The sequence below is a fragment of the Podarcis melisellensis genome (genome assembly GCF_964234715.1).
Source record: "Podarcis melisellensis genome assembly, chromosome: 5".
NCBI lineage: Eukaryota > Metazoa > Chordata > Lepidosauria > Squamata > Lacertidae > Podarcis > Podarcis melisellensis.
In genome coordinates this window covers 33471350-33543018 of record NC_138537.1, presented here as the reverse complement: position 1 = coordinate 33543018, position 71669 = coordinate 33471350, and the positions used below count along the sequence as shown (strand labels likewise).

The 71669-nt window shown below is 42.1% G+C and overlaps 3 protein-coding genes across 4 annotated transcripts; 2 read left to right on the top strand and 1 right to left on the bottom strand.

Annotated features, from left to right (window-relative positions):
• The first annotated feature begins 19467 nt into the window (after positions 1-19467).
• On the top strand, positions 19468-26903 carry MRPS22 (mitochondrial ribosomal protein S22). Of its 2 annotated transcripts, none has more exons than XM_081910537.1 (8): positions 19468-19625; positions 20715-20878; positions 21714-21878; positions 23431-23574; positions 24502-24582; positions 25024-25169; positions 26272-26380; positions 26720-26903. In XM_081910537.1, exons 1-8 carry the CDS (start codon positions 19493-19495, stop codon positions 26810-26812), a joined length of 1035 nt encoding a protein of 344 aa, XP_081766663.1. In that variant the 5' UTR covers positions 19468-19492; the 3' UTR covers positions 26813-26903. The 2 variants fall into 2 exon arrangements, with proteins under 2 accessions (XP_081766663.1, XP_081766662.1); XM_081910536.1 differs by having other exon boundaries at positions 24499-24582.
• A 136-nt stretch (positions 26904-27039) lies between these two features.
• COPB2 (COPI coat complex subunit beta 2) lies at positions 27040-46766 on the bottom strand. Its single transcript, XM_081910374.1, has 22 exons — positions 46643-46766; positions 44237-44374; positions 43759-43845; positions 42869-42995; positions 41492-41640; positions 40667-40813; positions 40226-40325; positions 38663-38805; positions 38229-38428; positions 37934-38044; positions 37422-37510; positions 37222-37328; positions 36885-37028; positions 35674-35804; positions 34297-34504; positions 33921-34031; positions 32787-33001; positions 31116-31208; positions 30848-31028; positions 30667-30735; positions 29406-29495; positions 27040-27367 (listed from the first exon to the last, which is right to left on the bottom strand). The coding sequence occupies exons 1-22, from the start codon at positions 46643-46645 to the stop codon at positions 27275-27277; spliced, it is 2736 nt and encodes a 911-aa protein (XP_081766500.1). The 5' UTR covers positions 46646-46766; the 3' UTR covers positions 27040-27274.
• Positions 46767-55792: 9026 nt separating this feature from the next.
• MRI1 (methylthioribose-1-phosphate isomerase 1) lies at positions 55793-60776 on the top strand. The gene is made up of 6 exons (XM_081911930.1): positions 55793-55952; positions 57009-57250; positions 57334-57503; positions 57999-58175; positions 59077-59301; positions 59846-60776. The coding sequence occupies exons 1-6, from the start codon at positions 55821-55823 to the stop codon at positions 59977-59979; spliced, it is 1080 nt and encodes a 359-aa protein (XP_081768056.1). The 5' UTR covers positions 55793-55820; the 3' UTR covers positions 59980-60776.
• The last annotated feature ends 10893 nt before the right edge of the window (positions 60777-71669 follow it).

Sequence of the window (71669 nt, the reverse complement as noted above, 5' to 3'; positions counted from 1 at the left end):
GAGGCCAATTCTGGATCCGAACATCCTTCCATTAAGCTAGGTCTGACTTGGAATAAGGCAGGCCTGTATTCCTCCACTTTCCTCCACTGCCACAAACCAGAGGAAAATGGCCTTCCTCCCTAGAGCTGCCACTGCTGTCCACAGGAAGAAAAAAACACACCAAGAACTCTGGCCAATATAAGTTTCAATAGTGGGAGTTGCCCCTACTCGCAAATCAATAGTCAATTGTAACAAAAACTAATCCATTCAAAAGCATGTATTCTGACAACGATTACAAACTGAAATAAAGATTACAAACTCAAACAGAGATTACAAACTCAAACTCATAAGGATATGTATAACACAATAATTCGTTACAGTATTAAAAATAAGAGCTTATGAGTAGAGATAAGTTCATGTTAGTCCATAGTAAGATTTGATGTGAAGATCTTTGTTTCAATCATTGAGCAGAGGTCAGAAGTCAATTATGGATCAGAAACCAGGACAGGGCCCTGTTTCGATTCATATTCACCTTCATCAGCTGGAAGAAAGCAGCTAACCAATTGGCGCTTCCCTCTCGAAGTAATAGCAGCTTCAGGCAGGTGGTCCTTGGAAGGACCTAAAGTAGACAAGGAAATGCACCCCCCTAATCTACACACTCCAGCCCTGATCTTCATCTCCCATCTCTTCCCATCTGCTAATGCCAGTAACATGTATAGTTTGGATCTGGAAGGAAAAAGAGTGGCTACAGTGATATATCAAGCTGCGGGCATGGAGAAGGCTGAGCTCCCCTTGCCCTCATTCCTCTTCTATTCTAAACCAGGGGTGGGGGACCTCAGGGTCAGGGACCAAATGCACCCACCAAGCTTCTCCATCTGACCCTTAGAACTCTTCCCAGGCCACACACCCCACTCCAGGCCACACCCCTCATGGACCCTGCTTTGAACACAGAGTTTTGCCTGGCTGGAATGTATTCTTGAACTCTGCTGCAGCCTCTACTTTATCTGGATAACAGAGAGAGAGTGTGTGCAGATGTTTGTAGAAGCTAGTCTGATTTACATTTGTGGTTTGACCATGTCTGAGAGCATGTGGCCCTCAGAAAGTTGGTCAGAAAGAAATGTGGCCCCTCAGGTTGAAAAAGTGTTCCCCATCCCCGTTCTAAACCTTGGACTAGCCTAATGGTTCATATGCCATTGAGGTGGCCCCAAGGATGAGGAGGGTAGATAACATCATTCCAAAGTTAGGCCAGACTCAGTTATGTTCCCTGAAAAAGGAGGGTGCCTTGCAATGGCATCCCACCCCACTTTGAGGGCTGGATTAGGGCCTATGCATGCTTTAGCAACATCTGCTGCTGCATCAGATTGCTTGGCTTTTGGAGTTTTCCCCTCATGCACATCAGCTGCCATGGCAACACTGGCAGATGGGAGGGAGGCATCTGCCAAAGCCTCTGTGGCTGTTCAGGAGGGATGGACAGATCTGTCAGTTTCGGTTTCTCATTTTCCCAATCTCAAATTCAGTTCCCTTTCTGCAGAAGTTTGTGATTGATTTATTTTTCCAAATCCTCATGAAAATTGATTAGCATTTTAGTTTGAATTTCTCCCAACAGTACATTTTTCATATGCTGCTTTGACAAATACACAGATTTGTACACGTTCTATTTAAAAAATGGCTGAAAGATTGTGGAGAACTGAATCTAAGAAACTGACAGGTCCTCCCATCCCCAGACTGGAGGGCACGAGGTTGGAAAAGGCTGCCTTAAGTGTGCCTGCCTTTCAGTCATATAAGCTTGGGTCTTCTCCCTGCATCATGTATCTGCAGAATGGATTTTTGTGTGTACCCCTGCTAGATAACTTTATTCCCTTGTTATGCTCGTTCAGTTTCTGCCTTGTATAGGCTGCATTCTGAACCTTTTAGCCGGCCTCTATACCTATCCCTAAAGGAAACACTGTATATACAATCCCCAAGTAGCCATGAAGGCAGGTTTCAACTCTAATCAGTGTTAGCAAAACATTTCTTGAATTAGCCGCATGAAAAAGAGTAATGGTGATCCTCAGCACCACCAGCCAACCATATCATTACATTAAGCTAATCTAAATAACAACAGCCTAGTTCAGCAACTAAAACCAGCGGAATAAGGTTTTACTGAGCAGAGCTTTGGGGGAACTTCCAGTTAATGCTAAACAAATATCATAATTTAAAATCACAGCTAAAACAAATCATATAAGTGAATCCAATTTGGATGCTAATCATTGGTATAAAAATGGAAATGGCTTGAAAGGGGGGGAAAACGAGCCCCAAACCATGAGGCTTATTACTTGACTGAGCTTGATAAATCCAACACATATAGTCAGATCGGTAGTTCCACTTCTTACAACTGTTTGTCATTACTGTGATTCTGTTGTTATTAACAATGAAATCTTAACTGATTCACGTTATGGTGAAGGGAAGAAAAGATAATAAGAATAAGAATAGGAATTGTAGAGTTGTACGCAAGTATGCTAAAGACCCCCAAGGGACGCAGGTGGCGCTGTGGGTTAAAGCCTCAGTGCCTAGGACTTGCCGATCGAAAGGTCGGCGGTTCGAATCCCTGTGGCGGGGTGCGCTCCCGCTGCTCGGTCCCAGCGCCTGCCAACCTAGCAGTTCGAAAGCACCTCCGGGTGCAAGTAGATAAATAGGGACCGCTTACCAGCGGGAAGGTAAACGGCGTTTCCGTGTGCGGCTCTGGCTCGCCAGATGCAGCTTTGTCACGCTGGCCACGTGACCCGGAAGTGTCTCCGGACAGCGCTGGCCCCTGGCCTCTTAAGTGAGATGGGCGCACAACCCCGGAGTCTGTCAAGACTGGCCCGTACGGGCAGGGGTACCTTTACCTTTACCTTTACCTTTATGCTAAAGACCCAAATCATTTTGTGTAAAACCCATATTGGTTTATAATGTTTAGATGGCACTGCTTAAGTTTTTATTTGATATAAAAAGACATTATTAACAACAAATGCCCTTATTAATTATTTTGTATATACAGTGGTACCTCAGTTTTCAGATGTCTCTGTTGCCAAATGTTTCAGTTTTTGAACACCAAAAACCTGGAAGTAAATGCTTCTGTTTTTGAACACGCCTCGGAAGTCAAATGGCTTCTGCTGCATTTTTCTCATTTTTCTCAACGAAATTTGCAGACCACCCATTGTGCCTCAGTTTTTGAACGTTTTGAAAGTTGAACGGTCTTCCAGAATGGATTACGTTTGAAAACCAAGGTACCACTGTATGCCTCTTTTGAATGTATGCACCCATCACCTCACAATGAAATCCATGAAAGGCAGGGCCAGCCTGAGACATATTGTTGCTGGAGGCAAAACAGCCTGACACTGCCCTCAACCCCATGATGATGCTCCAGAGATCCAGGCCCCCTTCTCCTCCCTGCCCCCACTGTCACTCTCCCCTTCCTGCCAGCCTTGTCACCAGAACTGTATCCTCACCCACAGCTGTGCCTGTACTGCAACCAACATGTAGCAGCAGTGGCTAAGGCAATGGGGCTGTGTTGGTGGCAGGAGCGAAGCACTGGCATGGCTGGCGGGAGCGCAAGGGCAGATGAGGGAGTGGGTCCAGTCTACCACCTGAAGCAAATGGCTTCACCTTGCCCAATGTTCGAGCCACTCCGATGAAAGGGGTACATCTAAAGATAAGATTGTATCCCCGCATGGTGTCGTAGGAAGTAAAACAACAGCCATGTGGCTCAACAGGGGCCACCATGATATCTGTGACACAAATATGCCACTAAATGTTCTGTAGTGTGGAGCAGTGGTGTAGTGGTGCAGGGACCGACAAGGACGAACCACCTGCACTTATTTCACAGCAGGGCCATTATATCATCTCCTGGGATGCTCTTTGTGAATCCTCTGCATGCCACAAGCTTATGTCAGAGAGAAACCCACTCAGAATGCTAAGCAGAGGAAGGGCTAGCTTACAGTAGCATGCGTGGCTAAGCATTTATACTGTCACTTTTATTTTGAAAAAAAAACCCAAACCAGTGCTATTTTTCTAGAAAAATAGATGCCAGAACTCACCATGAACACCTCCCTCAGGCTCTTAGAATGACAATGGTGCCCACCTGAGAGGTGCCGGAACTGAGTTCCAGTTGAAAAAAAGCTCTGGTTGTGACCAACCAAAACATCACAAAATGGCAAGCAAGCAAGCATCACAAAATGGCAAGTCTGCCCTAACTCTTCATCCAGCTGGATGATAAGCAAAATGGGAGGAAGAAGGGGAAAGCTAGACTGGATTTTGAAACTTATAATGTCCCTGCCCTCAAGCTTACAGTCTAAAAAGACATGAAGCAGATGGGAAGTAGCTTGGGAGGGAAAAGGAAAACCAACCAGAACCATTTTAAATCCAGTGTACTTTCCAATCAATGTGTCTCCTTCATTCAGTTTACAAACAAGGACACAATTCAACCAAAGATGAGCACTTCCAGGTCCCACTGAATTTACTAGTAGAGAACTAAGCAAGTTTTCTCACTGATAATCAGTTAATTCTCCCAGTGAAATCAGAAAGACCAAAAAGACTGGAAGAAGGCTTAAACACAACAACCATCTGTTCTTAACAGAGGTCATGAAAATGTCTGAACATCCATCTAGCAGGCTGAATCGTACAATACACTGAGTGAAGTAGCTGTGAGTATACTTTATTCAGAGTAATCATAACTTTGAATTGCATTAGACTGATCAGGTTTAAGCAAAGCCATTCATTGTATGTAAGGAGAGGGAAATGCTGACCCTAAACATTATGCTGCCATTGAATTAGGCAAGTTTTTGCTGCAATAAATCTTGCTGTGCAGTAGGTACTATGCTGGCAGATGACCCAGTGTTCAAGCTGGGGGTTTTTTTGTTTTGTTTTGTTTTTGCTATGACCTGACAACTATAAAAAAAGATATTCTGCATTAATCTCCACCAGATCTCCAGGACCGTTTTCAAACTTAGATGAAACTCTCTCTAATCAAAGTTGACTTTGGGGGAAATGAAATGCACAAGGAAATGACAAGCTAGCAGAAGGCTAACCACTCAAGTGCCCCAGAGGCTGCTTCAAAAGTTCACAGCCAAACCAAGACCTGGGTGTCGACCCCAAATGTCTCTCCTGAAGAGATGTGACCCGGGGTGTGACATCTAGATGACATGGTCAAACTACCTGGAACAGACCGAACACTTGCATAGATCAAATCTTTGGAATGCTTTTCAATTCCCATGGCTATTAACAAAGACTTTGTAGCTTTCATTTTCGCCAAGCATCTGTCTTGTGCTTGACTTGAAAGGTAACTCCTTCCACCCCCCACCCCAAAATCCCTTTAGGATGTCTTGTTCCTTTAAAAAAAAAGTTGCCATGATAAAGTATAATTTAATAAAAGGGGGCAAAAATGACATCTAATGAAAAAAATGTTTGCTTCAAAAGAAATGGAAAGCGTAAGTCACAAAGAGATGTAAAAGTGATACGCAGGTGCATAGTGCATATTCCTTCTAATGTCCTTTGTGGATGTTGTAAGCAACAGTTAAAAACAGGCAAGTTAGTGTGGTCCTGAGAACCTGGTGGAAGCCTGGACTCATGAACTCACCCAGCGTGAATTCTCACTTCACATTTTGTTCTCTTGTACGGACACAAAGTACAAAACAGATAAACAGATGTGAAGGGCCCATGTGTAAAATTTAGTGCATGTTGCTTTAAAATATTCAGAAGTGTATGTGTGGAGAGGGGGGTGCAATGCAATCTGATTCTGAATTTAATTTTTGCACTCTGGCATGGATACCCAAGCACAAAATACATAAGTTGCTCAACAAGTGCAAAGGGCACACATGTATAAAATTTGACGCATGTGCCTTCAAAACGTTCAGAATTGGGGGCCCAATCATTTCTGGAGCACCACTTCTAAGAATTTAAAGAGAAATGCACCCAATTTTACACACATGCACCCTTCAAACTTGATGAAAATCTTATGCATTTAGTATTCAGGTACACAACATGCAAAGCAAAAATTGCCCCCGAGTGGTCTTGGCTAGTTCATTGTCTCCCATATTTCATTTCATTTTTAAGGTAAAGGTAAAGGTACCCCTGCCCGTACGGGCCAGTCTTGACAGACTCTGGGGTTGTGCGCCCATCTCACTTAAGAGGCCAGGGGCCAGCGCTGTCCGGAGACACTTCCGGGTCACGTGGCCAGCGTGACAAAGCTGCTCTGGCGAGCCAGAGCCGCACACGGAAACGCCGTTTACCTTCCCGCTGGTAAGCGGTCCCTATTTATCTACTTGCACCCGGAGGTGCTTTCGAACTGCTAGGTTCATTTTTATTTTTAATTTTTAATTTTTAATATGGACCAAATTCCTAAATGGAAAACACTCCTGTTTAGAAAGAAGTGGACAATTCAAAATTAGATAGTCATCTAATTCAATGTACATGGAATGAAATGCACACCACTATGGCTGGATCTGGGCTTGGGGGTGGGCTCTCAGCACAGTGCCATGATTAGCTCTCTTCTACACTGGTGTCCCCCATTGTGGTTTTAGGGGCAGGGGGTGTCCTGATCCGACTCTCCTGTTTTCCCCTCAATGTTCCTCATGAAGCATAATTCCAGAGTGTTGTAGGATATTTAGATGCTGACCATGTGGTGGCCCAGCACTGGGGAATGGGGAATTAAAGGAGGGGCAGGCCAGGCATCACAGCAGACCTGCCAGGGCATTGCCCCCGGCCAGTACCTGAGGATTCCACATGGTCACCCTTGACCTGCACACCTCCAATAATTCCAGGTGGTGACCTAAGAATTAAAACAGACATGCATTCTAAAATGTAGCTGAAATGGTTTGAACATACATTTCTAAAAGAAGAAGAAAAAGCCTTTAGTTTTGCTTTGTTTGCTTTTGCCTCTATATGTTGCACTGCAATATTAGGATTGCCTAAGACCTTAAATAATAAAACCAACTGGCATTAGCTACATTCCAATTTATTTTGTTTTCAGGTCAAGGATGTGTGTTCAGACAATTTTCACCAGACCTAGAATGTCTGTCTGTCTTCTGCTGTGTCATGAAGGGTCACTTTGCTTGTTTTACATACATTCAAACAGTAATTAAATTATCACAGACCATATGTTTCAGATTCCATTGCCATGTAATGCCAACTTCTAGATCCCCTTCCCTTTGCACCCATGTGTATACATACCTGTCAACTGAGGATTACACTTCGTGCATCTGATAGACTCTAGTCTACGAAAGCTGATGCCATAATAAAACTGGTTAGCCTTTAAGGTGCCACGAGGGCTGTTATTGTTTGTCTTCACCCCGTCTCTCAGGTTTGTGCGCTATTTGCTACATATGAGTTCTTTGGATGTGGCAATTCTCTCGCACGTGGAGCAAACTTAAGCGTAGCCTCCCTCGCTGCATTTCTGCGAGAAGAAACAAAATAGATGTTCCAACTCAACAATTCATTTACCCTCTTTTTATTCCATTCATTTTGGATGGAACAATCACCCCATACACATGTTTGTTTGTGCATGAAGATGTGCTCTTCTTTAAATGAATGAAGGTACATATAGGAACACACACTGAAGGAGCATGGGGTGCAGAATTGGACTGGGGCAAGAAGACCATGGAACTCTTGCACATTAAAACTTCAAAAAAAGATGATTCTCATGGTCATCTTTTTATTCAGTGCCATGCAACTTGAAGTTAAGATTTCATTTGAACCCATACAATAAAATTTGAGGTTCATCACAGCATTTTTTTCTGGGCCATAACTGTGTCAGGACTTTTTTCTACAATAATCCTTCTTGAATAACTCACGGAAGGTGTATTAGATGCCATCTAGTCTAACCTGTTGCTCAGAGCAGGTTTTGCAACACAGGATGCATCTACAGCCATATTGGGTCAATGTGAAAGAAGCAATGCTACATTTAATATGTGCACAAACAGTGCTTTTTTCTGGGGGGACGCAGGGGTACGCATACCCCTAAACATTTTGTGAATCTAAGTTTGGCCTCATTGAGAGGCAGTATTTCAATACGAGTAGGAAAATGAGAGTACCCCTAAACAGTTTTTTTAGAAAAAACCCCCACTGTGCACAGATATCTATGGTTGCCTCCAGACTGTCATTCTTTTGTAGGAGGGCATTGAGTGCATGCCACAAATTTAGGTTTGCACAATTAAAGTGGATTCAAGCACTCTGTCGCACTAGGGAAACAAACCTACTTTAAAAGAAATGGACTTCTTGATGTTAGCAAAGTAATGCCTAAATACATTTAAAAATGCCAAATGAACGAATGAGTAATGGGAACAACATATAAATACCACTCAAGCAAATCAGGATGAATGTTCATTGCCTTATAATCAATCATTCCACAATGAAATCAGAAAGAAAGCTCAGTAAAGACTGGGCATAGTCTAGTCTCTTGTGCAAGAAACAGTAATGAATTCTTTCCTCTGTACTCAGCTTGAGAAAAAACTGAACTATGGAACTCCCTGCCACAGGGTTATTGGCCATTCCCAAAGAGGTGTTAGATAGCAATAAAAAATGATGTTGGTAATTGTCAACTGATTAGGCCAATATCCATCTGCCACCATTTTGATTTTGACTCTGCCCATGCACTAGCATTTTGTGACTGGTTGGCCTCTGGGATTTTTAATCTTCCCAAGTGGACCCTGGGATTAAAAAGTGCGAGAAGCCCAAATTAGATCCTTAGGTGATATATTTATTTACAAAATGCATATTCCAGAAATATACATATTAGGTTCTCAGGATGGCTGACAATGTAGTAAAAAAGTATGCAAGAGAATAATATAAAACATGCAAGCAAATGCATCAAAATTAAAGGAACAAATTAAAGTAGCAAAGCTCGTTTAAATCAAACTAAGTTTCCATTAGCACATTTTTAAAGCCTAGGAGAACAGAAGAGATTTTGCCTGGTGCCTAAAATATAGCAATGAGGTTTCCAGGTGGGCCTCCTTGGAGACAGCTTTCCAAAGGTGAGGAGCCACCACAGAAAAGTCTCTCTCTCCCTCTCTCCCCCGCCCACACTTTATGTTTGTTCAAGGCTCCTATATTTGCCCACTCATGAGATGGTTGTTTTATATTGTATAAGCCATCATTTATCCATTATTATCCTATGTGTGCCATTTCTGATTTCCCAGGTTTCTTAGAAGCAACTAGCCCACTTCACATAGTCATCCCATCCTGAGGATCTTGGAAGAACAGTACAAAGGTAGCTATGTAATAGAAAAATAAAAATAAACTTTATGCATGACTGCAGCCTGATGCTAACTTGAGAATAAGAATTAACTAAATAGGATTACTTCCAAGTAAATACTCATAGGCTCAGGCTGTGCAGCTGAAGATAATTCTCCCCTCCCCATTTGTTCAGCTGATTGCACTTTAACTTCCTTATGAGATTCATTCGTTATCTTTCCAGAGTGATTCATTTGTCATCAGAGATCCTTTTCTAGATCAGCCGCTGTTTACATTGCTTTGGTTTAGCATTCATTTTATTTTATTTTCCATTCCAAGGATATTTTACTGCATGCTCACTGCTAAGACCTTCAGCTATGACCACACACATCCTAAATTCACTTCCCACATCAGCTGGAGCTCATCGCTGTGTTGAGATGGAATAAATGAACAGAGTGCTTTCAACATATTTGACCAAAGGAGGTGGGAGTAAGAAGGAGAGGAGAAGCTAGAAATCCGAAATAGGGAACTAAGCCACAAATAGAAGATGCTGCAGCTGCAATCCTTATGGCCCGTTACAGTTGGGAAACCTCATCAAAAACAATGGGACATGCATGTGATGTGCATAGGACTGGCTGCAGATCTCTGAATGCCAGTTTACCTGTATGTTCATTGCTCACTCTACACATATATGCCACACTGAACTGAATTTGGATTTTAGATCCTGAATAGGAAATCCAGCTGCCACTTCTGAGGAATTGGACGTTGGCTAATTTGCTCATCCCTTTACAAGAAAAACAACAACTATCTGTTGCATTTCTGTGGTTAGAAAGAAAGCAATTTCTGTACAGGAGTACATTTTTTTAAAATTTGCAATGTTTCTCCAGCCATGTAACGTGTACAAAAATGTATATGTTAGGGCGAAGTGTGTATATATTTGAGAAAATAACATACAAGAATGCATGTTATTAGGGGAAATTGTTCTGTAGTGGTGTGTGTGTGTATTAGGCAAAAGTACATGCAAGATGTGTATGTTTCAGATAAATTCACACTAAAATGCTGCTGAATTTTCATGTTGTGCGTATTGTGTGAGACAACAGAAAATGAAGAGTTTTGTAGGGAGCCTATGGAACAACTAAGTACAAAGAAGTCTGGGGCTGATGGCAGCTGTGATCTAAAACCTCTGGAAGGCACCAAGTCAGCAAAGGCTGACTTAAAGCTTGATTATAGTGATAAATCAATACAGTTTTTTTTTTACTTGTGTAACTAGCTAATGAGCATCCATATCTGAACCATAGGGGGGAAAGCTTCCCACTTCATCCATACATTCCTCAGTAAGCCGCTGCAAGATTGTTGTTTTTTGTTTTTGTCAAAAAGCTTGGGGAGTCTGTAACTTGATTATTCTACAGTGTTCCCTTGGAATGGAAACAGAAGCCAGGGCCAGCCTACGACAAAATCCTGCAAGCATTGCTCCCTCTCCCTAGCAGTGAAAACACAAGAATAATATGTTAAAATAGCTTTAGCAATTTGCTACGTGAGACCCCAAACCAGAGAATACAACAGAAAATGAGTGCATTATGTAATCACTTGTGGAACAGTTGTCACAGCGAAAGAAGAGGCGCAAATGTGATGGAGACGCCTCACTCTGTCTCATGGTGGAGCTGGTCCTTGCTGGTCCTGTGGCTTTTCACCCTAGAATAATCTGGAATGGTGATGTGATTCAAAGAGAATGCCTTGCACTTTTCATAAGCTCTTTCATAACAAGTGAAAGACCCTCCCTGCTTCGGTTCCTTATAAACCAGAATCTCCATATTTGTTGCTAACTAGGGCAGAGCAAACCCAAAAGCTGTATTCACACGGAAATGGGTCAATCAAAAGCCTCTGAAATTTCTTCTAATGTAGACATTCTTGCACAGAAGTTTCCTCAAAAAGGATACATTTTTGTATTTTTTTTCAATAATATGTACATTTTATTTATTTTTGTTTGACATGTTATATGCCACTTAACTACATTTTTGTACATTTTATTTGGCTGGGAAATTGCATTCCAATATTCAGGGAAGTGCACATTTTGAAGGATGCCTGTATTTCAGATCATATATTGCTCCTTAAAGTATATTAGGTGGGTTTGCTTTTTAAACAGGAACTGAATTTAATTTATCCCTCATTCCTACTATCCAGACACTTAAAACTATGGCCTATTTCACACAGTATGTGATAGGAAGCTCAGGTTTGTCCTTGGCCTGTATTGATGCAGGTGTTTGTTGCGTTCATGCTTTTCAATTATACCTAATACACACAAAAAGTGCAAATACTATTTCTGTGGCTGAGTCCTGACTCGAGAGAGATCTTGTGATTTTAATAACTATGTATCAGGGAGAAATCTGATAACTAATAACTAATATCTGATAACTAAGATTTTGTTCCAGCCTTAGAAAGTCCAGAAAGTATACCAATTAAATTACTTTCTACCACCAGATTTTAAAAGGGGTTGGTGGATTCAAGTCTTTCCAACTGAAACGGAATATGCAATTATGTTGTTGTGGATCTGACAAAGGAATCCCTATTTGTCGGACTTGAATCAATGGATTCAAGTTACAAGAAAGGAAATTCCGATGAAACATCAGGAAGAACTTTCTGACTGTAAGAGCTGTTTGACAGTGGAACAGTCTCAGACGGTTGTGGACTCTCCTTCCTTGGAGGTTCTTAAGCAGAGGGTGGGTGATCATCTGGCATGGGTGCTTTAGTTGAGATTCCTGCATTGCAGCGGGTTGGACTAGATGACCCTGAGGGTCCCTTCCAACTGTACAATTCCATGATTCTGTATCACAATACATTTGTTGATCCTTAAGGTGTGATCAGACTCTTCACTGCTTTGTAAACCATTTCTTTTTCAGTTTCCCAGATGAAACAAAATAACTGCTGATTTTTCAATGCTCTGACTTGCAACTTTGTCGGTTTACTCTAAATATTTGCCAAATGCAAAATGTGTGCCTGTAAAAGTCCCTGGACCTTTTGCATCTGTGTTCATTATGAACCGTGCGCACTGTCCTGTATGTCATTTGCGCCTGTGTTTCTTTTCGAAAAGGGACACTGCTTCAGTCAACAGTTGGTAGGAAAAGGAGATGCACATATTTGAAATTGAAAGTTGTTTAACTCAACAAGTAATCTTCCATACTTGGCATTTTGTGAGTGTGTGTGAGACAGAGAGGAGGAGGCATATAAATAAAAAAAGAGGCGAGTGCCCTCTAGCTGATAAAACTGCACTTCACATCATTTTCAGACCCATGAAGCCAATCTCATATTGTAAAGTCTAATTGTTAAATTCTGAAAAATACTTTTCACTGGTTTCAATTGGATTTGCTTCCAGATAAGTGTGCTTGGGGTTGCACCATTAGTGGCAGTAATGCATAAAATTCTCTTGAAGGTTTTTGGTTTTTTTTAGCTCTGACATTGATAAACCACACATGCCCATATATGTCTCCACCTTCACTTCAATTTTTTATTATTATTATTATTATTATTATTATTATTATTATTATTATTATTAAAAATCTCAGTGTGCTTTCACTCTAAAGCTCCAGAATTGTGTAAAGGGTGTCATAAAAAGGGACATGGGAGCGAAGTATTTTCATTCCTTCCTGTTGTCTAAGGAATGTTCTGATGATATCAGGGTCTGCAAAATTCCTCTCCCTTCTCCTCCAACCCTGAATATCTAGCAATTATCTAGTTTTTGCTTAGACAAAAGAAAGGCGCATGCTGAGCTCACACTCCTCTATCCCATCCAACAAAATGTGGCCTTAAATAAAACTCCCGCAACGAAGAAAAGCTTGTCTACAAGGCACTAGAATACTTTTTTTCTTTTCTTTTTTAGAAAAAAAGACTAAGCAAATCCATGACTTTTTTTTGCAATAAAAACCCAATATGCTATAAAATAATTCAAAAGAAACTTAAAAAAAAGATTTTTCAGAACGGTATATGAAATGAATTGCTCCTGTAGCTCATGTGTATCACATGAAGGAAGACAGTGCCCCCTGGTGTTCTTCAGAAAAGATGTTCCTACCCACACAGTGCTTAGGTTCTGAAACCAGCCTGACCCAAAACTGATCCAAGTCATTGGGAGAGCAATTGCTGGTAAATGGATGGCACTTGACTGCCATCTTAATATGTTGCTGCATGCTTGGTGAATAATGCACATGATGTCAAAGTGAGATCAAAAGGGAACCGCAGTAAAATTATGCCCAGCTGTGTTGGTTGAGACTGATGGTGAGTAACTAAGAAAATTGCCCTCGCCTACCCAGCTATTGAACTGACTGGCTGGCTGTGTAATAATACCTGATGCCTTTCCTATCCTTCCACTCCATCCTGGATGATGCTTGGAGAATGGTGTTCAAGTCTGGACACCATCGTCTAACAAGGTAAAGGTAAAGGGACCCCTGACCGTTAGGTCCAGTCGCGGATGACTCTGGGGTTGCGGCGCTCATCTCGCTTTATTGGCTGAGGGAGCCGGTGTACAGCTTCCAGGTCATGTGGCCAGCATGACTAAGCTGCTTCTGGTGAACCAGAGCAGCGCATGGAAACACCACTTACCTTCCTGCTGGAGCGGTACCTATTTATCTACTTGCACTTCGTGCTTTTGAATTGCTAGGTTGGCAGGAGCAGGGACTGAGCAACAGTCGCTCACCCTATCGCGGGGATTCAAACTGCCAACCTTCTGATCGGGAAGCCCTAGGCTTTGTGGTTTAACCCACAGCGCCAACTGCGTCCCTATCGTTTAACAAGGTTATGTACCAATTGCCTTCTTGGTAGTGGTGCCCGCCCTGTGGAACGCCCTCCCATCAAATGCCAAGGAAATAAGCAACTACTAGACTTTTAGAAAACCTCTGAAGGCAGCCCCGTTTAGGGAAGTTTTTAATGCTTGATGTATTTATCATGTTTTTAATATTCTATTGGGAGCAACCCAGAGTGGCTGGGGAAACCTGGCCAGATGGGTGGGGTATAAATTATTATTATTATTATTATTATTATTATTATTATTATTATTAGGAGCTGCAGGAGGATGAAAAGACTAAAAACCAATATGAAAGAGGAAAGGGAGACAGAATTGGATATATGCAGCCTCATTCACCACCACCATATTACTGCCTAGTTCTGTCCTGGTATGGTGGTAATACAGTTCTCTACTCATGGGAGGGTTTTTTTTTTTATTTAAAAAATCTATCGCTTTACTTTTCAACTGATTCCCCCCCCCCAATTCATAAGTTCAGTAGTAACACTGGATAGGTGCCAATTGCAAATACAATACAGTGGTACCTCGGGTTAAGTACTTATTTCGTTTCGGAGGTCCGTACTTAACCTGAAACTGTTCTTAACCTGAAGCACCACTTTAGCTAATGGAGCCTCCTGCTGCTGCCGCGCCGCCGGAGCACGATTTCTGTTCTCATCCTGAAGCAAAGTTCTTAACCCGAGGTACTATTTCTGGGTTAGCAGAGTCTGTAACCTGAAGCGTCTGTAACCCGAGGTACCACTATAGTAGGCAAGCTTTGCTTATCAAAAAGAGTTGACAGATTGATAGAATCATAGAGTTGGAAGGCTGAGTATCATCTAGTCCAACCCAAATATGTAGCACAATGAACATGCTGCAAATGAAAAACTGCACTATGCATATACCCTGATTTGCACAGGAAAGTGTCTGGGTAAATTCCAACTATTTTTAAACGTATGTCACTGCTTCTATCTATACCATGCTAGTGTAACATTTTAACTTGCCGAGTCAAATCAAATGCAAGTAATTTTTTGTAACTGCATTCATGGTCAATGGAAACCATCTTTTGGAGACTCCTTGCAAGGAATATAGAAATAGCAGGCAATTAAGTGTAGTACTTTACAGCCTAAATAAATGCAATTTACTAATTTTGATAAGTGCTCTCTTTCAATCTAAGCACCATCTCCTTTGTTAAATAATAAAAAAAAGGTCACTCCCACTGGAATCATGATTATACGCAGGTGGAAGTGGCTTTTAGCCCATACTAGAGCATCCCTCGGGAAAAAGAAAAATCCACACAACTGCCAGCACACGACTTCCATTTCGGAAAACAGAAAGCCAAACACTAATTTTTGTATAACCGGCAACGGCATGAAATGTGACTTTATAGCCAAATTACACGGGCCAATCTCTTTCCTCATAAATGCCAGATGGAATTTTTGGGCACAATCCAGCCGAAGTTCAGTACTTTTATATACCATCAGTTTCAATGGCAGAGTCACACACATGTTTAACTTTAACAGTGCAGTCCTATGCATGTTTACTCGGAAATAAATTTAAAGCAAGAGCAGTGGGACATTCTCTGAGGAAAACATGTGTAGGATTTCAGCCTAAACTCCAATCTGTGCCAATCTGTCCTAGGTTAGAAGTAAAGACCCCATTCTCTATGGCATTTGAGTCACCTTTGAGTGGGGCTGAAGCTCATCAAGTGGTTCTAAGCGTAGTCAGTCATGTTCTGGAGTAGCTCTGGAGTGAATCCAATGCTGAACTGATTGACCAGACTATCCAACTATCTATCATCTATCTATCTATCATCTATCATCTATCATCTATCATCTATCATCTATCTATCTATCTATCTATCTATCTATCTATCATCTATCTATGTAGTCTGGTTAATCAGACCTGGTCAATATATAGAGAGAGAGTCTGGTGTGTGTGAGTGTGTGTGTACACACGCACACACACACATATATATAATTTGTATACCACTTAATTGTAAAAACTTCTAAGAGGCTTACATAAATTTTACATAATTTTAATTTTATACATTAAAATTATTGATTAAAGTCTCCTGCCTGCCCTTTCTCCATTTTGCTCCCTGTTCGAAAATCAGCCCTGGCCCAGATTCACCTTCCTCTGCTAGCTACCATTTCATTTCCTCCTGCTCATTTCCTCTTTCCTTTACACTGACTTCAGCTCTGATCATCCGCTTTACCCACCTCCTACGTGGCAAAGAGTCCCTGGAAATGCTCATGTGCCATTTGAAATTGAGCAAGGGCTCACAGCTTGAGCTGGACGTCCTCCAGTGAAGCTCCAGATTTGTGAGCATTGTGGGAAATTTGCATGGTGGCTAAAACTGCCTGGAACTGCTCAGAGTGCCAGGCTTGGGGGTGGGGGGGGGTATGGCGGGGTTTAGAGCCGGCATCTGTAAAGGGTCCTGCCAGCTGCCCAAATCTACAACATGCTGAAGGCATGTATGGCATTTACCACCAACATATGCTCACAACATACCTTTGTGCTCACCAGCGCCCATGACTGTTATAGACTAATTTCACATCTCCAAACGTGTTTACAGAGTGTTGACTCTACTTACATGATTCAAATGCATGTCCTTTTGTAAGCACCACAAACTGACTATACCTTGATTTATGATTATAAATATATATGGAATTAACTTTATCTCACATGCCAGCAAAGCTAATCCTCCCAGCAGCTGTTCCCACTCAAGTACAAAATGAATATGATTTTAACTACGCCTGGATCTAACCTAATAAATTCTATTGTTTTCTTAAGCACTTCTGCAAATTAAAGTGAACTCTGGGTTGCCATCCAGACACATGTATTGGGCTGAAGTGGCTTTTAGGCATGTAGCCAAATAGCTTCCCAATTCCCTAATAGGGTATATAGAACTCTCCCTCTAGAAAATATGTGCATCAAATGTGGAAAAACAAGCTCCTTTCCATTTCCTTTAAGTTTTTTTTTAAGTTTCCTAGCATTGCCAAAGTGCCTCGGCAGGGTTTAACTGTGTGACCCTGTGGCAAAGAAGTGTGCAGCCTCTAAGTCTCCCAGCCTGCAGGCCTGTCAACTGTTCCATCAGCAGCTGGCTCCCCCCTTATCCAGTCTGCTCAAAGGTGCATAGTTAGGGATGGACATATCTATCTATTTCACTTTCTTATTTTCCAATCTCCACATTTCCCCATCAGCTCATATTTTTTTTAAGTCCACATGAGAATTCAGCAGCACTTTAGTGGAAATTTGTCCAAACTTAACAAACTTTTGTACACAAACTTTGTACACAATTCTACTCAATATAATGCATTTTACCGTATATGTTATTTTCAGTTCACCCTAGCATGTGCACTTATGTACATTACGTACTGGCCTGGAGCACTGCAGCACAAAATTATGAGAAAAGCACATTTCAAAGGATGGTTGTGTTTTGGTTCACACATTGTTTTGGGAAGTGCAAATTAGGTAGGTTTGCCTTTAAATTGAAACTGAATACGCCAGCCCTATGTTGGCCAGATTTAAATTTTAAGAGGAAAGGAACTTTTGAAAGACAAACACAATGTTTCACAAACTTATGATAGCTTAAACTGTTTTGCCTGTTGAACCTTGATTTCGGATTTAGGGTTCACAAAGGTGTTGGAAATGTAAATGTTTTAATAAAGATGATGATGATGATAATTTTATATAACGTTCATCTGACTGGGTTGCTCCAGACACTCTGGGTAGCTCCCAACAAAAAAATAAAAATAGAATAAAACATCAACCATTAAAAACTTCTAGAGTTACAATTCCCGGGCAGAACCTTTCATGCAAGTCTGTTGTAAGGTGTTCCTAGTCAAGGGCTGTGGAAATGGTGGTACTCTAGAGATTATTGTGCAGGACCAGCCCTTGACCACTGCCTATGCTGGCTAGGTCTGATGGGAGTTAAACAACATTTGGTGGGTTAGCTTGCCATTTCTCTCCTAGTCCAAGCGAGGCTTGATTACCATTGCTCTTCTGTATTTTTACAGTTGGTGTAAATATGTGATTGATTGATTCTTTGTGGCACACCCAGATGTGTCATCACATAAGAGACAGAAAATCCCCAAGACGGCATGGGGAGGGATGGTACCTCAGGTGGGGGACATGTCATGCTCCTTCTGGGGCAGTTTGTCCACCTTGCACTCAGCTCTCACCTGTGGCTCCTAGAAGCTGTCAACATGTGACTGGCCACACGCTGGGAACAGCTTCGACTGGCTGGTTAAACCAGGTGAGGGTAGCCAATGGCTCTCAAGCCTTTGGTGAGTTAGGGACTTCCCCTGCATGTGAAGCCAGGTTCCGGCAGACTTGAGTGGACAAGACCAATAGTGGGGCCAACAGTCAAGAAGGCAGTTGTGTAGAGGGAAGTGAGGGTCAGATGGGGCATGCCAACCTGGGAAGGTAGCCCATCTCGGGAGAACGAAAACTCTGATCTTTACCTTCACTGCCTTTGGGGATATATATCTTCGGGAGAAGAGGGGTGAATGAGTAAACCCTGCACAAATCCAGAGTAGAGTCCCTACGACATTTGGACGGTGTCTTGTATTCCTCCTTCCAGCAACTCCTGCAGCCAAGCTGGTGCCGAACGTCTTGCTCTGCTTCCCTTTGGACCACATCAGCAAAGCCAAGTTTTGTCATCTGGGCAGCCCAGGATCTCCATACACACTGCCCAGACTTGCACCTTGGGGAGGCCCCCTTGGTTCTGCCAACCCAGCAGTTTGACTTCACCCTGCCTGGAGGCACACTTTCATTACTTTCATTATTATCATTTTGTGTGTGGGTGTCTGCACATATGTGTGTTTTTGTATGGAATGTTTCGGAGGGAATAAGACGGTAAATAACAAATAACAAACTAAATATTGATGTATGTAATTTTTATTTCTTAATTATAATTAGTGGTAGTATGGTTCTATTGTTTTTTGTAACATAAAATCATTCAATAAAAATTATTTTTAAAAAAGCAGCAGCAGCTGGAGGCGCTTTACCCAGCCGGTAACTCAGGCATAGGCAAACTCGGCCCTCCAGAAGTTTTGGGACTACAACTCCCATCATCCCTAGCTAACAGGACAAGTGGTCAGGGATGATGGGCATTGTAGTCCCAAAACATCTGGAGGACTGAGTTTGCCTATCCCTGCACTAACTCTTAAAACTGAGCCCCACTCGCGTCACAGGGCAGCGTTTGTGCTGCTGCCTTGAGCTGCCATTGCAACAAATCGCGCTAAACCAGAACGAGGTGCCTATCTCGAGCGCCTCCTCTCTCGTGTGGATTTCTCTCCCTCCCACCTTCGCTGCTGCTTTTTGCACGCAAACCAAGCCCCGCAGTGCTGGGTGCGGACGGACTCAAAAGCACAGCCAACGCACAGCACCAGCGCTTCAAGCCGGCGCTCTCTCTATGGCGCAAGCATAGAAGCCGCTGCACCATCGGAGCCTAGAGCGGACTGATTAAACGCAGCTTCCGGATTGCGTTACCTTAGGAACCAGCGGCGCTGCGACCCGGAAGCGCATGCGGGACAAGTTCCGGGTCGCCGCGCCATGGCTGCGCTAGGAGCGTCTGGGTGCTTGCGGGGCGGGAGGGTCGCCGTGGCTTCGCTGCTCCTGAGGCAGCGGGCGCAGGGACGCCGCGCCGCGTGGGTATGGCGGGGCCTCTGCCAAGGCCCGGAGGCGGGTGAGTCTTTCCCTCGGGGGGCGGATGCAGGCGGACAGGCTGCCCCCCACGTTGGGCGCTTGAGGCGACGTCGCGTCTGAAAGCGCCTCCTGTGGAAATGGCTCACCTGGTTGGGGCTCAAGGGCTAACCAAGGAGGCACGTGGGCAGGCGGAACTTGCTGCTGCTGCTGGCTTTTGCCGGTTAACGACCCCACCCCAAAAAATGGGACGCTTAGGGGAAGGGGCTGGGCTGGCACCGATCTGTTGTGCAGTGAAAGAAGCATCTCTTCCCCCACCCCACCCCGTGCGCCTCTCCCACCCTCCCTACACTGGCCCACACAAGTGGCAGGGCTTTGGGCAGGACGTTAGGGTTGTAGCCTAAGTCTTTTTTGTAAAACATCCAATATTGCAACCAAAAGTTAGTCCCCATGTGTTTAATGGGACTCTTAAGATAAAACATGCATAAGGTAAAGGTAAAGGTACCCCTGCCCGTACGGGCCAGTCTTGACAGACTCTGGGGTTGTGCGCCCATCTCACTCAAGAGGCCAGGGGCCAGTGCTGTCCGAAGACACTTCCGGGTCACGTGGCCAGCGTGACATCGCTGCTCTGGTGGGCCAGAGCCGCTGGTAAGCGGTCCCTATTTATCTACTTGCACCTGGAGGTGCTTTCGAACTGCTAGGTTGGCAGGCGCTGGGACCGAGCAGCGGGAGCGCACCCCGCCGCAGGGATTCGAACCGCCGACCTTTCGATCGGCAAGTCCTAGGCGCTGAGGCTTTAACCCACAGCGCCACCTGCGTCCCTCTAAAACATGCATAAGTCATCTCTGAATTACAGCTGGCACCTTAGTATCGTTAAAGTCTCACTTCTCAAAACTGCATTTTTAAAACAGTATTTGAGCTGTTGCTTTCCTGCAAGACCAGAGCTTTCTGAACTTTTCACGTTGGAGATGCACTTTTTGGACATGCATTATTCCGCAGCACAGTAATTTAGTTTTACTAGCAAACCAGAGGTTAAGCTAACCCCTTATAAGAGATATCATACAACACACTGCAGCTGACGCACTAACACAGTTTGGAAAGCTCTGTGCTAGACCAACCACTTGTTTTTCAGGGGAGAAGAAATCTGATGTTCCAAAACCTTCTTTTACGGATGAAAAAGTTCAGAACTTACTCTTCCAGATGACAGGACTGAATTTGCAGAAAGTCTTTAAGCCAGTAAAACAAGAACTCAACCCCCCGACGTACAAGCTCATGACAGAAGCACAGCTGGAGGAGGTATATTGCCACTGTTCAAGAAATAATATATATGGATTTAAGATATGAATAGAAGACACTTCTGGTTGTTTTTTCTTTATTTGCTTTGGCCGTAAGAAGAGTTGGGAAATATAGGCACTCAAAACATTTATATATTTTTTAAGATGTATATGTTGTGATTCTAACATACCAAGGTAGTTGCGAAAAAACATTTAAAATAATTTAAATTATTCAGAGCAATACAATGACCATATAATATACCTTGAGAAATGTATTGTTTATGCAGTGGTAATAATGAACATGAATGTTGAAATGTTGTAAACAGTACCTGATTCAGAGTAGCCCTGTACAGCAGGAAAAAAATCTCTCTGTCTCATTTTGATCCAGATGGCAATCAAGTACATGAAAATTGATGAAATCTAACTTGAAGTATGCTAATGTGGTCACAACTCTTTAATATCCCAGACACTTAGTTATGGGGCATGTAAATAAGTATTTCCATGAACTCAGATCAATAATAGTAGGTGCAGCTTGTAAAAAAAATATGTATCTGCTCTTTCATTTATCACCCATGTTTTTATTAGTATTTTTGAACAATTATCAAATGCTAACATGTTTTGCCAATGAAATGACAACAAATAATAATTTTGGTGTAAAAAATTGTAGTAAGACATGCAAAAATATCTGAAACCTTTGGGTTTAATTGTCACCATTTCAATTTGCATATATGGCTAAACCATTTCTCCCCCTGTCCTTCAAAAACCTATATCTATCAAATATTCACACATTTTTTATGTTAGATGATTTTCCAATATGACATTTTCTGTGCAATTAATTACTCACTTCTTTCTTTTAGGCCACAAAAGCTGCTGTTGAGAAGGCTAAAGAGAGGCTCAAAATGCCTCCTGTATTAAGTGAGCGGGAGCCAATTAATGATGTATTAGCAGAAGACAAGATTCTGGATGGAATAGAACCTTATAAATATGTATTTACTGACCTAGCCTACAGCACCCCTCACCGTGTGAGTCTGTTAGCTACCTTGTAAAAATGAATTTTACCCACTTTGCAGTTACACTAATAGACACTGTAATCTACAAGGAAATGCACTGTTTTATTGTATACACAGGATCACAACAGCAGCTGCTTCTGGAATCAGGATATGCAGTTTTAGGATAGATAGCTGGGTCTGGTTTTTTACTATTTTAAAAAATACCATTGATGGATTTGAAGAAAGGAAGAACTTTGCCATCCTTGGACACAGAGAGCTTTTTGCTCATGGCATGTTGTGACACTATATTCTTGGGCTGGCCTATACCCTCTTGTAAAGTAGTACTTGATGCTTCTGAAAAAAACACTTTTTCTCCATGGACCACTTGAATATTGGCTGAGTCTTGACAGACCACATCATAAATTTGTTTTTTGTTCTACAAATCCAAACACAAAGGTCACATTTTAATAACTGCAGTCAGGCCTTTTTAATAGGATAGATGGACCTGTTTTTGTGAGCAAGGATCTGTGAAATTGTAATGTTTGTCAGCTTTATTCTCAGATCAGGTGCAGCATCCATCCTGCTGCTTCATTTTGAAGTATGCTGATGTTAGCCTTTTCACAGGCTATCACAGTAGAGATTGCAGACCACAAGTTTAAGAACTTGTGCCCTATCTGATCCCAGTTGTCCCTCAAGATACTTCCCATGGGGTCAACAGAGGCCTGAATCATTTTCTTTTGGATGACTGAACAGGGCTCTTGTCTCCTTTACTATATTCTTTCTATTGGAATTAAGTTTACACTTGAACCTATAGAATTCATTGCTATATGCAGGGACGCGGACTTATAAAAAATATTGGGGGGGCCCGGGAAAGCTCATGAATAATAAATAAGCTCATGAATATGCAAATAAAGTGGCGCCGCCTCCTCGTGAGCGAATAGGGGAGAGCGTGCTGCGCCTATTAATCAGCTCCAAAGGAAATTGGGTGGAGCTTTTGCTCGGGAGGGAGGGCAGGAGGCATGCAGCCCGCCCCTCCCTGTGCATTTTGGGCTGGGGGAGGGGCGGCGATGGCGCTCTGCTGGAGGGGCGCCGGAGATATTTGAGGGGGCTCGGGCCCCCTCAAGCCTCATGGAGTCGGCGCCTATGGCTATATGCTGTGCCTTAAATTCACGTAGGGTATGGCAATAAAGGGGTACTGGGTATAATAGCTAAATGAAACTAAAGAGAATGATTTTCCAGGTGGCAATATCTTGTGTTCTGACTAGCCTGTGAGCTTTCTAGAGACTATTGGCTGACAGTTGGATTAGCAGAACAGAACTGAACTAGTAAGGTAACTCCCATACTCCTAGCTTTTTGGTCTTTAAATCCCTTCCAAGCAGCAGTAACATCAGCTTCAGGTAAGCTGAACAAGCACGTTCTGTTTTCACTGTGAAGAAGACATGATACAATTTACTTTTTCAAATATCTTGATAAGAAGTTACTGAAAAACAATTGGCCTTTTAAGTTTGCACTGTTCCATATCTTAAAGTAAAGAGACATGGAACAGATGACTACAAGTGCAGCTTACTTCTCTTTTCAATTTCAGGAACGCTTTATTGTAGTTCGAGAAACAAATGGAACATTACGCAAGGCCACATGGGAGGAACGGGACAGAATGATACAAATATACTTCCCAAAAGAAGGGCGCAAAATTATTCCTCCAGTTCTATTCAAAGAAGAAAACCTTATGGTAAAAGCTAGTATTCAGCCTTGTGCAAAGCAATTAATCTTACGTGAACAATATGAGACAAATATATTTGGCCTACTGCACCTTTGCCATTGTCTCAACTTCCTTACCAGTATCCTTCATGATTTTCTAAATTATCCTTAGGCTATATGGCCCATTTGGAAACTCAGTTCTCTGTTTGCGAAACCATAGTTTAAAAGCTGGGAATGAGCAGTGAAAATACACACTCCATTCTCACTGTCTTCTGGTTTCCTTCCTGTCTGGGCACTTATTTCCTGGTATAATTAACCTGCAGTTTGCCATTATGTCCAAAACTCGTTTAATGAGTTTTACTTCCCAGAATCTTAAAGCACATTTTGAAGTTGCATTTAAGAATACAGTAATAGACTACCATGCTCAGTTTTGGTTATTAGAGAAAACTGCAGTTTAATTACACCAGGATGGGATGAGGAAACATATCCCATCCTTTGCAGCCTATGGGAAGGTGGGAGGACTCAGAGGCTGGTAAGGAAGGTGACTCATCGCTTACTGGGGTCTGGGAAGGTCACAGGAGGGCCCTGAGACCTGCAACCTTCACAGACCCCAGTAAGCAGCCCTCCCATCTTTTAGTGGGGGCACTGTGCACTATTTTGTTTTTGCCCATAGACCCCCAGAACAGAGTCCTCATGTAAGTGGTGTAGTATAACAATCCACTGTAGTATAAAAATCCAAAGAAAATGAAGCTGATAAAACTACTTTGAGATCCAGATCTTTGACAGTGCTGGTAATCTTGATAGGATCTATTAAAGAACGAACCCAAAACATTTTTGCAACTGCTGTTGGATGAGAACCCTAAATTGTTTAGACCTGGACTATTACTGTTATTGAATCTGGTTTTTTGATGCAGGATGCTTCATTTATATTTCATTCTTGTTACTATTGTTCCAGACAACGTTTCTTCAAGACCGCCATGAAGAACTCCTTGATCGTTGCCTTGTACAGTTTGAGCCAGATTCACCTGACTATATCAGAGTGAGTTGCCAACATTTGGGCAGGGAGTGTGGGGTTGAGACAGATGCTGTTTCCAAAGGGGTAGTCATGTTTTTGTTGTAACAGTCTTAACTTTTTGCACATTAAACAAATTTATTATGGCATAAACTTTCATGGGCTGCAGCTGACCAAAGTGTTATCCTATATGCCAGATGGTATAATTCCTCAAAGTTGTTATCCCTTTGACACCACTGTTTACAATCCCCTTCTTACTTGACCCTGTAAGTTGGTTGTGTGTATACCTGCAACTCAGGATAACACTACATGCAGATGAAGTGGACTTGTCCATGAAAGGTAATGCTACATTTGTTTAGTCTTTAAGGTGCCCCAAGTCTTTGTTGTTTTTGCTACATACACTTATTCCGGAAACTTACTCAGGAAGCTATTACGTTTAAGCATTATTATGTTTCAACTTCTGCACAGGTTCATCAGCGGACATATGATGATATTGAGAAACATGGAAAATATGATCTGCTGCGTTCAACAAGACACTTTGGAGGAATGGTGTGGTACTTTACAAATAGAAAGAGGATTGATGGATTGCTGATAGACATGCTCCAAAGAGATTTGTAAGTGCTGTTTATTGAGCTAGAGTTATCTAGGTTCTTCATGGCAATATAGAATTTAAAGGTTCATATTTAAGCAGCCTATCTGCTGAGATTAGTTGCACTTGTAAGCATGTGTTCAGGATCAAGGCACTGGCTGACCTTTATTCAGGAACTGTAGGCTGGGTTCTTAGCGATCATTAACATACTTTGAAAAAGTTTGCCATGAGACACCAGTTTAATAGTGTTTCCTGTCAATAATAGACTATGCCTAGCTAGCAATTCCTGCAGCTATTGCTTATTTTCATTTCCACCTGTATGGGTAGGATAATTCAGTTCCATTTATTATTATTTATTAAACTTGTATACCACCCTTTATATACTACTCCATACATCTCAGAGTGGTTCACAACATAAAAATACAAGAGAAAAAAAAGAGAAAATACATAATAAAAACAAGAATAATCCCCCCCCCACATTTTATTATTATTTACTCATCCGAAACATATTTTGGTGTCATCCAGGAATCAATTCAGTTTGAGTAAGGCTGCAGAACGTGATTCGAGTGTCAGGGTAAGGTATCAGATTGGATTTTCCTGTGAAGCTGCAGTCCTTTGGAATAATCCCTTTAAACTTGGTGGGAAGTAAGACTTCTCCAATACAAGTTCATCAGTGATGCTGGATAGTTTTACAACGGCATTAAACTCTAGTGCTGTTGGGAGGTAACCCAATATTGAAAGGGGGTGATTTATATTGTAAAGGTACGTGTGTGACTACAGAACGCCCAGAGCAGGAGGTGTGTTGGAGAGGTCTTTCTATGATATAATCCCTACTGCTGGAATGGCTCCTATATGGGTCTGAACCCAAATGGAGACACTACCTGCACAGGTGGCAAGGGTGAAGCTGAGATCGGAAATGAATTCAGCTGGGTAAAAACCCACCTCTTTGAAGATATTTGCTCATAGTGGTGGCTTGCATCTGTTAGTAATTCCTCAAAACTTAGTTCTTTTAGCTAGTGAATTTAATAAAACAACAAGCTAGTTCCAGTTTAATGTGTTTGTGTGGAGTACTAACTGTGATGGTTCCTAGAAAAGCAATTAAGTCTTGAATAACTTCTGTATTTCAGAATCGAGGACGCAGTAAGCTTAGTTACTTTGTATCACATGCTCCATCCTGATTGCCAGTCAGCAAAAGAAGCACACGAATATGACATCCAAGGACTAGATTTAATTAAGGTATACAAATCTTTTATATCAGCCTCTTTTCATATGATAGGTACTTATCACAGCGATTTTCCTTTTTTGGAGTTTTGGGACAAGAAATATTGTACACTTTTGTGGAAGCAATTCATCCATGGAACAGAACTTATCTTTATTCAGTGTTAAATAATTCCTATATGGACTAGAGACTGCGCAGCTTTTAACTTCATAACCTGTATCCTCCATTTCACAAAATGTAATTTAGAACATTAGGCTAGTTTCGTCATTTTGAGGTTACCTGCTGGAGCCCAACGCCAGTAACACAGCCAAAAGCTTGCTGGCTACCTAATTATTATCATTTACATTTTTGTACAGGTTTTTGTGAAGACAGAATCACAGAGAGCTGGATACATAGAACTTGCACTCCAGTCTTATCAAGCAACTACGCCTAGGTCTGCAGCTTCATAAAGAACTTACCAATCCACTTAATATGATGTTTGTGAGTGGAAGGGTGGTGTAAAATGTATATAGAATTCTGAATAAAATACTTTTTGCCGTATAGCGTATGGGAAGTAGCTTTAGTTAGCTTTTAAAGCACAGTTGGCCTGTTTTGATTAACAGAAATACAGAGAATTTGTCATATCGAGTAGTTTTGTGGGTACAAGGCTTAGTAATCAAAACATTAAAAGGGAAACTACATTTTAAAAGACATTTATTACAAGGCATGGTCTTCATGTGACAAGAGCTTGGCATAGTATCTAAGGAGTTCTACACAACAGAAATAGATACTGCAATGCGTTTCACAGGTCTAACCCTACTTACTTGATCCAGCTTGCATTTAAAAACCAAGCTTCTTTCCACCATGAAAACTGCAGTAAATGAAGTTTAGGGAAAGAAATTTGTAAGAAATTTGGTCATTAAAAAAAAAAATCAGTCAGACATCTCTTCATCCAAATTAATATCGGTAGTATCAATATCCTCCAGGTCTAAGTTATCCAAGTCTTCATCCAGCTCCAATAATGCCTGTGGCAGGAAGTACATAGAAGAAAATGGCTTACTAAATACCATGCATCTATCATTGCTAAAGAACTACTTACTGGGAACTACTTATTTTATTTCTGCAAGTTGAAATACTCCAACTACAGTGGTGCCTCGCAAGACGAAAATAATCCGTTCCGCGAGTCTCTTCATCTAGCGGTTTTTTCGTCTTGCGATGCAACCCTATTAGCGGCTTAGAAAAAGGGGGGGAAAGCGAAAAAAAATTGCAAGACATTTTCGTCTTGTGAAGCAAGCCCATAGGGAAATTCGTCTTGTGAAGCGCATCGAAAAACGGCAAACCCTTTCGTCTAGCGGGTTTTTCGTCTTGCGGGGCACCACTGTACTGCTTTAGTGTGATACTGGACTATCCTGCTACCACCATCCTAAACAACTATAGGCCTGCTATATATATTTGCTTATTATAAAACACAGCCCCAAAATTTGGGTATAATAAGCAATTCTGATTTAAACCAATGTACAATCTGTATGTTGAAGGAAGAGGATGAATAACTTGTTTCTGACTTCATAAAGAATTGTGAAACCTAGAACACTTATCCAAACAGGGCCACTACACTCTGAGCAATGGTGATTAAGGAAGTTTTAGAGGCTGTATAATGGGACCATATGTACATTAATATCTAAAATATTACACATTCCACAAGCAGAAGCAAGTTTACTTAGGCAGTAGAGATGAGGATGGGGCAGGGTTTGTTACAGTACAGCAAGTCAACAGCAAGATTAAAACGAGGCTATTGGCAAGATTGGTTTTATCAAAGATATCCTGTATTCTGTTAGGATAGTCACGATCTCTGTGACACATTGACAATGAGCTGCATCTGAATAAGGACTTCCTTGAGAAGTAGGTTTGCGTGCTGATAGAACTACTTTAAGGTTGTATCCACTGCTGTCACATATGTGAATGGACTTCTGCTCGCACAATGGGACTTCACTGTCTCCTACACACTTTCAATCTGCTTCAGGACTCTGGAGCAGAAATGGGGGAGGAGGAGAGGAATGCAAGTCCTGTGGCACAACTGGAAACCTACTTGTGCAACACTGGATTCTGTCCTAAAGAACCAAAACCTAACAAGCTGAATGGAAGAATTCAAGTTTTTCTGCAGCTAGGTTCAAGCCTGAAACCTATGGCTTTAGATGACAAGATAAGGGGCAATATCCAACACTAGTCATACTCTGGGCATGACTTAAGTCCACTGACTTCAATGGATCTACTGGGAATATGACTAATCTTGGATATCATAAATACCTATCTTGCTGGAAAGCGTTAGGGAACGTTCAGTTTTTCAGTCCAACCTGATCATGGTGAATAAACACATTAGGGATATATGGGAGACAGTTGAAGGAAGCATTCTTTTTAGCACACACTGCAAACAAGCTTCATGTGCCCAAGTTAAGATCACCCATCCTAAACAAAATCTGATTGCAGCCAAGAGCATGCAGTAAGAATGTACTGTGATGTACTGATCAGAAATGTAAACAACTACTAAGTTTCTATATTAAATTAAGAGGAAATCAATCCAATGGCAAACTTTCCTAAAGAGATCAGATTAACATTTAGCCACACTCTGGTGAAATTGTTATTTTCTCAAGAGCTCTCAAGTACAAATCTGATCTCAAAGAAAAATGTAACATAGGAAAGTGAGCAAAGTGGGGGAAATTGCAGAATGGAGTTAGCTTGTCACTGAATTGTTTTATGCAAAATGGAAATGTAATGGTAGAATTCTAGATTGTCTCACTCCCCAAATGATCTGCATTTAATGTTCGTACATTGCAAAAGTAACTAAACCAAGCTTAACCTCATGTGCCAGTTTATTACATGGAGGGAGATTTGCTATCACCAGTCTTGAATCTAAAGCTCTGCTGACTTACTCTTATTCTGTATAGCCTGTAGAAAGTCTAATTTTGAAACTTCCAATGACAGTTTGGAACAAGAGAAATAAGGATTGCTCCTGGGATTAGAACCTTCCCAGCTTTAGGATTTTTCATGGTGCACTTGAGCTTTTACCTTTTCATCTTTTATTGTTTCAATTGGGTCCTTCCCTGCAACCGGAGGCACTATCACAGGCTTAGGAACTAGTTCTTCCTCTTCTGAATCCTTATGACGAAAAAGGAAACATTTAAATATTTGATAATGCTCATATAAGGAAAAACTGGATCCCGTTCTTAGGTTGCATAACCCAAAGAAACGGATTCAGCAAGAAAGCATGTAATACTAGCCCTACACAAAAGCAAATTCGAGAGAAGGCAACATATGGAAAGACTATGTACCATTTTATTCCATTAAGACAGTGTTCCTACAATCTTACCTATTGCCCTTAGAACTCCTGATCTAATTGACACTCGCCCTGTTCAGATGACATACCAAATAATGACCTGGTTGTGACAAAAATAAACTCTAGTGAGCTACCCATCTTTCTAACACACACTCAATAGGGAAGGAAGCTTAAAATGTCTGGTTATATTTAAACAGGTACAGCTTTGCCCTAACCACAGTTAACATACCAGGATCTCAAAGCTAGTTTCAGATCCTGGTTTATTTGAATTAACTATGGTTGGAACTAACCACAGTTGCACATAGTTAGATGTAAGGGAAAACTGCAAAATGTTCAAAACTGATCAAAAGCTTTAAACTTCTATCAGGTTGTTGGAGCAGAGCATTCAAGCCTGATAATTCTCATTAGAGGAAACTATAGTTTATTGTGACGTGAACCAGGTCTCTCATTCCTGGAATGTGCAACATTTGCTCGACATTCCTTTCTTACTACCCTTCCTTCTCACTTGCTCTCAAAATTTAGTCTAGAAGGACAATCTTCTTAGATGTTGTGAAGTATATGTGGATGGCCTCATAAAGCGATAAATAATAAAAAGAAAACTAAGAATTTTGGAGCTGTTGCTCAGGGCTATTTCAAAGTGCTGAAAGCAACTGTGATGGGAAGAAATGCAGCAATGTTCAGGCAGACAACCAATTTATTCAGACACAGAAATCAGGAAAACTGACAGCAACATAATTATCTGCATGTATCTAAGTGCCAATGCTATCCATAACGGTTTCTATATTAAGGTAACATGGTATGAAAAGAACACAATTACAGAGCAATTGCTTATCACCAAAGTAAATGTAAAATATAAATAGGACGGGCAATCTAAATGGCTCAGTTTTGTTCTTTTAACACAGTCCATAAAAAGCCACAGTCTACACTGTAGAAGTAAGGATTTTGAACATTTAGTGGAGATAACTCTTACTCCAGAATTTCATTACCACTGACCTGCAATGCTTCCCCTATTTTGGGTGTGAAACCTTTAGCTTCTTCCAGTATGTTTCGCTCTTCATTTGGCTACCAAAGACAGAGAATATATCATGTGAGTAGAAACTTTTGTTGACACTAAATAATTCTCAAGGTCGCACCAGATTCTATATGAAACTGTTCATAACTTGTATCTACTTACAGTGACTAGGGGATATTTATTGGCTGGCCGCAAATCAGTTTGTGTTGTCTTGATGTATTCTTCAGCAACAAAAGCTTCCTTTAATCCAGGGAACAAGTTTTCATATTCTGTGGGATCGGCGAGCGATTCTGCAGCTTTCTGGTTGACTTTAGAGAGATTTTCTCTCCATAGTTTTACAACCCTATCGATGGAACAGATGGTCACTGCAAGCAACTCCATCATAAGCAAAATGTTTTTTACAAAACACACACTAACACTTCAAAGTTACCTTGAAACTTGGCTTGGCAAATATGTTCGTGCTAGGAAAGCAGCTTCAGGCAAGCGTCCGGTTTTAATCAACAGCTCAAGACAACTGTCAAGCCTACAATGGTACATTTAAAGAAAGTCACATTTTCATTTGTTTGGGTTTGGTTAAATAAAGCAAATAAAGCAAAAATAGAAGTAAAATCTAGTTTTTAAAATGTACCCATTACTGGAGTATAACACAAATGTGACAATAGTAATAATCAGAGGATTATGCTAATAGCAAACCATCGTGTTCAACGTTACTGGCAATGTGGTTTTAAAGGCTAATGAATGTCTAATGCCCTGATCTTATGAAGCAACTACATAGGATCAGGCATAAAGCTGCTAAGGTTACTTAGAAGAAACAGGTTGTTCTCTTATACCATCTTGGCTGTGAGTCCTGGAAGACCTGCTCCCTGCCTTGCAGGCCTTTTTCCACCTGGACTGGGAGGGCAAGACCCTGACTGACTCCAAGTACAAAAACTGAGGCTCTTGAATAGATTCTTGGACTGGGGTACTGTTTAGGGGCTTGGGGGTGTTGCTGTTATTTATATTGATTTTATCTTTGTTTTAGATTACAATTTATGTTGGGAAACAGTTTGATTTGTTTGTGTACCTTTTGATGTTTTATTTATTTTTTATGATTACTTTTGTTACATTTGTAATTATGTATTTTTTCATGTTGTAAGCTGCCTTGAGCATGGTTTTAACTATGGAAAAGTGGCATACAAATAAAATGATGTATGTAGGTCTTATACTGGCACTGGCAAGCAGCTTTTGATGCCAGACATACTCCCTGGGCCTCTTCGTGGTATATAGTTGTGTTATAAACAATGCAGGAAACATAATTAACACCACTGTTACCTCCTGTAGACCATTCTTCGATTTCCCTCAAATCTAAGACAACCAAAACTAATATATTGAGAGTATACAGGACTTTTGCATAGAGAGGTTCTATTGCATAGACAATGGATAAATTCTGGATTTTCTTTTTAAACAGCTTTCAATGTTGGATCCTGCACGCATGCACTTTTTTACCTTCCATCTTCGTCTTCCCTCATAAGTGAATCCATTCCCTTGCACCCACACCCTTTCCCATGTCCATTTAAGTCATAATCCATTTTATTGTCTTTCCAATACTGGCTCTCTCAAAATTAAAGGATTTCATTGACCTTCTTTCCCTATTGGTTTCCATCCCCCTTCCTCTGTTTCAGGTACTTATTAATAACTTTTTATAAATAATAATAATAATTTTTAAACTGCCCACTCACTACTGCCATTGGTTCCTGGTTTCTTCTGATCAGCTGCTAACTCAGACAGTTAGCCTTTGGCTGCTCTGCAGAATGACCAGAGGTCAGATCTTTTGTCAGTCAACACAACTCAGCTGTCTGAGCCAGCGGCAGCAGAAAAAGATTACCACTGCTGAGTGATTCAGAAAGCACTGTAAATCTGGCAAAGAATAACTAATGCCAAAGCAATTTGGGGGCAGTTCTCTGTAGGAACAAGTCAAGTGCAACAGTAGGAAACCACATCAGCAAAATAAAATGATGATGATGATGATGATATCACCGTCAAAAATTTGCCAAGGGTGTGTGTGCATTCAGTTTGGGGATTAGCCACCCCCAGTATAGATGAGAGATTATTTGTTACTTACTTTCCTTGCAGGAAGTAGCTCATAAATGCGACATTGTTCTTCCCATCTTTTTCTGCCCCTTCGGCCAGCTTGTTCACCATGCTGGTATTTCCTGAAGCTGTGGCCAACAGCAGTAAGCCACCGTAGTCTTGCGCATGGTGCAGGCACTCTTGGGCAAGGCCAAACTGGCATTTACTGATAGCAAGCTCAGCCAGCTGCTTCCACTTCTGCTCAGACTGCGTAAACAGAGAGCAATTCCACATCAGCCACGTTTGACATTGTTCTGAAGCCTATTCATACTAAATTTAGCCCAGTTTGGTTTTTTATCTCAGCTTTCTCATCTATAGTTCCTCACTTGCAGTGAATGTTTCATTCAAAGCACATGGTCATGCCTTAAGAGAAGATACTTATTGCACTATTTTGACACCCAAGAACTATGGGTATGCCTCTTCTAAAAATGAACTCTTGGTTAGCCCACAGAAAACTTCTCACTGCCTCAGTATTTTCAAACTATGCTCTGTAAACCAAAAACTATGAACCTGGGTAGATCTTGAGACTATCCTAGACATGTGGACTATCTTATACCACTGAAACATCATTCGAGCAATCTAGTCAAGATACTCCAGATAAGCAGCAAGACAGAAAATATATTTTAAAAAACACTTGAATTAAGCTGCTTGCTGCTGTCAAAATCTGGGGAAAGCTATCTTGCTCTCACTTCAGCATGACAGACAGAGATCATGTCAAATAATCTTGTTTAATGCTTTACAATAATATAAAAATCAGGAATTCTAGAACTTCAGTGGGCAATCAATATTTTGCACAGATTCCATTAAATTCAGTTCAGCCTTGACACTCAACAACCAGGTTGACTTTGCACCTGTATGTTGGCATCCATTTGTCTCGAGAGACAATGGAAGAATGCACCTTCGAGGATAAAGTCAAACCACTGGAGAGTTACAGCACCTGCTGTGGCTGCAGAGACTGATACAGGAGAGACATGTTTTATTGCAGGTGGGGCAGGTGTAGGTATTCCGTTTTGCTGCTACAGGTGGACCTTTATAGCCAAAACATTTTTCATAAGAGACTATTCTTCTACATCTTAACATGGCCATTGGTAATTCCTCCTTTGTTTCTAAAATGGTGTCGGCATACCTCTGCTTCCACTGCAAGCTGATATGCAATCTTAAGTTCACCAAGCTGAAGAGCAAGCTCAAAGCGGTGTTCTGGGTCTGTAGATACTGCGAGTGCTTGCTGTTTGAAGCCCTGAATATTATAGTAAAAAAAGACATTAGTGAAGGAATCTTCTTAGCAAACCACAGCAAAAAGTGATACACAAATACATCTCCCTTTTTATACAAGCCCAAAAACACACACCATGATTATTTACTTTGTATTTAAGAGCATTTAAGTGCCTAATAGATATGTCCACCCCTGCCAAATTAAATTTGCAGCCATTTCCAATTCCAGTATTTTAATCTGTATTTGTTGACCGAAGATTAATTTGATAGAATGTGACAAATGTTTTCACCTGCTTCTCAAGGAAGTGTGCAACTCTGGTCCTCTGTTCCTTTGGAATTGTGGGAAGAACTTTGTCAGCCATACTGAAGTCTCTCCTCATCACGGCAGTTTGATACTCTAGCACCGAGACTAGCAAGGAGTAACTCACTATGTTCAGTTCTTTGTCACCAAGGTAAAGTCTGTTGTCTTTGGGGATATATCCAAGTAAATACATTGTCCTTTAAGGAAAGGGGGTGGGAGAGAGAGATTGCATTCATTAGAATAACTTCAGTCCGAGAAATCATCCGGCAGAGCAATCCTAATGTGGAGCAACAAACAGCGGCAGTTGAACCACCACATCCCAAGCTCCACTGGCTCCACTGGCTGGGGAAGATGGTGGTGGGCTGGTTCTTCAGTATATTTAGTGCATCAGATCCTGGCTGGTGTAGCAGAGAGGCACAAGGACCCAACTGGGATGCTTTGCTTTCCACTGCTGATGGAACAACAGCTGACAGCAGCTTTCTACTAGCATGGGCAATAGCAATGGTCTTATAACCCCCAGCACTCCTGTTGGCCAGAAGAGAGCCATTAACACACCATCCTAACCTGCACTCCTCTGGCCATCAACATCACAGTCCTGAAGATTGCACGCTGAATTATCAGGAAATTATGTAATTCACTTGATATGCTAAGCATAGTGAGTCTCTATCAAACTGAGTATGCTGAGGTACAGAAACTCCAGATCAGTGAGGAGACCAACCCCACCTCAAAGGAATTTTATTTCTGAAACTCTTCCATTTCCTTAAGTAGTAACACACTGGAAATAACAGCAGTGACGGATAGGAAGAATTTATGGCTTAGCACAAGTATAGAGAAACTTTGGCCCTCCAGATGTTGCTGAACTACAACTCCTATCATCCCTGGCCATTGACCGTGCTTGCCAGGGCTGCTAGGAGTTGTAGTTCAACAATGTCTAGAGGGACACATAGCTTAGTATGTGATCTTAAAGTTTAGCCCACACCTGACTTAGTGCCATATCTAAAAGACAAAATAATCTTCAAGAAACAGGTTACATGGGCAACACAAAAGCTATGCTGCTGGAGCATCCCACAGTCAGATTTACACTCTAAATAGCTTCTTGCTTAAGGACCACATTTCTGCCCATCACTGGGCACAGTAATTATTTCTTGCCACAGAACTCTGCTCAATGTGCATTGAACTATCAAAGAAGTAGAACATGCTACACTTAATAGCAATAATTTCATATTTTACTTTGCCAAACCTTTATTAGGTGCTACAAATATAGGCCTTCATAAAACCTCCATATAGAAAATTTTAAAATATATGCAAATAAACAGGTAATTTCATATCAATTAGAACTATATCTGATGAATAGCTGAACACTCACCGGTCCAAATGTGCAATGGTGACGATTTCTCCTCCAACATAGTAGTTCAGTCTGTTCACAGAACTGGTATAAATAAAACAGTCGCCTACCCATAACCCCGTTTTCACAATCTCTTGAATTTCACCAAGGACCTGGAGGAACAAAGGTGTTTAGGCTTAGGACAATCTTGTTTACTAAACTCTCCATAGGCACTGGGTCCATTAAAAGAGTTTAGTTATATAAATGGGTCAACTCCATAGGCTTGTTGATGAAGAGTCCCACCACCCTTCTGAGTAATACCCCTCCCCACCTTCTCACTATATAGAAGGGTCTGGAAACTTCTGTTTCAGTGTATCTGAAGAAGTGTGCATGCACACGAAAGCTCATACCAAGAACTAACTTAGTTGGTCTTTAAGGTGCTACTGGAAGGATTTTTTTTATATATATTAATGGAAGTTCAGCTTAAAATATAAATCCACCAAAAAACCCTCTTCTACTACACCACAGATAAGATTAACAGAAGTTCAAATTCCCTATTCACCACAGTTCCCTTAGTAGTGGGATATGGTACAAGAAGTTCCATGTGACATATATGTACAAAGTAGCCTAATGATCTTTTAAAATCCAAAAGACCAAAGCTCATTCACTAACTTTGTTGTCAACAAAATATTCTGAACCAGGAATGTGACCTTCCAGCTATTTTTGGATTCCAAACTCCCATTAAGTTTAGCCAGCATGGCCAAAGGTCAGAATGACAGGAGCTGGGGTCCAACAACACCTGGAGGGCCACAGGATCCCCAACCCTGCTCTATACAGATCAAGACAGCTGTACGATTCTTATTTACATGAAGCCTTATTAACATATTAATATGGTTCCCTTGCTGCTGATGTTTAGGAGAACAATTAAATTGTTTCTTTTTCAATGAGGCTTTAGAGACCTCATAAGTATTTAGGCTGCTATCATGTTATATTGTATTATATTGTCTATTGTACATCATTTTACACTGTTTTTATTTTTATTGTATACCACTTTGATTTCCTTAAAGAAAACAGGATCTAAATGATTTAAAATGACTGTGTGTGCCCTAAAGCTAATTTTCCAAGTCAATCCATTTTGTCAATTTCCACATTCTCCTAATATCACATGGCTAGTCTGTTAGTTGACAGCAGTATAAATGGTTTAAAAGACAGAATCAGATCCAAAAAGCCTATTAATCAATAAGTGTAGTTACCTCAAAGGCATCTTCAATGCCATCTTCAGTGACTCCCTCATGTGTCTCTTGGGCTGTTGCAACTTTTTCAGAAAGGTACTTCAGAATGAAGAAAGATTCTTCAGTGGCTATGCAGACGAGCTCACCAGAATCAGACCAAAAAATCTACATCAAAACAATGCAATAACCTTTAAGGTTTGGGCTCTGATTAGAAGACAAATTAAGCCTATTGTGGCACCAAAAGAGATAGAGCACACTAGTTCTGTTTTAAGACTCTGAAAGTTTCAGAATTAACAGCAGCTGACCTTGCAAGGTAAGCTTTAATTAATCAGCAAGTTGCAATTGGAACAAAACTCACATGTTTGGGCTGGATTTCAATTCGGCGTATCAATTCTGTATTTTCCCAGTCGTAAAATGCCAGGCCATTGACAGATCGGACACCCAGCAAGAAACCACCGTAGATACCTTCAGGGGACACAAGCAGAAGAAATTAGAAGCTTTCTGGACAGTGTTTAAAACTAGCTAAGATGGGTACAGAAGATAAAATGCATAACGTGCCTTCTGCTCCAAAGTCAGGTTTAAAAGACTTCTTCTCTTTGAAGTTTTTAAATATCTTGACACTGCTGTTGCTTTCCCTGATTGCATACCTGCACACAAACAAAAGATTTCAGTAGAACCAAGCTCTTATTCGGCAAGATTAACAAACAAGGCCAGGAGCAGTCAATACTAGGCACACTGGCCATATAGATCCTGCCAATGTTCTCTTGCAGACTTGTATAGACAGGTTATTCCCCTTTTGCCAAAACAGCTGTGAAAGGACGGCTGGAATAAGGCTTAAATTAACTGGATGCAGTCCACAGGCCATGTGTCCTTGCCTCCAACTAGGCCATAAACTGAACTGGGATGCAGCCACTACAAAAACTGTTGGTTGCACATTTTAGATTTCATACTGAATTTTTTTAAAAAACAACAGCAGACTAAAAGAGCTATGCAAAGACAATTGCTGTTCATAGTCCAAAACAAAGCGTCATAATATTAAACAAAATGTTAAGATTAAACAAAGGACTTACTCTGAAGAATCATGTGCCCATGCAAACTCTTGAGCAGAACCAAAACTTTTGTTTCTCAGTGCCATAGCTGTGTAAATGATGTATTCACCATCCCCACACACTACTACAAACCTGTAAGGTAGTAAAAACAAAAGAAATGTAAATTACAGTATGCAAGGAAGGTTTGTGTAAGACTTGTAAAACTCAGAAAAGCATGATCAGAAAGATACACACATACAATGTTTCTGGTCCTAAACAGAATTTAAAATTAACGAACGGGTTTAAGTTTTTATCTTCAGAAAAAGAAATCCCTTACCGCCCATTAGGATTGTGCTGAATAGTCTGAGGATATATTTCACAGCTGCCCATATCTTTCACAGCAAGTGGCAGTCTCTCTCCGTCTTTGATTTCAGCATCCCCCATTGCTTTCAGATTAGCTTGCTGAATTTCTGAATGCTTAGCCCAAATTATCTTGCCATTAGCATCCATTGACATGGCTGGCTCTTCACGGCCAAGCTAGCAAGGAAGGAAGCATGAGGAGAGTAGATGTATACAATAGTCAATGTAACTAATAAACCAATTTGCTTAAAAACCTTTTGACATTGACAACCAACAGTTAAGTCTCCAATGCAGTATTACAAATAAGAGTGGTGTCCTCTGTACTGACCCCAATTATTTAATAAAAACGTGCCAAGTAATTATTCTACTAGTGGACATCTAACAGAGTTAAATATTTTCTAAGGCACATACCTTAACAATGATGCTACCTTCATCATATCCCAGAGCCACATTATTTGATCCTCTCAGGCTTGCCACACACCACACCCTTTCCATGCCATAATTCAGAGTACTTTCCAAACGGTAAGTGCTTGAATGCCAAATCCGAACAGTTCCTATGCAGTGGCAGAGTTATTGCATTCAGCATTACTTAGATACTTCAAAGGGGGGGGGAGGAACCCAACCCCCAATCATGATCATTAATACACTGTTTCATACTCTGTGCAAAACTGGGTTACATAAAGAACAAAGAATAAAACTATAAAATAAAATGCAACAAATACCTAAACTGCACAAATTGCCTAAATGCATAAAGGAGCAGAATCATAATGAAATAAAAGAAGGAAAGCATCATCAAAAACTTTTCTGAAGATTTATGTTTCCATTGTCCACAGAAAGGCAAGTAGCTATTGGGCCAGGTGATTCCACATGCGTGGTGCCATACCTGAAAAAGCTCTCTATCCTGTTCTCCCCTGCAGGAGAACACAGCAGGGTAGAACCAGCACCTTGAACTGGACCCAGAAACAAACGGATACTCAATAAAACTTGCACAACTGCCCTCTCCAGGTGTTTGTAACCTGTGTACAATACATTGGGGGCGGGGGCACAGGAGCTGTGGGGACGAGAACAATAGATCCACCGCCCCTCAGTCTTCTGTTGCCTTCGATGAGTTGGAAGGGGGCATATTCTGGAGCGGGAAGGCTCCCTTGTACCTGTGGAGGCTCCCTGCACGTTTTACAACTGTGTAGATAACCATCACGTGTGCAGGAGGTTCCCTGCTTCAGATAACTGTCCTCCAATTTGTGGAGGGCATCAAAAATGATGAGGGGGCGTGTGGTTCTAGCAGCACCCCCTTTTTCATTTAAATAACTTACAAATGCCTGAACCTAACTATCATCATAGTTACTGCTGTCCCAATTAGAAGTAACTGCTGCATTTTGAACCATCTGTAGCTTCTGTACATTTTTTCAAGGCAGTCTAACAAGCGATACATTAGAGGGACATTGCCATAGCATGAATGACTGTGGCCAGGTCTGCCTTCTCCAGTCTTTTTATAAAAGGTAAGTATTTTCCAATCAGAGTATTAAGCATTTGCTTATCACTTCTCAGACATTTCTAACTGAGAAGAATTTAAATCTGCACAATAGAAATATCTCTCATGGAACAATTCTACCCTTCTTGCATTTCATATTTATTTATTTGTAATTATACCCCCTTTAAGCCTTTCTGCTTATTAAAACTCACAGCCTCTAGGTATATTTCACTTTTGTTTACAATGCTCCTCCAATAAAGGAGCTGTAAATGAAAACAGTTCACAAAGAAACCCATTAACAAGCCTACACTTTGGCTCTGCAACGCATCTATACAAACTAAAGCAGGACTATTTCTAATCGTCTCAAGTAATTTGTAAGCATCTGAAAGAAAAAAATGCTCATGTCAAGCTTTGGTGAGATGTTAAGTTCTCACTGCTACAGAAAACCCCCATAAGGAAATAAACTGGCACTCTAAAAAGAATTGAGAAATGGTTGACTTTACCATCTTCAGAGCCTGTGATGATGATGGGAAGCTCAGGGTGGAAACTAACGCAGGACACATTTTGTGCGTGACCCTCAAGAGTTTGCACACATGTTTTATTCTGCAAAGGGAAAAAAGAAATGAAGCTGTGGATACAAAGACTTGATAGCACTCTTTAACATATGATAAATGTTATAAACTATAAAACTGAATGACAGTTACAAAGTACCTAACTAGACCTTTCTGATGATGATGACAACTTTATTACTTATATGCCACCCATCTAACTGGGTTGCCCCAGCCACTCTGAGTGGCTTCCAGCAAAATATAATAATCTTCAACTGAAAACGGCCTATGAAAAAAATATTCATATACCTGATTTAAAAAACACAAAACCATAACATTTTTGCTTTTTCAATATTATGCAAATAAATGGTATAGGAACAGTAGGACACAACATACCTGATAGTCCCAGATCTTTACTAGGCGGTCATCTGCTCCAGAAATTAGGTACGGCTTATCACCTCCACTGTAGTAATCAATGCAATTTACGCCTTTCTCATGGCCTTCCAAAGTGAAGTTGGGTGATGAAGAACCAAGCTGCCACACCTTGCAAGAATATGAAAATGATTGGTGACTGGGTCTAATGAAACCCAGGAAGCCCTTTTCAAACTTTCACATATCACTATTGGCTAATTTCATGTGTTTAGAACAGAAGACAAAGGGAGCGGTATAATTAGAAGCCTGTGTTAAATCCTGGGGCATATTTTGTCCCATCCGAATTCTGTGTGATGACATTTACCCCTATGATAAGAAGATCAAAAGGTAAACCCAGGGATCACACTATTTTGAGCACAATCTACACTACAAGTGTATCATGTGCACCAACCTTTGTATTGGATGCATACTGGTGCGGATAAATTTAAAAAATCTTCCCAGAGTATTAAAATGACTCAAAATACAGTTTATGCTATATCCTCCAAGCAGCTGTTAAGCACCTACAATACAGTGGTACCTCGGGTTACATACGCTTCAGACTCTCCTAATCCAGAAATAGTACCTTGGGTTAAGAACTTTGCTTCAGGATGAGAACAGAAATCGTGCTCTGGCGGCGCAGTGGCAGCAGGAGGCCCCATTAGCTAATGTGGTGCTTCAGGTTAAGAACAGTTTCAGGTTAAGAACGGATCTCCGAAACGAATTAAGTACTTAACCCAAGGTACCACTGTATAAGAAGAGTGTTTCACTTTAAATTTAAAATTCTGATTTTCAAGTAAGAAATCACTCTACCTTGATTGTTCTGTCCAAGGAGGCACTAGCAAACTGATTATTATCCTTAGGATTTATGACAATCTGCATCACATAATGAGTGTGCCCTTCAAACACTTGAGAACAGGACCATTTTTTATCCCAGTCCCACAGCTTAATAAGCATGTCATCTAGGAGAGAGAGAAAAAATATCTTCCATTATGCACTTCATAAGCACCAAAGGGAAAGAAAAATAGTGATAACCTAATACTATTTTTCTTTTGTTTCCCTGAACATCTACCTGAAGAGTTCAATATGGCTGAAAAGCTTATCTTTACAAAATCACTTTTCAAGAGTCTACTCATTCTAGTGATATCAAATTTACAGTAACCTGTTTAGCAGTCCCACTCTCCTCTTTAATATGAAATATGCCAGCGGGACTGCATCATGCCTAAGTGCCAGTGATCTGACAGCGCTCCCTTCCTCTTTTTCCTAGACATAACCTGGCAGAGGGTGTTTCTCTCTGATCCTACCTGGCCCCCCAAAAAGATTCACAGCTAAGCCCCCTCCCCAAACTACTGTTATATTCAGATGTGCCATAGGAAAGCATGCACTGTTTCTCTTTCAGATACTGAGTTGCTGCTGTTTGGTCAAGTTTTATTCTTAATCAAATACGTCTATGACATATTCTTTCTAGAGCATGGATGGGAAATCTGTGGCCCACCAGATGTTGTTGAGGTGCAAGTCCCATCATGGCTTACCTTTGGTCATGCTAGCTGGGGTTGATGGGAGTTGAAGGCAAGCAAAATGTAGAGGGCCCCAGTTTTGCATTCCCATAATGAGAGTTTTATGATGCATAGATATGCATCATCATCATTATCAGCAGCAGCATACATTTAAATTCTTTGAGGTTTGACTACATCCTACCACAGTGAACTGGATAACTGAATACAGATGCTTGAGAACCATAAATACTTATGTTTTGTAAGAAGAAACTGGGTTTATGTTAAAATGGGACTAGCATATAATGCAAAGATCTGGGGAACTTAAGATATAAAACAACATAAATAGGAAGACTATGAGACAATAAGCCAGCTAATATGGATCTAGTTCTAATCAGGGATGACTAACCTGTGGCCATCCAGATGCTGCAGAATTACAACTCCCAATAGCCACAACCAGCACGGACAACAGTTGTGCAATTATAACTTGGCAACATCTGGAAGGCTAATGTTTTGCCAACCCTGTTTTATAGCTTCCGGTAGGATTCTGCAGCAATCTTGTTACAAGTTCTGAAGTCGCTAAAATATTTGCTACTTCAAGGAGGTCCGCAGCTTATTTTCTTACAGAATTCTAAAGATGCTGCTAAAATAGAATAACTCATTAAAATAACATTTAGTAATAAAATTAAACTCTTACCACTGCTAGTTAGAATGAAAGGTTGTGTAGGATGCACAGCAATGCAGCGGATATAATCAGAGTGTGCTTCAAACATGTGAACCCTTTCCAAAGTGTTGTAGTTGAAAACCCGAATTTGCATGTCATCCTATGAGAAAAACCCAATAAAAATCAGCTTCTCTATAAATGAAAACTGAATTTCCATTTCCAAATAAAGGATTGTATCTAATGCTGCCATTCTGCTTGTGTAACAGACTTCTATTTGTGCAATAGAGCTTTCCCTTCTCTCCTCTGTGTCCCACCCATGCACTCTCAAAACCTGCTCCAAAGAGTTGGGGGACTCTCTAGAGCAGATTGCGGAGAAGTGCAGGAACAGAAGGGAAGTCCCACTGTGTGAATGGAACACAACTCACAACTTTATTGGTTTTGATCTTGATTTGTTTTTATTAAACTTGTTTCTAAGCTTCCCTCATACAGAAAGATACATTTTAAAAAATAAAAGGTAACGTCTAGCATCACTTTGCATATCTTTTAGTGCAGAGATGGGAAAACAACTGGTCCTGCAGCTGTTGCTAAACTACAGTTCTCATCATGCATGACCACTAGTCATCCTGGCTGGGCCTGATGGGAGCTGAAGCCCAACATTTGGAAGGCTGCAGATTCACCACCTCTGCTTTAGTGTACTGTATACCTATATTTTTGCTAATATAGCCCCTTATACCACACTGTATCTCTCTTAAAAATCATCAACCAGCCTCAGTCCATAAGGTTCCTCTGCAATTAAATTTGCAATTCAGAATTTCTTACCACTTAAATATCCTTCTTTTCAAAAAGCAAACCTCTAATTGATTAGTAGCTTCAAGGTTCCAAAATAAACAACAAAACATTCTTAGTGAAAGAAGATAACTTACAGCTCCTGTAACAACCCAGTTTTTTCTTGCCACAAATTTAGATGCTCTCACTGGTAGGTCACATACTTCAAAAGTCTTCACTAATGTCTGAAAACAAAGTTTACATTTTATGTTAACTTTTATTCATGAAAAAACACTTTTTAGAAATCTCTTTAGCTATTTCAGATAGCTGTTTTTCAACTGTCGTAACACGATGGACAATATTCTAGAAACATAAATAAGTTACAAAAGTTACATAAATAAGTTACAAAATGTTTCAAACACTTCATAAATTTAATATTCTTAGGAAAATAAATACACCACACAGTTCAATGGTCTTAATGTGATACCACAATCCCAATCAGATTCAGAGGACCCTGTGACTTCATAAAACACAAGTAGTCCTGATCACAAATCTCCCCAATCTCATTTAATTGGGCCCTAATATCAATAATCATTTTACAACTTTTCACTGAACATATTTTATATCACACATTACCTGTGTTTCATGGTTCCAAACACAGACGCTACCATTGTAAAGGCTAGCCAACATCCATGGCTCTGTGGGATGCAAGTCCACACTCTTCACTCGATCAGATCGAGCTGTTAGCTTACGCTTTATGTCAAGTCGAAGAGGCTAAATAGCAGAAGAATATAATGAGGCTGTTACAAACACATACAATAGCTGGTTAAATATATTTATACTGAAAGAAAACTGGACAGGACCTAAACAGCCAGTCATATTTACATAAGTGGTTCACACTAGCCTGACTGCAATAAACCTATTCATTCATTCATTCATTCATTCATACCCTTACAGACTGTTCTCTGGAATGGCCCAAAGATTTAGTTTACCCAGGCCATGCTAAAATCAGCAACAGCTGTAAGCTTAATTATTGTGAAAAATAACACACATTCATCATATATCTAGCCCTAGGCTAAGAATTTTGACAATGTGAGAGGATTTCAGATATGACAGAACAGTTTGGGACGAAATTATACTGCTACAATATTCACAAAAAGTGCACTGCCCCTTTTTGGCAAGTGTAATAGAAGTACTAGGTAGGATTTTTTAAAAAACAACTGATGCCCCATTAGTATATATACAAACATCCAGGAAAACTCACAGGTCACCTACAAAGCACACTGCATGAATTTGACTCCAGGCTCTTCCAGTTAAAAGCATATAAATCAGCCGTAAGCAAACTCGGCCCTCCAGATGTTTTGGGACTACAACTCCCATCATCCCTAGCTAACAGGACCAGTGGTCAGACATGGTGGGAATTGTAGTCTCAAAACATCTGGAGGGTCGAGTTTCCTTATGCCTGATATAAATCAAGCTGCTGCTAGTAAAAGTTGGCAGTATTGGGCTAAATGGACCACAGATCTGTCTCTATAACTGGCATTTTTATTATACTGCTTCGATCAAATCTCACACTCTCTTGGATACATCTTAGCTAACCTATTTATACAATTCATAAAACCCAGAAATGTGTAAGCTTACTTTCACCCTCCATAAGCCCCAGCCAGCAAGGCTAACAGGATGATGGGAGTTGCAGCAGAACATCTGGAGGGCCACGGATTGGGAAAGACTGTTGTAGACAATGCACTTCCATTTCAGCAGGCATGAAACGGGACACTACATACAGGAAGCAACTGTGCCAATACCCTAACCACATGCCTGGCCATCGGGCTACTATCCATATCGCAGAGCCCTCAGTTTAAGATATGTACACAGGATAAATAAGAGTGTGAATTACAGTGGTACCTTGGGTTACATATGCTTCAGGTTACAGACTCCGCTAACCCAGAAATATTACCTTGGGTTAAGAACTTTGCTTCAGGATGAGAACACAAATCGCACAGCGACGGTACAGTGGCAGCGGGAGGCCCCATTAGCTAAAGTGGTGCTTCAGGTTAAGAACAGTTTCAGGTTAAGAACAGTTTCAGGTTAAGAACAGACCTCCAGAACGAATTAAGTTCTTAACCTGAGGTACCACTGTACTTAATTCGTTCTGGAGGAACGCGATTTCTGTTCTTAACCCGAGGTACTATTTCTGGGTTAGCGGAGTCTGTAACCTGAAGCGTATGTAACCCAAGGTACTACTGTACAGCAATGCTTGCAGGCAGTGCTTTTTTCTGGGGGGACGCAGGGGTACGTATACCCCTAAACATTTTGTGAATCAAAGTTTGGCCTCATTGAGGGGCAGTATTTCAATATGCCCCTAAACATATCCTAAACAGGGTAGGAAAATGAGAGTATCCCTAAACATTTTTTGAAGAAGAAGAAGAAGAAGAAGAAGAAGAAGAAGAAGAAGAAGAAGGGAAAAGCACTGGTTGCCTGCCTTTCACACAGTGGTGGCCAGGAGAATTTGCCATTTTCAACTGAGCAAATGCTTTCATCGAACCATCAACCATCACTCGGACCCCACCCCCAATATCTCTTCCATCACCACCAGTCCAGACGCTACTTGTGAATGTAAGAAGCACTGGAACAAAGGGAGCCTACGCACAACCATGAGCTCCAAAGGGGAGCTGGCTGTGAACTTTGCGCTGCACAACACGAAAGATGCAGGCAGTTTGATAGAGGTAAATCCGCTTCAGGAGAGGCAGCAATAGTACAGGTACCACCTTCCCCGCCCCCCACCTCATAATCAAAGCAGGCAGAAACCAGCAGGTGAGCCTTCTCCTGTCAAGGCGCCTCCATGCCGAGAAACACTTCACCTGCCGGATTTCTGCCTGCTTAAAAAGACTGGGGATCCTTGGCCCCGCCTGGCAGGCCTCTCTCTCCCCGGTTCCAGCAGCGCCTGCTCCTCCCCACCCACCAAGCCCACTTCCCTAGGAGACACAGCCGGCCTCCTGCCTTCGGGCCCCGCTGCCGTCGCCCCCTCCTCGCCCAGCTCACCATGGCTCTGGCTCGCGCAGTCCGGGCTGCGGCCACCGACGCTCCTCGTCTCCCTCACAGCCCAATTCACCGACGTGGAGCTTCCGGCTGCGGCGGTTCCCGCGAGAAGCGGGGGAACAACGCGAGAGCACGAGCCCTTCCGCCTAGTCGCCTCTATTTCGGCCAATGGGTGGAGCGGAAGGGAATGTTCATAGAGGTAGCAAAAAAGGTTAGAGTGACCGCGTATGTCTAGACACACACAGATACGGAGAGACTTATCCGCTTTCCATGGGCGCTGTTCGAATGGGGGGGGGGAGCACGCGCGTTTCTACCTCCCGTGAATATTAAGTGGACAATTCGACTTCCCAGTAGCTGTGAATAGGATTGCTCTGTTAAGGGGAGCCTCGCTGAATTTAGCGAAGTGGGATAGCTCAGTCGGTAGAGCATGAGGCTCTTTATCTCAGGGTTGTGGGTTTGAGTCCAACTCTAAGTGAAAGATTCCGGCATTGCAGGAGGTTGGACTAGATGATCCTCGTGGTTCCTTCTGAAATATACTCGGAGTCGAGTGTGGATTTCATGCTCTTTATTTAGCTCATGGTAGTGAGGAATGAAAGTTCTCCCAAAATATCTGCTTTATATACACTATTTAGGGATGTGGGTGGCGCTGTGGTTTAACCACAGAGCCTAGGACTTGCCAATCAGAAGGTCGGCGGTTCGAATCCCCGTGATGGAGTGAGCTCCGGTTGCTCGGTCCCTGCTCCTGCCAACCTAGCAGCTCGAAAGCATGTCAACTGCAAGTAGATAAATAGGTACCGCTCCGGCGGGAAGGTAAACGGCATTTCTGCGCGCTGCTCTGGTTCACCAGAAGCAGCTTCGTCATGCTGACCACATGACGCGGAAGCTGTACACCGGCTCCCTCGGCCAATAAAGCAAGATGAGCGCCACAACCCCAGAGTCGGTCACGACTGGACCGAATGGTTAGGGGTCCCTTTACCTTTATACACTATTTACACAATGGGCCGCATGTGATTGGCTAATTCCGGGATTCTCCTGTAGGCCAATCAGGTTGTGGATTCACTTCCACCTGGAGCTGGATTGGGTGGCTCCTGCAGACCAATCAGACTGCTGCATTTTGGATCCTGTTCAACTCAGTACATAACACCTACCAACTCTAGAATTCTGTGATTCTATCTGCAAGTGTGCTTTGTTTCCCTCCCTCTACCTACTTGCCTCAGAAATAATCCAGCTGACCTCAATACCACTAAGAAACGCAAAATAAGCAATACATGTTTCACTCAGGTGGAAACAATGATGTATACTTGGGTAATTAAGGGATCTGGAACAGGGGCATGAAACTGTTAAGGTCACACACACATAATCCACTCCTATGTCAACTGAATAACCATCAATTTAGCAGACATTATCAAAACCCATCTAGACAATAGGCTTTTAGGACCCAAATGTTGGAACACAGAAGTCTGCACCCACATGGGATCCATCTGTAAATTGTACACCATTGATACCATTTAGAAAAGACTCAGCTCTTCATTTAGATATCACTGCTCCACAGTCATCCATAACAGCCGTGAACCGATAAGGACACTCAAACCCTGCATCCTAGATAGCAGTATAAAAAAATCATCCCTTCCTCCAAATGTCTTTTCAGAACCCACTGAGGTCCTTCCTTTTTTAACAAGTCTTTTAAGTGAGGATTTTTATTCCATGCTGAATCTGTATTGGATTTTACACAGTTTTTAAAAATATTGAATTGTTTTGTTTTTATAAATCTTTCATGTTTTATATTTGTTTCCATTGTGGATGTTTTTATTGTTAATTTGCTTTGAGGTCTTCTACTACAGGAAGCAATTCATAAATGGAAATAAATAAATGAATGAATGAATAGTGAACTGAGGCAGTGAGTGCCAACTGCCAACACAAAATGAGCCACCGACACACACACACACACACACACACACACACAGCCTGATAAAGACTGAGCATACTCAGAATGGTGAATGTCTGTTGGAAAATGAAAACAGAAAACTGCAGGTAGGAGAGAGAATGGCCTGTTGGAGGAAGGCATAGCAAACTGATTGGAGCTCTGAACAAAAGCACTGTTTTTGGTTTTGTTGTTGTTCCACTTGATTACAAAACCTATAAGCAGTGTACGAACAATACAGTGAAAATAAAAACCAGTTAAAACTATAAAATATTCCATTGAGAATAATATTGTTACAAGCTGAGGGGGTAGGCTGTATGCCTGAGCCCCCTTCTAATTCCTGGATTCAATTCTTGAAACATCCAGGCTAGCTTCCTGGTAAGGTAACAGCCCTCTGAGTATGGCTCATTAAGGTAACAAAGGAACTGGCTCTGTGCCAGACAAAAGTGGGTGGGCCCCGCTCTCTCAACCTGCTGGTAATTAGAAAGATAAAAGACATATTTGAGAGTTGTGGTGTATGTGAGCTAGAAGGTAGAAGCAAAGCTGCAGGCTGGGCAGCTGGGAGACAGAACCATGCCTGATTTCTGCTGGAATCCAAGGCTGTGGCTATGGGGGAAGCAAGACCCTCTTGGGCTGTTAATGCTGTGAACCCCTCCATCACAGGCTCAGGTTGTATATATGTGTAAACAAACCATATATTCTGAGAAAACCAAACCCTGGATCTCTGGAATGTCTGGAGCCTGGAGTCTCTGGAATCTCACACAGCTAGGAGCTTGGGGAGGCGTGCTGCAATATAAAGTAACATTTTTTGCAGGGCCCTCTTGTCACACCTTAATACGGAATCTAAGAACAGCAGCCAAGATTCTAATCGTTATTCCCTCTGGATGATCCCAACATCCATGCTTCTATCGGTTTAGAAGCATAAAACGGGGCTACCCCCAAAATTAATTTAATAGTTTCTGCATACACATGACACGGCCCAGGTACAGAGACACATATAAGTTTTTTTTAACTAGAAGAATAAACTCATTTGTATGTTTGTTTGTTTTTAAAGCCTAACAACTTTAAAGTTGGAGTTTAACAACATCTAAAGGACTACAGGTTCCCTATTCCCAATTTAGCAGATTTTAAGTAGGTCCATGCTGGAAGCTTTTGAAGTGGCTTGTGATAAAGTTGTATGGTACGGGCTCTGAGAATATCCAGGATGTACACATAAACAGTTCTCTTTTATTTGTCCTTTCTGCCACCAGCACAATAATTAATCATTTTCAGGTACATCACATGTATTCGCCATGCCAACTTCACTTGCACACATTTTAACTATATGATGCAAATGCCTTCTTCATTTTGCAGGGCTATTTAGTTATTGGTCTCCATGTCATGACTTTCAACTAGTTGGCTAATTGGGATGTTTAGTTCAATGGCATATGTCCTTCAAGAGGCCTGAGCTGCAAGGATATTAATCCACTTCATTAACCCTTATTGAACAGATGGTAACCACTCTCAGATCATCCGAAATTCGTGCTGAATTTAAGCTAGTGATCTAGATGTGACAGGTTGTGTATTGCATTACCCATCTGCTAGGCTATCCCACTGCTTGGCTGAACCTATGAACCAAGCACCCAGGAAACAATAAAATCTAGAATTGCTAGATGCATTGTATTATTTCTGCACGAAAGAATAATTAGTTTATCACTGATGTACTTTCCTGAGTTGGTTCCTGCTGTCTGTCCTTAACGACATCCGATGATTAGCATTTGGACTTTGAACATGGAAGGTGGTGGAATATAGCGTGGAGAATGTGTTACAGCAAGATAGCCATTATCATTTGCCAAAGGGCAACATGGCAGCTTGTGGAACAGCAGGGAATTAAAGAAAGCAAACACCATAGAAAAACAATCAGTGTTTCTAACAGGTTGCTTTGTATCTGCTTAAATTTTTAGATTTACTCCTAAAAACACATTTTTACATAGCCTTATAATGAGTGAAGCTGCTAGTCTACTTAGACCTGTACCAATCTGGATGACCAATCTGGATGACAGTCGAACACCAAGTTTTCAAACTTTCCCCGCTCCAGAGCTGGCAGCAACTGAAACCTGACCTTCTGCATCTAAAATAGTGCTTTACCAATGACGCATGACCCGTTTCCTTGCAGACTTTATTGCACATGTGATCTTTCTGCCAACTCCAATACTAGCCTTGTTCCCTACAACCAAACAAGGGGATATGTGGAGTCACTTTTGGTCACTTTTGCAGAGTCTATGTACATACTCTAGAGATGCATGTAAGTGCTCTTTGTGTGATCAGGGACTCTGCAATCTTGGTCCAACAATTCCACACATACACACACATTCAGTAGCCTCTGATCATGTGTCTAAGGGCTGTTATGAAAGGACTTGTCAAACGAGATTGCTACAGACTTCTAAAATCACTACCAAAACAGGCAGGCCAGAAGTCTATGGGACCATTACAAAATAAACAGTTTTCTTTTGAATACACTAGATGAAATCACACTGAACACAGCAACGTTATCCTAGAAATACTTCAATAACTTGCTTGGGGACTGTAACATACACTTCCGTCAAAATCACTGCCAACCAACTGAGCCGCTGCATCAATATGAGTTTTGGTTATTAAAAAATAAAAGAGCACTTTATTTTATCTGTAATCAAGCACTATATGCTTCAAGTTGCAGTAATTAGATTTTGACACTTGAATTGAGTTTTAGAAAGTATAAAAATGAAAAATGCTAAGAAACCGCTCTGTAATGGTAGGGCTTTGCATATTCTATTATTAACCAACTTACTGTGATTTAGGAGGTGCAATGAAGCAACAAGCAAATTGGAAACAGCTTGGAAGAGCAGGCTTTAAAAAGCTAGAAGGCAATAGCAACTGTGCTGTAGTGACAGCCCGTGTACCACTTCCTGCAGGGCTTGCCCAAGTTTCTTCGCTTGCTTATAAGTTACAGTAGTTCCAAAATTGCTGCTATTTAGAAAGAGAATTTGGAATAGATCAGAAAAAAACAATGGCCATCTGGATAGACTAATATACTAACACATTGACCCTAAAAAGGAGATACTGTACAGGACAATGCCTTTTCATTTCACTGAAGCTAGAATTATTCCCTACCACATATTGACTCAGCATGTCCGATGCACATGCAGGGACTGCTGCCAAACCCTCTGTCCATAGTTCATATGGAAAAATGAGGACTAGTGGGATCAATATGTGACACATTCCAGGTAAGTTCCTGTAATGTTAAACCCTTGTGATCCTCCAGGGTAGTGGTTTTGAAAGTTTCTGACTTGCTCAGCAGGGAAGCTGGCTCTTATGCCAGGGCGAAGGTTGGTTTGGATTAAACAGAGGTATCCTTCTGCAAAGCTCTCCCATGGGTGCTGGCTGGTGATAGCTAGCAGAAGGCCCTGAAATTGGGTGTTTGAAGGTGGAGAATGGGAGCTGCAGTTTGCACGGTGGCTTAACAATCAACCCCTCTTCCCAGGGAACTCTAGGAATTGTAGCTGTGTGGGCGGAATAGAGAACTCCTAGCAACTCTCAGCATCCTCAACAAACCACAGTCCCTGGATTCTTTGTGGGAAGCCATTACAGTTCAAAGAGTTAGGATACTGCTTTAAATGTACAGTGGTACCTTGGGTTACAGATGCTTCAGGTTACAGATGCTTCAGGTTATAGACTCCACTAACCCAGAAATAGTACCTCGGGTTAAGAACTTTGCTTCAGTATGAGAACAGAAATCGTGCAGCAGCGGCAGGAGGCCCCATTAGCTAAAGTGGTGCTTCAGGTTAAGAACAGTTTTAGGTTAAGAACGGACCTCCAGAACGAATTGAGTTCTTAACCGGAGGTATCACTGTATTATTATTTACAGATCAACTCTACAGTGTGCCTATTTTGTATATACTTGAACAACAATTCTATCTCGTTTATTAATTACTTCCAAAATGATAAAATTCTTCAAAATATAAAATAAAGGTAAAATACTACCAGTAATGCATAAGATATAGCAAAAACTAATCTGTATAAAAGTGTGCCCCTTCAAAGTCAGTACTGCGCCCCTCTGAGGTCTGTGCCCTAGGCAGCTGCCTCATTGGCCTAGTGATAGCCCTGTGGGCTACAGCTGTTGCCCAACAATACTACTCTCTTCCGCCTGCACTCCCCCCCCCCTCCACGTCTTCAGAACCCTGCTAACAAGTAGAGTACAGTCAGATCGCAGGCATCTTTTACCAGAAATGAGAGAACCTGTACGTCGCGGTGCTACAGCTTTCAGATTGCATGGTTATCATCCCACGCCTCTATTTGAATGAAAGTTGTATCCTTCTGCTTTAGGGATTGCTCTTGGCTCAGATTTCAGTTCTGCTTCCAATGCTTGAAACTAGCAAAAACATTGCATGCTAAGACGCATATTTTACCATGCATTATTTACAAGGCAGCATATTTACGTAGGAAGATAGCCTTTGGCAATGTTTAGGGATGTTATCAAAACTCTGCAATGAGCAGGTAGGCAGGGAGATGAAAACAGGTACACACTGTAAGGCTCCTATTAGTATGCCAAGGCTCAGTGCCTAGATCCTCTCAGCATTACTGTGATTACGTTCACATGAGGTACCATTATATGTATCCCGCTTGACTGGATGCAGGTTTGTGGGACACATACATGCACTTGCTGGGAAACACTTTTAACCGAATAATATCTTCAGTTTAAACTGCAATCGTAAACACACTGATTAGGGAGTAAGTTCCACTAAACACAGTGGAGATGCACTTCTGAGTAAACGTGCATAGGATTGCATTGTAAGACACGTGCGCCTGCTATTTTGGGATAGATAAGAAGGTCAGCAGGATTCCTAATGTCTGCATTCTCGTTGGTAGAAAGTAATTAAACAGCTTTCGTTCAGCAAATGCGCAAACGATGCATCTCTTAATGCAGTCCATTCGCAACGCTTCAATAAATCACAGGCTAATGAACAGGAGTGCTCAGTTTGTTTTAATTTATTACATTTTAATCTCATCTTTGTCACCAGAGGCCCAAGTGTCCTGTGGCTAGGAGTACCTTTTACCAGTTTCGTCTGGTTCGCCAGCTGCAGCCGTTCATGGCCAGGGATAGCCAGACCACGGTAGTCCATGCACTGGTAACTTTGAGGCCGGATTACTGTAAGGCATTCTATGTGGGGCAACCCTTGGGTCTGGATTGGAAGCTTCAGCTGGTGCCAAATGCTGTGGCCATATTGCTGATGGGAGCTTCTGGTCGAGACACCATGTGACACCATTGTTAAAACAGCTGCAGTAGCTGCCCACCTGCTTCTGAGCCAATTCAAGCTTCTTGCATTGATTTACAAAGCCCTGAACAACTCAGATCCAGGATACATCAGGGATCACCTGAACCCTTATATCCCAGCTCGATCACTGAAATAATTTGCAGAAACATCTTTGGTCATACCCTGAGTTGTTGAATAATAATAATTTATTATTTATTCCCCAGCCACTCTGGGCGGCTTCCAGAAAACTGTTAAAATACAATAGTCTGTCAAATATTAAAAGCTTCCCTAAACAGGGCTGCCTTCAGATGTCTTCTAAAAGTCTGGTAGTTGTTTTTCTCTTTGACATCTGGTGGGAGGGTGTTCCACAGGGCAGGCACCACTACCAAGAAGGCCCTCTGCCTGGTTCCCTGTAACCTCACTTCTTGCAGCGAGGGAACCGCCAGAAGGCCCTCGGTGCTGGATCTCAGTGTCCAGGCTGAACAATGGGGTTGGAGACGCTCCTTCAGGTATACTGGACCAAGACCGTTTAGGGCTTTAAAGGTCAGCACCAACACTTTGAATTATGCTCAGAAATGTACTGGGAGCCAATGTAGGTCTTTCAGGACTGGTGTTATGTGGTCTCGGCAGCCACTCCCAGTCACCAGTCTAGCTGCCACATTTTGGATTAGTTGTAGTTTCCGGGTCACCTTCAAAGGTACCCCCACGTAGAACACATTGCAGTAGTCCAAGTGAGAGCATGCACCACTTTGGCGAGACAGTCTGCAAGAAGATAGGGTCTCAGTCTGCGTACCAGATGGAGCTGGTAAACAGCTGCCCTGGACACAGAATTGCCCTGCACCTCCATGGACAGCTGCAAGTCCAAAATGACTCCCAGGCTGCGCACCTGGTCCTTCAGGGGCACAGTTACCCCATTCAGGACCAGGGAGTCCTCCACACCTGCCCGTCTCCTGTCCCTCCCAAAACTGTACTTCTGTCTTGTCAGGATTCAACCTCAATCTCTTAGCTGCCATCCATCCTCCAACCGCCTCCAGACACTCACCCAGGACCTTCACTGGTTCTGATTTGAAAGAGAGGTAGAGCTGGGTATCATCCACATATTGATGGACACCTAGCCCCAAACCCCTGATGATCTCTCCTAGCAGCTGCATGTAGATGTTGAAAAGCATGGGGGAGAGGACAGAACCCTGAGGGACTCCACAAGTGAGAGCCCAGGGGTCTGAACACTTTCTGAACACGGCCCAGGAGGAAGGAACGGAACCACTGTATAACAGTGCTCCCAGCCCCTCTAGAGGGTCCAGAATGATGTTATGGTTGATGGTGTCAAAAGCTGCTGAGAGCTCCAGCAGAACTAGGAAACAGCTCTCACCTTTGTCCCTAGCCTGCCGGAGATCATCGGCCAGTGCGACCAAGGCAGTTTCAGTCCCATGATGAGGCTTGAATCGCGACTGGAATCTCGTTTGAACAAGAAACCAAGCCTTTAGTGTCATTGGCCCAATCCTGTGGAACACCTTGCCACTAGAGATTCAGTGAGCACCTTCTGCACCAACTTTTAAACGCCCGCTGAAAACTTTTTGTTCAGCCAGGCCTATGCAGGCAAGTAAGAGTACATCCATCCCGCAAAATGGTCTATTGATGTTTTTAATTTCTTTTTTGCTTTTAGCTTGTTCTTAACTTTTTACGATGTTATTGCTTGGTTTTATATCGACATAAACTTCTGCGATATATTTTTATGTTGCAGCGTTATATAAATATTCTTACAAATAAATAATAACTCAGCGGTAGACGAATAGAAAAGAAGGAGAAGAAGCAAGGATCCTTTGCCCTAGTGGAGCTTTGGGGGTCAGCAGTGGGGCGTATTCGCAGGGACTTGAAAATGGTTCTTCCTAGGACCCAGCGCAGCTTTTCGGCCGCGGGCAGAAGCACCCACGCGGGCTGCTTCCTCTCCGCTTCTCGCTCCGCCTCCCGCAGCCCAGCCTCGGAAGCAGCCATGAGTTTGGAAGCGATCCGCTACCGCAGGGGATCCCTGCAGATCCTCAACCAGCTCCTGCTGCCCCAGCAGAGCCTCTACGAGGAAATCGGCAGCGTGGAGGACGGCTGGAGAGCCATCCGCGCCATGAAGGTGCTACGACGGGGAAGGGGAAACGCCTAAGGGACCCGAGCGATTTCGGGGCTCCTTGTGCTGCTCCCCGGCTAAGGTCTCGCACCTTTATCAGCTGCACAGCAGGCAGCGGCTCAACAGGAGAAGCTCTTGCCACGTGGAGGGGCAGTGATAGGGGAAAACAACTCCCTTTTGAGTGCCAGCCCGCAGTTTGGGCGGTAGAGCTGCGGGACTGTTTATCATTCGGATAAAGGAACCCTACAAAGAGTGGCAGGCAGAGGATCCAGAAGTGAAGGCATATGAGCAGGATATTTTTTTCCCCGTATCGTGGGGGGAGGCAAAACATTACCGACCGAAAAGAATGGGGTTCATCGTGTGCAGAGGTGGATTTTCTTTTAAAAAGGCAGGGCACTTGGCTTTCTCCTTCGTGGCCAAAAATAAAGTTTGTAATTCCTGCTTACGAGAAGAGTTCCATCTGTTTAGCAGTAGGGCATTCAGAGTTGAGCTGATGCAGCTCCTGTTCAAAAAGTCCTTTGCAGGAAACTAGCGTGACAGGCAGGGTTTGTTTCTATTTATAAAGACACGCCTGAGGAACCTTTGACCTTCCAGATGTTGCCGAACGACAATTTCTTGTTGGGGCCGATGGGAACTACAAAATGGAGTGGGGTGGATGGGAACTGTAGTTCAGCTACATCTGGAGGGCTAAAAGTTATCCATTACCTGGTTTAGAATATGTGATCTCTTCTCCCCCCACTGAAGGTCTGAAGTAAAGCAGGCCAACAAGAACTGACCACATACGATTCTGCTGTTTAACTTGCTAATTGCTATCCATGTTCTTTAAATTTTTTTCTCCTAAAGTTCCCATAAGAGGCCATTAAAAATCAGTTCCCTACGGCACATTCTGTGTTAGGAGTGACATAAAAAATTATCACACGTAATCTACATGCCAGTTGAACTGTGTGCAGCATTGCCATGTGCCTTGTGGAGAAGACACGTGTGTTCAAGTGCACTTTGCACATGCTAGAAGGATCCGTGTCCCAAACAAAAATGCTTACACTCCAGTTTCCTTTCCCTTAGGTGCGAGGTGCTCCAGCCATCGCCATTGTCGGATGCCTGAGTCTTGCAGTGGAGCTGCACACCAAAGGAAACACAGAGCAGTCTGTGGGCAGCCTTGAAAAATTTGTGGCAGACTCGCTGCGCTACCTAGAGAGTGCCCGTCCTACTGCTGTCAACATGGCCCGGGCAGCTCAGGAGCTGGGCCACTTTGTTCACCAGGAGGCCAAGCGTGAAGGGAGCACTGTGGAGAGTTTGCAAGAAAGGTGAGGGCTCAACAGCTTCCCAATCTCCCCACACCTTTTTTTTTAGGTGAGAACACACAGGTCAATGTAACCTCTTATTATAGCGTGATCAGCTGGGCGGAAGCCATGTTGGATAAAGACCTGAAAGACAACAGAAGCATCGGGGAGCATGGGGCACGCCACCTCCTGCAGCACGTAGGGAAGGACAAGGTGACTGTCATCACCCACTGCAACACGGGCTCACTGGCCACTGCTGGGTATGGCACTGCGCTTGGTAAGTTATAAATTGATACCTCGGGTTACAGACGCTTCAAGTTACAGACTCCGCTAACCCAGAAATAGTACCTCAGGTTAAGAACTTTACTTCAGAATGAGAACAGAAATCGTGCTCCGGTGGTGCAGCGGCAGCGGGAGGCCCCATTAGCTAAAGTGGTACCTCAGGTTAAGAACAGTTTCAGGTTAAGTATGGACCTCTGGAACGAATTAAGTTCTTAACCCGAGGTACTACTGTAGTTCGGAAGCGTCACCTAAGCTTAAGTACAAAACATGGGAAAGGTGCCCCACAAAAAAAGGTGGGGCACCTTTCCCATGAGTTGAGGTTTCCTCTCCCAACCCTCTCATATTTTTCTCTGGTTCCCCAATGTCCCTCCCTGGCAGATAAAGGAAGGAGCTAGGAATCCTAGCTGCCCTTCTGAAAAGGCAAGGTTGTATATGGAGTGACACCTGGCACCTTCTCCCTAGTGTCAATATTTATGATGTTTCTTGGTAGGTGTCATTCGCTCTCTGCATGCCATGGGTCGTCTGGAGAAGGTCTACTGCACAGAGACGAGGCCGTACAATCAGGGAGCCCGGCTGACTGCTTACGAGCTAAAGTATGAGGAGATCCCTGCATGCCTCATTACGGACAGCATGGTGGCCGCCCTCATGAAGCAGCTCGTTGGTGCAGGTGAGCGCTGGTGTGCTTCTCTCTCTCTCTCGTTTAGTTTGGCCCTTAGCGTTGCATTTTGGTTTAGCAAGGAAGCTTGATATGTAGCAATCAGGCTGCCTTCTGGAGGTAGTTTTGCTATTGGAACAGCTGTTGGTGGCTCGAGCATCTCTTGAACACGGAGGAAGAACTGGGACAATTTAGCCAATGTGGCACACTGGTTTGAGTGAGGAACCCAAGTCTGAGGACGCAGGCCCTCTCAGAGACTCAGGACATTTCCAGCTTTTGAGGCCCTTAAGTCAGTGGCATCTAGTGTCCTCTGGACTTGGCAAGGCTGCTGTAAGGTCACAGGGGTGTGGCCAGTGATGTCACAGGGGTGTGGCCAGTGATGTCACAGGGGTGTGGCCATGTTGTTCTGCCCCTTCCTTGTAAACATTCCATGGACACTTAAGCACTGCGATTTTACGATGACTTAGCACTCAACTAAATTGAGAAGTGTCTTACTTTGGTTTAGAAGCGGTGCCTGCTGTCACAGTTGCTCCTCTGCTGAGAGAAAAGTTATGTGGCCTCCACCCGTTCCGATTCTATTTTTTTATCATCTTCCTTTGCAAAGATACAGCGGACACTTAAACATTACAGTTTTATTAATACTTGGCGCTTAAAAGTGTCCTTCCTTGGTTCAGAAGGGCTACCTGCTGTCAGTGTCTAGAGTGGGCTCGTGTCACACTGAATTCCATGGGGATTGCTTTCTCTGTTACCTGTCTTCCAAGGCTAAACATGCCACAAATTGTTAGCATAAGCACTGCTTCAACCATCCTGTAATGGGCAATTTCAAAGGGAATCAAGTGCAGCATGCAGCTGGGCATTTTTTTGATGTGTATGGCGCTTGTCATCCTTCCCCCCCCCCTTTTTTTTACCCCAGCTGTCATCGTGGGAGCAGACAGGGTTGTTGCCAATGGAGACACTGCGAACAAAATCGGCACCTATCAGCTGGCTATTGCTGCAAAGTACCATGGGATCCCCTTCTATGTGGCAGCACCCAGCACCTCTTGTGACCTGACCTTGGAACATGGCGGGAAGATCGTTATTGAGGAGAGGCCAAGTGAAGAAGTGACGCACATCAATGGTGTGCGGGTTGCAGCACCAGGTACCGATGCGTGGGAAGGACATGTGCAAAGAAATGGGTCATTCAGTGGGACATTTCCATCTTCAGTTGCAGTGCTTTAACAGGTAGACACACCAGGCTCTGTACTCCAGTTTTTACAGTAAGCCTAAATGAAAGTCAAGGAAAAGTGGCCCAAGTATCTCAGAATCCAGCAGAAAGCTACTTCTCTTTGGCCAGGCTTGGCCATCCTGTGACCTTCCCAATGTTAGACTACAACTCCCATCACCCCTTCCTTTTCGAAATGCATGGGCTCGTTTGGAAGGAAGAGTGGAATGCAAACGTAACAAACGAATAAATCAAAATAAGCAAGCCTTTCCATTTCCACTCCATCCCCATAATGTTTTGATTTACGTATTTAGGGACTAAACATCTCTGAGTTCTTGTGACAATGTGCCTTTTCTTTTGAGGTGTCTGCATCCTATTTGCAACACTGGGATAATGAAACATAGAAGCAGAGATTGGGGGCGTTGAGCTAGGGCAACCTTTACCATGCTGTTGGACCGACTGTATTCTTTCTGCTTCCTAGGCATTGACGTTTGGAACCCAGCCTTCGATGTCACCCCTCATGAGCTGATAACCGGTGGCATTATCACTGAATTTGGTGTCTTTGCTCCCGCTGAACTTAAAGCAGGACTGACACAGGCAGCGAAGAAAGTCTGAACATGTTGAGCTGGGCTGCTTTCTGGATTTCTGGAGAAGAGTGTGACAAGGATGAATCAGCTGGAGAGATCAGTATTGGAGCTTGGTGGGATATATTCCTAATTCAGCTCTCTGGCTTTGTATATCTACACTTGTCGATAAATACTCGTTACCATTCCGCCAAACCAGTGGGGTCTATGCAAAGGACACATACTTTCCTTGTGTCTTATGCTGCAGATTGGAAAGCCAGATCAGAAGGGTTGTTCATGTTTCCATCCAGTTACTGTACAGCATCTGTATTAAATAATACAGAGGGTGGTTATCTGGATTCTGAGCCATTTGTGGCTCTTTAGATCCTTTGCTTCTTCCTCAGCCAAGAGAGATGTTCCTCTTTTACTGGAGCAGCAAAGAAGAGTTTGAGACTTCTTTCTCACTACACCCTTAGGGCACAACTTAAATCCTTGCATATTCTTTAGCTCCTTTGAAAGAAAGCTGTGAGGTTCCTCTTTGCACAAAAGCAAAATTAATTCATGTGTGAGCTTATCTGCCAAATTGTAGCTAGCTGCTTTGGTTTTGCACTCTGTATTTTGCATATTCCCTTTTTCGCTTTGCAGTGTACCATGCTAAAATAGACTTCCTTTGACACAATGTGAAATTGTACGAATGCTGCATTCTACTATTATTTGGCTAGATTGGTGGGCACTAGGGTATTGGGGGCAGGAACACTGTTGATCCGCTTTTCTCTACTGGACTGTGTAGTGCTTTTAAACAGACTCATTCGGTTTTCTAAAAAATACAATAAAAATATTTAAGCTGAATTTTATGTTTTAAGCACATGTAAGAAGCATCGTTGAAGGCTTTGTCCTGGAAGGCAGCATATAAATGCCAGGAGTGAAACAAAATAAATTGGGGGGTGGGGGTGGGGAGCCTGGTGTAGGAAGAGGTAAAAGAGTGGAGTGAAAATCCATTTTCTGACAATACCTTCTGTAGTATGTAAGACTTGGTTTTCTGGACCAGACTAAATTTACATCAAATCCAGCTGCCCCTAGGAGGCTTGCAAGCAGGGCAACAGGAGAGTAGTCATCTACCCTTGTTTGGTTGTCTGCTAATTAGAGTGAAATTTTGCGGAGTTCATATAGGGAACATGAATTATTTGTTTAAAAGAGCTTTTCTGTTTTGTTTACCTTGTAGGGCACACGGTTATTATTTTATGAAATTTTTAAAGTAATACTATGCAATGTCAAAACATCATTCTCCCCTCCAAAGTTACACTAATATGAATAGGTCTGCTAAGACTTCAGATGGCCTTGTTTAATTATTTCTTCATCGTCTTAATTTAACAATTGTTCCCCTAAAGTCTCACTTGTTTAGTTCTTTGACCCAAGAAGCTGTGATTCTCTGCACAACTGTTCTGTACCCTACTGGTTTTGACTCAGGAAATCTGTACAATACCCCTGTTTCCTGTACTCCCATCTTGAGTACATTTGCATGGCTGAAAAGTCACATTGATTAGCTGTTTATTGCAGAGGAGATGGCAAGCTTGAAAGAGAGTGGCTTGACTCAAGTCCTCTGGTGGATTCGTTGCCAGTTCAGATTTGGCTGTAGGATTTTCTTGAGCTACTTTCAGCAGGACTTACTTTCATGTATGATCAATACACATGATGCAGGAGAGCTGGGAAATGCCATAAAATGGAGAGTTTTGTAACATTTCTACTAAGTTCCTAAAAAGCTATCTAATAGCTGTTCCAGCTGCTAGCTCTTCTTACTCAAAAGATTTTCCATGAATTTTAGAGAAGGCTCTTCAGTAAACCTCAATTTTGATGAATATGATATGAACAGCATAAATAAATTTAGGAAGTTATTTACTAGGATAGGTTTCCCCAGCCACTCTGGGGAAGTGGCTTTAAAAGATTAAAAATACATTAAAACAGTCAATAATAATAATAATAATTTATACCCCGCTCACTTCCCCAGCCACTCTGGGTGGCTTTCAAAAAAATATTAAAATACATCATTAAATAAATAAAACATTAAAAGCTTTCCTAAACAGGGCTGCCTTCAGATGTCTTCTAAAAGTTTGGTAGTTGTTCTCTTTGACATCTGGTGGGTGGGTGTTCCACAGGGTGGGTGCCACTACCAAGAAGGCCCTCTGCCTGGTTCCCTGTAACTTGGCTTCTTGCAGTGAGGGAACCGCCAAAAGGCCCTCAGCGCTGGACCTCAGTGTCCGGATAGATTGATGGGGGTGGAGACGCTCCTTCAGATATACTTTAAATGTCAGCACCAATACTTTGAATTGTGCTTGGAAACGTACTGGGAGCCAATGTAGGTATTTCAAGACCTACATTAAATACATTATTCATTAAATAAAATACATAATATACATTATTCATTAAAAGCTTCCCTAAACAGGGCTGCCTTCCGATGTCTTCTAAACGTCAGACAGTTGTTTAATTCTTTGATATCAGATGGGAGGCCATTCCACAGGGCAGGCACCACTACCGAGAAGGCCCTCTGCCTGGTTCCCTGTAACCTCAGTTCTTGCAGAGAGGGAACCGCCAGAAGGCCCTCGGCACTGGACCTCAGTGTCCAGGCAGAACGATGGGGGTGGAGATGCTTCTTGAGGTATACTGGGCCGAGGCTGTTTAGGGCTCTAAAGGTCAGCACCAACACTTTGAATTGTGCTTGGAAACATACTGGGAGCCAGTGTAGGTCTAATTTAAGGAAATAATCCTCTGCATGAGAAGCTGGAATAAAGCGCACCAGTATGAGTTAAGCCATCGTAAAGTCACACCAGGTCCAAATTCTGTGCAGAAGTTAGGCTGCTCCATCTGAAGCCTTGCAAAGGAAAAACACGTCTTTAAAACAGTGTTCTGTGTTAGGTCATGTAAGCTAGCTCAATGGTTGCCCCTTCCATGCCTGTTTTGGGAGACTTACACCATCCTTAGCTACTCCAGCATATTATACTCTGGCTGAGTTGGGATTGGGGATTTACCACCAGCTGAGCCAGAGATCTGGTGCCTCCTAAGCTCATCCTGGTGGATCTTGCCATACCATTGCCTCCTAAGAGTGGTCCAAATCTCTCTTCTGCCATGCCAGATTGCTTTATTCAAGCTGCCATCTCTCAGCTTTAGCACCCATTCCAACGTGGGCATAATAAAACTTTTGAAAGGCAATTGTCGAAACCACTGTGATAGTGTATAGGAGGAAATGCTACTAAAATTTAACATATGCTACGAAAATGCTGAGTCGTCTTAGCAGAAACTCAGCAGTCTTGCAGCTGTAAAAACCACAGAAGCTATGCCAGAAAGAGATATGCAAACTTCAGATAGAAAAGAAGGATTTCTGCATGGATGTCAGCCCCATTTTAGGGTCAAATTAGACATGATGCATCTTATGCAATTGGCAATGAATGTTTAAAATTGCAGACATGATGGGGCTCAATTTGGGTAGAGACCCTGACATGATGGTGGTGGGGATTTAATTATTTCAACCCCTCCTGCAGTCCTGTTGAGGTGGGTGCCTACTATCTGCACTGAGAAAAAAAGTTTCCACTGGAGCTCTGCCCTAAATGCAAATAGCAGGGATCGGACCCCAATCCAGTTCAGGAGCTTGGAGGGAGCAAGGGGTTAATTTCCCCAACTCTTCATGCCAGTACCATGCAATTAACGTTTCAAAAATCCATTCGTATAGTGGTTAATTTCTGTGAATGTCATCGCATCTAGTTTGGCCCCGAGTCTTTTCCGATCATCTGGGCATAAACCGTTCATTTAAAATGTTTAACTTGGCCAGGCAGGGCTTTATGATACATAAGGGATTTCAAATTCCTAACAAAACGAAGGAGGAAAATAGAGGTCAAAGGAATCTCCGTTTATCGTATAGATGAAAATTGCCTCCGGTAGGTTAAGTTGGCTTGATTGACCATCATTTGCAGCAGCTGCAGATCTGACCTTACGCTTTAAAATTTGTTTCATCAGTTAAATGAACTGGATTTGAAGCTTTACCAGTGTGTGTTATGACTGTTACACAGCTAGTGATCAAATTTGCAATAGCAGCCTGATCTGCACAGCTAAGTTGCATTCGACTGAGTCTAATGATTTTTGTTTCACCAACTCACAGATGGGCTCTTGATGCACTGTGTTCATGAAAAGTCCTAATGTGAAAATTTGCTTTAAGGTCAGGGTAATTTAAATAGTCTGTCAAGAGAAGCTTTTAGAAAACCCAGTGTGTGACTATAATCCACAAGATTTCTCATAAGGCATGCCTTATATTAAGCATTGATTTTGGCACTGTTCCTTCAAGGGGAAAACAGCTCTGTCAGCAGTGTGGGGTAATAGTAGGTGTTTTAAAAATAATTTCTTTCTCCAGAAGTTGTAATGCCTATTTAATGGTCTTGTTGGAAAGGGTAAAACCAGTGATTGTTCCTTAAAAAAAAATCAAAAAACACCTGGCATTTCAACTGCATTGTGGGTCAAACAATTAGCAATCACCCAGCAATCGCAGAATATATTCATTACACAGTGCAGATGTTGGTATAACCACCTGAGACTTTGCCAAGACCAGGTTAACCAATAATTTACTCACTACAGTGAGTGATGGCACAGCCTATGTACAGGCTATTGCTCTTGTTTTGTTGCATGCAAGGTGCCATATGTACAGCTTCCAGTTCACAAACAAATACTTTAAAAAAATAATAATAGTATTTTATTCCCACTGTTGCTTGCAGATCTCAATTTTTTTCTTTTCAACAGAAAAATAAACGCCACATGGGTTGTTTTGACTGCTGATCCACATGCAAAAATTAGTGGGAGGGGTTAGGCTTTACCATGGAGCGATTTCAAACAAGGAGACTCCAGAAGTAACCAAGAAGCCCCCTGGTGCTTTGGGGTTGCTCAAAAGCCGAAGATCAAGAGTCTGATAGCGCAGAATGGAGCCTCCTTCATGTGAGAGAGACAGAGGGAGGTTGTGGGCTACCCCAGGTGAGAGAGGGAGTGTGGGAGCTCTTGCTAAAGCCATTTGCTTCAGTTGGTTAAAGTCTGCCCTTTCCCCCTCCCCCATGTATTTGGTTATATTGTTGAACAGATTCTTGGGCTGGGGTATTGTTCACGAGGGGCTGAGAGAGCTGTTGCTGTTATTGATATTATTGTTGTATCTTTAGTTTTAGATCTTATGATTTATGTGGAAATTGTTTCCATTTGGTTGTGTACTTTTTGATGTGTTTTATTATTGTTTATGACTTCTGTTAATGTTTGTAATTATGTAAATCTTATCATGTTGTAAGCCGCTTTGAGCATAGTTTCAACTATGGAAAGGCGGCATACAAATAAAATGATGACGACGACGATGAATTGGAAATTCTACTTTTTGTCCCTGCTGCGGTATAGGCTTGTTTTACATGGAATTTTGATATGATTATTTTTATTTTTATTTATTTATTTGCCTTGTTTTTATGGATTTTTATTTTATTTCACTATTCCCTGCTTTAGGATTAAATGTTTGGAAGGTTTGTATGAGGAGTTTCCATTTGTTTCAATTCTATTGCAGTTTTAGCTTTCTGTGTGTTTTAAATTATGACTGTAATTTTTTTAGTGATCATTTTATTGTTTTATATTTTCTGTAAACCGCTTTGAGGGTTTTTTCTTTCCTGCAGTCAAGCTGTATATGAATTTAATGAAATGAATGAATAAATAAAATACTCAATGAAGATCAGGTTATCAATACTTATAAATAAATAAAAACAATGAAAGTCTCATCTCCAGAATTTACTGCTTGTTGATGGTCATGAAAATGATTATAGGAGCAGGTGGACTCTGACAAACGGTACTGTGTTCACATGTAAACCTGGACACAGAATGGGAACTGGGGGCATGGACAATGTATATCCTAAACTCTTGGCAGTCTTTTGTGTGTGGTTAGATTTAGCTGCCATCATAAGTACACATATTACACTTATTAGGGTGTAAGTACACTTATCATCACAGGGTTTGGGCTGGGTGTTCATCAGTATGCAGATGATACCTAGCTCTACCTCTCTTTTAAATCAGAACCAGTGAAGGCAGTGAAGGTCCTGGGTGAGTGCCTGGAGACGGTTGGAGGATCGATGGCGGCTAACAGATTGAGGCTGAATCCTGACAAAACAGAAGTAATGTTTTGTGGGGATGGGGTGGGTGGGGGTAGGGGACTCCCTGGTCCTGAATGAGGTAACTGTGCCCCTGAAGGAGCAGGTGCAGAGCCTGGGAGTCATTTTGGACTCACAGCTATCCGTGGAGGTGCAGGTCAATTCTGTGTCCAGAGCAGCTGTCTACCAGCCCCATCTGGTACGCAGGCTGAGACCCTACCTGCCTGCAGACTGTCTCGCCAGAGTGGTGCATGCTCTAGTCTAGTTATCTCCTGCTTGGACTACTGCAATGCGCTCTATGTGGGGGTACCTTTGAAGGTGACCCCAAAACTACAGCCAATCCAGAATGTGGCAGATAGACTGGTGACGGAGTGGCTGCTGAGACCACATAACACCAGTCCTGAAAGACATACATTGGCTCCCAGTACATTTCTGATGGCGGTTCCATTGCTGCAAGAAGTGAGGTTACAGGGAACCAGGCAGAGTGCCTTCTCGGTAGTGGCGCCCGCCCTGTGGAACACCCTCCCATTAGATGTCAAGGAAATAAACAACTATCCTACTTTTAAAAGACATGTGATTTTTTTATTTTTTTAAAAAATTCTATTTATTAAGCTTTTGCAAAATACATTAAACAGAAGAAAAAACAACAACACACACTTTAAAAGACAAAGACAAAATAAGAAAGAAAAAAGGAAAAAAAGAAAGATTCAGAGAAAGAAAAAAGAAAAGAGACTAAAAAGCAAAAAGACAAAATCAGATCACCACGTTTCGCCATACAACAAACAAATTTGCAAACACTTGACCTCCATCCAACTCGGTTTAGGTTAGGTAATCTTATAATCTTTCTGCAGTTGTATTATACTAACTCTATACATCGCAGGTGTTAAATTCCGTCCACTGTGACTTTAATAATTCCCAAATTAACTTCAATATAACTTAAATATTTATTCCAATCGTTTTTTAGTTTTGCTTTATTTTGATGCCTAATTCTTTGTGTCAATCTCGCTAACTCTATGTATTGAAACAATCTCATTTGCCATTCTCTGACCGTGGGGGTGTTGGGGTTTTTCCAGTTTTGCGCTATTAAGATCCTGGCCGCCACCGTAGCATACTGAAAGAATGTTTGGTCCTCACTTTTGATCTCCTCACCAATCATACCCAAGAGGAACGCCTCCGGTTTTTTAAGGAAGTTATATTTCAATATTTTCTTTAACTCATCATAAATTTGTCCCCAGAATCTTTTCACCACGTCACAAGTCCACCACATATGGAAGAAGTTTCCTACCTTAGTTTTACATCTCCAGCAAGTGCTGTTTCCGGTTTTGTACATCTTCCCCAGTCTTGCCGGGGTGATGTACCAACGATACATCATTTTTTCCAAGTTTTCTCGGAGAGCAGCACATGCTGTGAACTTCATACCCCTCTTCCAGAGTTTCTGCCATCTGTCATATTCCAGGTTATATCCAAGGTCTCTGGCCCATTTAACCATAACTCCTTTCACTTCTTCATCTTTAGTTTCCCAGTCCAACAATTGTTTATACATTTTGGAAAGAAGTTTAGTGTTACTTTCTAAAATTTCCACCTGGTATTTCAACTTTTTTTCACTCATCCCTAATTTTTTATGATCATACTACATGTGAAATTTTTAATGTTTAATGCTGTATTGTGTTTTTAATATTTGATTGGGAGATGCCCAGAGTGGCTGGGGAAACCCAGCCAGATTTGTGGGGTATAAATAATAAATTATTATTATCAGCCCCAGCCATCATGGCCTGTTGAGATGGGGCTGTAGCACAAGAACCTCAGCAGAGCCACAACCATGGGTTCCCCATCCTTGAATTAAGGATTCAATGCCCTCTTATTATAGCCTTGGTCTTCAGTCTTTTATTTGTAATGTTCTGCCTGCTTTGATATATAACCACTGTGGATCAATTTAGTGGTGGACAGAATTTGTACACCCAAACCTCAACCCCTGTAGTCACTTGTATTGGTTCAAATACTTTTGCATTTATCTACCATAGATTTGTCGAGCATTTCTGAAAACATTTAAAGATTCAGTGAGTGGTGTGTTTCTGCGCACACAAACAGAGTAAATTTAAATGTTTGTCCCCTGCACCGTTATTAAGCACCACAGTATTTCAATGTAGCCTCCTTAATTTCTGATACAGTTTGGGGCCACAAATGCCATATGCATTTGTGTCATCAAGGTAGCATTTTAGAGCTACAGGACCTGTTTCATATGATTTGCCCACACACTAAAAGTACATATATTCTGCCACTAGGTGGCATATAGACTCTGTAAACTGTTCTAAAATGATCTCATCAGGAAACTTTCTTTTACTGGATTCACTTTTAAGTCATTCAGATTAGTTCAGTAAGTCCACTTACACTATTCATGTTTCTCGTCATTTTACTTGCTCTGTAAAAGCCTTCTTTAAACATAAAAAATGGAGTTTTAATACTGTATGGGCAGAATTCAATACACTTCTTTTCTTTTTAAAAGAAACTTCATCAGTGGCTACATACACTGTTAATGGGTGTATTTTGATATAGTTAAAGTAGAATTAATACTTCCTTAGCCTCATCTTTCAGAAACTTTCACACACCGTTGCTCATATGTGTGATACCAAACAACATTGCATCCTACCCCATGTCCAGATGTCTATGTAGAAACGACTCTTCAACAAAGCTGAGAGATGAATTCATGTATTGCATTCCACAATCAAAATACAAAGTTGGAAAAATGTATGTCACATTCCTAATGAGAATAAGAACTAGCCACATAACTTTACTTTCAGCACCTTAACCAGCAGGAGAGATGAAGCTCTGCAAACTGCATCCCAAGCTTCTGCCACCATAAAGCTTGTATCCAGCATAACTCTGCCCACACTACATGATGTCCATTTCCTCTCCTTCTCCTAAAAAAGGTAAGGGTAAAAGAACCCTGACAGTTAAGTCCAATCGCAGACAACTCTGGGGTTGCAACACTCATCTCGCTTTACAGGCCGTGGCAGCCAGCGTTTGTCCGCAGACAGTTTTTCTTGGTCATGTGGCCAGCATGACTAAGCCACTTCTGGTGCAACAGAACACCGAAACCAGAGCAGTGCACAGAAGTGCCGTTTACCTCCCCGCCAGAGCGGTACCTATTTATCTACTTGCACTGGTGTGCTTTCAAACTGCTAGGTTGGCAGGAGCTGGAACCGAGCAACGGGAGCTCACCCCGCTGTGGGGATTCGAACTACCGACCTTCTGATCAGCAAGCCTAAGAGGTTGAGTGGTTTAGACCACAGTGCCACCCGCATCCCGCCTCCTTCCCCTACACCCCCCCAATCTATCTGGAGCTGATTTTAAAGCATGGAGGGGAAGGGGAAGGAAGAGGCGGTTCCATTGCACACATGTCTGTTGCATTAGTGGAGGTGGGAGGTTGGACAAAGCCTTAAGTCTTTTATATATTTATAAAGATACTGTCTTCATTAAAAATATATATATATTTCCCCGAGAATCCCGGGACCTTAGCAAGACCCCATACATGGCATATTGTGATTGACATCTGGGTGGTCCCATCTACTTGTCAAAGTTGGTCTACAGGAGAGTTGGGGACATATGGATTTGGCCTACCTGCCAGCCAGATGCATGTCTCTCCCCCCCCCATTGTACACCCTTAAATGGGAGCCTCTGAAAAGGGTGAAAAGTCAGTTTGAATCTGAAGCAATAACTCCTAGTTGAATGTTCTTTTATGTAAGCTACATTTGACATATAATATTCCCCCAAAGTAAGGCTTGTTAACCCAAACTACTTTGAGACATTTGAGTATTAGCTTGGTTCAATAATTTCCTGTGCAACTTCCAGACTCTTGTCTGTTATAGCACCCTTGAATTAGCTGACCTTTGCATTTACTGGCATTTATTGTGCAGATGACAACTTCCCTGTGTGCTCGTTTTAGCAGGGATTTTTAGCTAGTGAATATTTCGCACACCCTTTAGAATTTAGCATTTCTTCAACAACAATAATAATAAAAGTGCAGCTATTATATTATATTATACAATAATAAAAGTGCAACTAGTTTTTCTTTTCTTTACTTTAAGATAGTTTGTCGCCCTCATCTCACGGGCAGCATAGGAGTATGCTGAATTATCTTGTCTTCATTTGTTCTAAATAGAACCTGATTAATAAGAGGGGCGAATTTCAAATAATTAAAGAAAAAAACATTCTCTGCGCATGAGATGTACCTGCAATCAGTGCTTAGAGGTTAACTACAGTCTATACTGTAATCAGAAATGGAAGGAGCCAGAGTTCATAAAATTGTTCTTCCAGTTTGAATGGCAAAAATTTCTATCCTTTATACATCAAGTTCCAAACAGAACAGAATAAACAGAAGTCCTTGTCACAGGCAGAAACCTGATTTTGTGTGTGTGTCTGTGTGTTACTTGAGGGGGACAAGAGATGCAGGCAGATTTATGGGGGAAAGACAAAATCAGGAAGAAATGTGATTGCAGCCATTACAAACCCTGGGAGGTGAACACATTGTGTGTGTGTGTGTGTGTGTGTGTGTGTGTGTTTCTATCCCCTTTGAGCTTCCAACTTGTGGAATGTGACTGTCTGAACCAGAGAGCTTTTTTTTTTCAATCCATGGAAGCTCCTGACACATTTTGGAGCACTGGAAAAATCAGGGTTCCAAAATGCACAGGTACAAAGCAGCATAGAAAACTGCCTTATACCAAGACCTTATCTCAACTGCCTTAACCCAACAGCCCATCTAGTTCAGTATTACCTACACTGACTGGTTTTCTCCAGGTTTTCAGGCAGGAGTCTGTCCCAGCCCAATGTGGAGATACCAGGGGTTGAAACTGGGGACCTTTTGCATGCAAGACCGATGCTCTTCCCCTAAGCTCCATGGGCACAAGAGGCTCCGCACTGCAGAGAGTCACCTTCCACAAGCCGAAAGGTGATAAAAACATCCCTAGAGTGAGCATACTTGCCCCCACTGCTTCCCTTCACATGTTTATTTCCCAGCAGTTGTAACACCTACATAGGGGTTACAAGAAGCAGCAGATGTTGGAGCAGCAGCAACAGCAGCAGGAGGAGGAGCATTACAGAAGCCAGAAACAGAAGGGAATAAAGACAAAACAATCAGCTGTACTCAGATCAGTTAAAAACAAACAAACACAACAGTGCTGGAGAAAAGGCACAGTGACAAGATCTCGGTAGCAGCAATTTCACTGGTGAAGATGGGTGACGGCCATATTTGAGAAGACGAAATCGAGACCTACATGGGTGGTGGATGTGACTTCAGAGGTTCCTGAAACAAAGAACAGGAGAGTATGAAGAAAGGAAGATGGAACTCTGGAGGGCAAGGGCAATAAGCTATAAATGCATGGCCAGGTGGGGGTGGGGGAATGGGGAAGAAGAAGAAGAAGAAGAAGAAGAAGAAGAAGAAGAAGAAGAAGAAGAAGAAGAAGAAGAAGAAGAAGAAGAAGAGTAGTTTGGATTTGATATCCCGCTTTATCACTACCCAAAGGAGTCTCAAAGCGGCTTACATTCTCCTTCCCTTCCTCCCCCACAACACTCTGTGAGGTGAGTGGGGCTGAGAGACTTC

Excerpts from the sequence above, each read along its gene's own strand:
- MRPS22 (XM_081910536.1), top strand. The coding sequence starts at position 19,493 with ATGGCTGCGCTAGGAGCGTCTGGGTGCTTGCGGGGCGGGAGGGTCGCC. Across the intron at positions 25,170-26,271 it reads GACATGCTCCAAAGAGATTT|AATCGAGGACGCAGTAAGCT; the intron begins GTAAGTGCTGTT and ends TCTGTATTTCAG. Across the intron at positions 26,381-26,719 it reads AAGGACTAGATTTAATTAAG|GTTTTTGTGAAGACAGAATC; the intron begins GTATACAAATCT and ends ATTTTTGTACAG.
- COPB2 (XM_081910374.1), bottom strand. Across the intron at positions 37,029-37,221 it reads TTGAAATCCAGCCCAAACAT|ATTTTTTGGTCTGATTCTGG; the intron begins GTGAGTTTTGTT and ends GTTTTGATGTAG. Across the intron at positions 29,496-30,666 it reads AAATAGGGGAAGCATTGCAG|GATTCAGAAGAGGAAGAACT; the intron begins GTCAGTGGTAAT and ends TTTCGTCATAAG.
- MRI1 (XM_081911930.1), top strand. The coding sequence starts at position 55,821 with ATGAGTTTGGAAGCGATCCGCTACCGCAGGGGATCCCTGCAGATCCTC. Across the intron at positions 55,953-57,008 it reads GAGCCATCCGCGCCATGAAG|GTGCGAGGTGCTCCAGCCAT; the intron begins GTGCTACGACGG and ends CCTTTCCCTTAG. Across the intron at positions 58,176-59,076 it reads GAAGCAGCTCGTTGGTGCAG|CTGTCATCGTGGGAGCAGAC; the intron begins GTGAGCGCTGGT and ends TTTTTACCCCAG.